Below are 52,436 nucleotides of genomic sequence, written 5' to 3' on the forward strand. Positions count from 1 at the left end.
GCCTCACCCGGGAAGAGCACAATGATTATACCAACATGGGCCAGTGAAGCGACGTCCTCCACAACTAGACTGAAGAACAAAAACAGCAATTTGTCTCTGTGTCTGTTCCCCTTCCCCGATTCTCCAATGCTGTTCCCCTCCCCTAATTCCCCAATAAAATCTTTAAAAAAAAGAGAGAGATTAGAGAAAATCAACTAACGCGCAAGTTAGTTCTTTGAAAAGATCAACAAAATTGACAAACCTCTACCTAGACTGACCAACTCAAGCCCCAGTCAGCCAAATGGTGTGAACCCAGCAGCTCCTGGAAAGCAATATGGTTGTGGTTGCTGAGTCAAGGAGTCCCCACATGTGAGATAGATAAAGTCAGTAATAACCCTGCTGCCCAATAGAGGGCTTTGGATGGTGATGTTTTCAGCTAACTGTGGAAACAAATCATGGCTGATCAAACTCTCTAGATCACTTACGTAGATGCCCACACTAAGCCCTTTCTCTGATGAGACTGACAGGAATCAAGCTGTTGATTGAGCCTGCACTGCCCAGACTGTCTCCATTTCTGCCTGGATCCATCATCACACCAGATATGGCAACATGTCCACTATCATAGAGTGGACACAAAGAAAAGGGCTCTATGCTTTTGAGTCCTTCCCAGTCCTTTACAGGGGTGGGCGCATGGAAGGTCCCAGGAGTGCTGGTGGTAAAGCCAATTTACAGCAGTCATGGTAGGCAGACAAGTTGACTGGGAAGCAGTGGTCTTGGGCTCTTCCAGACCCTTCCTCACCAAAGAATTTAGTGCATCCTCACATGAGCCACCCCGACACCTGTCCCGAGCTGTGGCACTGTTGACATGGCAGTAGTTAGGCCCATTCCTGAGTGATAGTACACACAGTGGTGGTATATTCACACACAGATCAGTTACAAGCCCCCATGACTGCCTCATCTGGAGGTCAGGTTCACGTGGTAATGAGTGGCCTATGCCACATAGTTGTGGCTCTGAAAATCATAACTTACATTACTGTATTTTCACACTAACTGGCTTTGAAAATGGGTTGGCTTTTCTTCTTGTTTTTCCCTGCAATGTGAATTGACCTGATATTTCTGCGAAACAGGAAAGGCCAGTTGATATAGTGACAAAAATAATAACACTCAACTTTTGGTGTATGTTTTCTTTGGGCCAGGCACTGTGCTAAGAGTTTTTCATGAATTCTCTCATTTAATTCTAAGGACAACACAATGAGTTAGGTCTTATCATCATCCCCAATTTGCAGATGAGGAAGCTGAGGCTTGGACAAGTTAAGAGATTTATCAATGGTCACCCTGCCGGGATGTGGCAGGGCTGGGACTCCACCCAGGCACTCAGTGAACGTCTACAACCTAATTCTCACCAGTGGACTTTTCCGGGTTTAGAAGGTGGAGAAGAGTGGTGGGACTGCAGATCCTCTCTGATTCATCAAGAGTGAAGACAGAGTCCTTTCATTTTCCAATCCCATCTCTCAGTGCCCTTCATCACAGTATGTGGCATATCAGAGAGACTTAATGACAGCCACTCTCAGTGAAGTGTCATTGGAGAGAGATGCTTCAAGGCCAAATTGTCCCCTCCAGGGCTCTGTATCTTCCAACCCTCATCTTTAGAACATATGAGCAGCCCCCGCCCCCACTCCCACCTCTCACACACCCAGAGCCTTGAAGTTTCCCAAAGACACTCAGAACTCAGAGAGGCGACTCAGAGCCTGGTGCACAGTCAGCCCTCTTTCCATGGTACTTCTCCTCCTCCCCACAGGCAGCCCAGCTCCCACCAGGCAGCCCATCATGGCTCCCAGACCCAGATAGTAATGAAGAGACCTAACGTATACTGAGTATTTACTATGTGGCCAGCATCCACTAAGGACTTCCTCAATGTCAGCTCATTTGATTCCCTGTTTTATTTTTTAATTTTTTTAAAAAGATTTTTATTGGGGAATTGGGGGAAGGGGAACACACAAGTTGCTGTCATTTTTTGTTGTTGTTGTTCTTCTTCAGTCTAGTTGTGGAGGATGTTGCTTCACTGGCCCAAGTTGGCACCACCATTGCACTCTTCCCAGGCGAGGCAGATCAGTCGCCGGCCTCTGGACAGCCGCTCATGCTGGCTGCTGTCCGCTCATGCTGGCTGCTGGCTACACGGTAGCCCATGGCAACCCACCTGCCGTCGCTGGCAACTCATGGGCAGCCCAGCTCCAGGATGAGCTGCCATTCAGCATCCCAGCCGTAGAGGGCAGTGTCACTGGCCCTCATATGTGGGATCCGAACCGGGGGCCCCTGGCATCCCAAGCCAGCTCTCAACCAACGCGCCACTCGGCCAGCCCTGATTCCCTGTTTTACAATGAGGAAATGGAGGCATGAAGTTGAAGACTTTTCCCAAGTCACATAGCTGGTACAGGATGCAGCCAGGAAAAACGAACAGAACACAAGAACTGTGCTGCGCTGCCTCCCGAAACTTAACCTCCATTATGCAGGCTGCACCGCCCTGTCCAGCCAATTCCCCTAACAAGGCATCAGAAGCCTGGGTTTGAGTAACTTCGTCCAACTCCCTTGCCTTCTCCAGACCTCAAGAACCCCTCTGCACAAGGAGCCCTTCCCTAACATTTAAGCAGCCTGAACGTCCCCTGGGCTTGTGTCCTGTGGCTCCTCTTCGTCTCATTCTAGCAAAGCCCCTCATTGTACTTGGGGCCCCACCCACCTATCTTTAGGACATCTGTGGGACCCTTCTCATTCCTCCGTCCCAGGAGCACTGTATAGGTTTTGGATCGAGCAGATCTGACTTCAGTCTCTGCCCCTTATCACCAGATGACCTGTGTCTAATTGTTTCATCTTGCAGAGACTTGGTTTTCTCTTTGTAGGGTCGCTGAGAGGACAAAATCACTTAATGGTGTAAAGTGCACAGTAAATGGTAGGTGCTCTTGTGGCCTCATTCCATTCAGTCAACAAACTTCAGCAGCCTCTGTGTGCAGCCTTGTGCTAAGATCTGGAGACAAGTTTGTGCCTTCCTGGAAGGGCAGTGAGATGGACAATAAGCAAGTAAACAAAGCCATAAAGGAGAATGTTTCAGGCTGTGATGAGCTCTGGCAGGAAACAAACAGGTGATGTGAGCCAGAGGGCCAGGGTGGCTGTTTTAGAGAAAGACGTACAGAAATGCCTCCCAGAGGCAGGAACCCTGGACACAAGGGATGACCCAGGCAGGAGACAGAGCTCAGCACCTCTGAGGCTGAGGACCTCGCAGGGCCAGGTGAACAAAGGGAAGACACTGGAGGTTTTTAAAGCAGGGCAGTAGCATGGTTGGAATTAGGTTTTTTGGTTTGTTTGTTTTTTTTAGATTTTATTGGGAAATTGGGGAAGGGGAACAGTGTTGGGGAATTGGGGAAGGGGAACAGCAAGTTGTTGTTCTTCAGTCTTAGTTGTGGAGGGCGCAACTAGCTCAGCTCCAAGTCCACGCGCCATCCGGCTGCCCGTTGGCAGCTCGCGGCCGCTCAGCTCAAGGTGCTGTGTTCAATCTTAGTTGCGGGTGGGCATAGCCCACCATCCCATGCAGGAGTCCACCCAGCAACCTTGTTGTTAGGAGCACGTTCTCTCAGCTGAGCCATCCTGCCACCTGTTGGCAGCTCAGTGGCAGCTCAGCTTGGGCGCAGCTCATTGGCCCATGTGGGAATCAAACTGGCAACCCTGTTGCTCAGAGCTCGAGCTCTTAACCAACTGAGCCACTTGGCAGGCCCTGGAATTAGATTTTAAAAGGCAACCCTGGCACCAGGTAGAGGAGGGACCGGAGCAGACAGAAAGGCTGGTGAGGAGACCTGTTAGGCGGCAGAAATGATTTGGAAAGACCGCAGAGGTCATTTGGTCTCCTTGGACTTATAGGAGAACTTATGTCTTGGAGGCATGAAAATGTGCCGGTAGATTCTAGGAAGATGGGGTGGCTGGGTGTGGCGACATAGGAGATGAGGATAGAAAAGGTGGACAGGCCAACGACACCACGTGTGTGGGCTGTCACAGTCTGCCCTGCAGATCCATTGTGCATCCTTGTACAAGGCCCACGTGTGCTGTATCCCCACAGACACCCCTGCCTGCAGACTTCCTTTTTGGTTTAGCCCCTGGGAGGCCCGGGTGGGTGGGAGGCGACTAAGGTAATATTTATTTCCCCAGCTCCCTCCCTGTGGGCTGCAGGTGGACAGGTGCTGCAGGTCTCTGCTAAAGGCCACAGCTCCAGCTCCTGTGGCTCTACTTCAGGGGGAGGTAAATGGGAGAGTGGCTCCCTCTCCTAGTCCCTTCAGTGGGGCTCTGCTTCCCTCTGCTGTCCTGCATAGTCTCCTTAGGACTTTGTAAATAGTCTCTCCCTTCAGTTCCTCTCAACCACCCACCTGAGGGTGCCCTCTGTCTCCTGCTGGGTCCACATGAGCTTAAGGAGTTTGGCAATGACAATAGATAACAGTTATTGAGCACTCATTATGTGCCTACTACTGGGCTGGGGGCTTGCTTTCATTGCTCCCAGTCACTGAGTCCCCTGAGTGGCCCCTGAGAAGGGCTGTCATTACTCCCATCCTACACTCAGCAGCGTTAGACAGGGTTGGCCACACCCTCCTCCTGAAATACTCACTCTTCTTGGCTCTTCCTGCATCACACTCCTGGTTTTCCTCTCTCTGCTCCCTCCAGCTGCTCCTCTGAGTCACTTCTGACTCTGCCTCCTCTCTGTGTCCTGGGAGTGGTGGCCTCCCTGGTTCGTTCTGGCCCTCTTCTCTCCTGAGTTCAGCCCATCCTTTCCCACGGCCAGAAACGTCCCTGTATGCTGAGGACCCTGAGTCCACATCTCTAGGCCAGACATTCTGTCTGAGCTCCAGATCCCTGGGGTGAGACGCCGCCACTTGGATGACAAAAGCATCTCATCTCAGCAAGTCCCAACCCAAACCATTCATGCCACCTGCCTCTCCAGCACCCTCCACTTCACCCAGTCTCCAGATTTCACCTCCCAATTACATCTCCACTGTGTCCAAGTTCAATCTACATCAGGTCTCCTGGGATGACAGCAAATGACAGCAACAGAATCCCCTTGGGCCCTGATACAGTCCCATCGCAATGAAAACCCAGATTCCTCACGTGGCTTCCCACTTCCCAGTGCTTTGTCTCCTCCTCACCCCGTTGCGCCTCTTGCCTTCTCTTTCCTCAGACTGCCTGCAGGCTTCCCTCCGGCTTGGCTGGCTGTTCACCCATTAACTCCTGTTCCTCTTCCAGATTTTGGCTTCGAAGTCCCTCTGGCAGAGGGGCTTCCTGGACCTCCAGGTCCCACCACCACTCTTGCTCCCAGCTCCTGTTTTTCTGTCACAGCTCTAACCTCTGTTGTAGTCACCATCATGTGTGAATTGATTTGTCACATGTCCGTCTCCCCCAGTACAGAAGCTCTGGGAGGACAGGAATTGGTTCTATTTCTTAGCAAGAGTTTGGCATGTGGTAGGTTCTCAGCTTATTGAATGACTAGATCCCCACTTCACAGATGAGAAAACTGAGGCTTAGGGAGATTAAGACTCCAACCCTGGTCTGTTGACTGTACTGGGTTCCAAGGTGAGCCACAGCCACTCTCAGCAGAGGAGGGTCAGGCTCAGATGAGTGTGAGGAAAAAATTACTATCAAATGCTCAGCCACACACCTGGCAGGTGGTTGGCACTCAGTTTTATTCCCTGTCTGGATGTGTGACCCGAGTCCTGAGGGCGGGTGGGGTGCCCCTCCCACTCCCTCCTGGAGCCCCAGCAGCAGGGATCCTCTAGTACAGCGGTTCTCAACCTGTGGGTTGCGACCCCTTTGGGGGTCGAATGACCCTTTCACAGGGGTTGCCTAAGACCATCGGAAAACAAAAAGATATTTACATTACGATTCATAACAGTAGCAAAATTACAGTTATAGAGTAGCAACGAACATAATTTTATGGCTGGGGGTCACCACAACATGAGGAACTGTATTAAGGGGTCGCGGCATTAGGAAGGTTGAGAACCGCTGCTCTAGTAACAAGGGATTGCCCCATTCCACCCCTGCAACACCAGCCTGAGCAATTCAGGCAGGGCTCCACTAAAGGGTCTCCCTCATTCTCCCCAAAACTACCCAAATAAATCCACCTTCAAAGTAAAAACCTTGAGTTCCTTGGACAGGTGTGCCTGAAGACCAGTCTCTGAACACCCCCTCCCTCAGTCAGACTGCCACCCCTTGTGCCCAACAGGAGAGGGTTTGGTGCCACCCTAACTTGGCAATGTCCTGTTTTGGATGTACTCTAGTCACACCTACCCCCTGCTGAGTTCTGTGAGTCAGAGACTGAATCCGGGGGTGTCCTGGCAAGCCCCCACCTTATGGCTTGCCCCAGGACACTGCAGCCCTCCAGAGCCTCCCTTCCAGACCTGTGGACAGGCCTGGCTCCTCTTCAGCCTTGACCAAACTCAAGGCCCCTTCCCAGCCCCTGCCAACCCCTGCCCTGGAGCTCTGCTGTGCCCCTCCCCAGGCCCCTGGGCCCTCAAGCAGCACCCCCCTCCTCCCGGCTGTTAGCCTGGGAAGGGGGCCAGGCCCTGAGCTCAGACCTTGGCGATTCCAGAGTGTCTGAGGCCCACAGCCAGCCCCGCCAGCCAGGGCCAGACAAGGGGAAGGGGGAGGGGGTTTTAGGGTGGGCACCAGGAAGCCATTTGGGGGGTAGGGGGGTGGCAGGGAAGCTGGGTTTCCAGCTACTCTTCAAGACTCCGCACTGAGCTCCTGGCCAAAGGGGAGTGGAGCAGTACCAATGAGAAGTGACTTTGGGGTGGTAGGACCCCCACATGCGCAAGGGAGGCTGGGAAAAGGCTGAGGCCTGGGTTCCAGCCCCACCTGGCCTCCCCTTCCTCTTGACCCGGGCAAGGCGGCTCCTCTGCCCTCAGCCTCGGTTTCCCGCTTTAATGGAGCAGGCAGAGGTCCAGGCCGACCTCCCCGCCCCGCCCAGAAGAATCTGGCGGCCGGGCCGGCTGGCCCAGGTGAGGGCCCTCTGGAAAGTGCCCAGCGCGGCGGCGGGTTCTGGCGGGGCGGGCATCTGGGGTGGGGACCGCCCCCAGCCTCCACCCGCCTGCACCCCCTCGCTCCTCCAGGCGGCAGCGGCGACGCTTTAAACAGAGAAAAAAAACTGTCTCCCTGGCCAGGGGCCAGCGTCCCAGCCCCCTCGCCGCCGCGGCGCTGAAGCCAGGGAAAACAACTGCTCACTTCTCCCTGCGTCCTGCCCGCGCTCCCTGCGTCCCCGCCGCCCGGGAGCCCAGCCTGGCCCGGGGAGGCGTGGAGCGGGCCGGCCGCCCGGCCTTCCTCCCCTCGCTCCTCCTCTCCTCCTCGACTTGCTGCGGCCTCCTCGCGCCTGCCTCCGTCTGGGGCCTTCGCAGGCCCCGGGCCCTGTTCGTAGCCGGGCCCTTTCCCGGGCGGTGGAAGTTTCTGGGCTCCCCGCTGTCCAGCCTCCATCTCTTGGGCTCTCTTGGGACCCCGCCCGTGCCTGCTGTCCCTTCCCTGCGAGCTTCCTCTGTTCCTCTCCTTCGCGGTCCTTCTACCCTCTCCCGGGGCTCCTGGCTTGCTGCCTGCCTTGGGCACCGGGACCATAGCCCCCGCCCGGGCGCGCCCTCCGGGTCCTGCGGCCCCGGATGCCCGGGCCCCGAGGGGCTACTGGCGGCCTGACCCCTGAGATGCGCGGGGCGGGGGCGGGGGCAGCGGGGCTGCTGGCGCTGCTGCTGCTGCTGCTGCTGCTGGGCCCGGGCGGAGGGGCCGAAGGGGGGCCGGCGGGCGAGCGGGGCGCCGGCGGGGGCGGGGCGCTGGCTCGCGAGCGCTTCAAGGTGGTCTTTGCGCCGGTGATCTGCAAGCGGACCTGCCTCAAGGGCCAGTGTCGGGACAGTTGTCAGCAGGGCTCCAACATGACGCTCATCGGCGAGAACGGCCACAGCACGGACACGCTCACGGGCTCCGGCTTCCGCGTGGGTGAGGGCCAGGGGTCGCGGGCTGGGGGAGCCGGGAAGGCTGGCAACAGGACAAATGCTGGATACATGGCAGAGTTGGCCATATAACACTGGGGGCCAGGGGTACTGAGAGCAGTGGTCTGGGGACCTGGGGCCCGAGGGTGGGGGGCATCAGGGGGCTTGGGAGGCTGGAATCCGGGGACCAGAGTTGGGAGGGCTTTGACTTTACAGCTCTGGGTTAGGGCTGAGGCCTAAGGTATGGGGGTAATGCTGGGGTCCTGGATGACACAGGCCTCTAGGAAGGTGCTGGGTTCTGAGAGGGAGTCAAGGTCAGCACACAGAGGCTTTGAGGAATGTGAACTGGGGGCAAGAGGTCTCAGAGAAGGGGTAAGGCTTCCCCCAAGAAACAAACTTGCTGGAAGAAACAGGAAAAGTCTTCAAAATGTCTGAAGTCGGGTCTGCCAGGGGTAGGCACCTGCATTCCCTGGGGGGGGGAGCACTATGGTCAGGACTGGGGGTGACGAGCTTAGTTACGGGCAAAATCTCGGAGGGGAGGGGTGTTGAGGCCCGACAAGCGGGGTGCAGGCCTGGAGGTAGACGCTGGTTTGGGTCCTTAGTCCCTCCTTTTCCGGGAGTCCCATCTATGCCATTATGGGGGACTTAAGCTCTCAACGGTTCTGCCTCAGAGGCCCTCAGAGTCTCCCACCAACAGCCAACAAGCCGTCATGACTCCCCAGTTCCACCTGAAACCCACCCCTTTCCCAGCATTTCTCTTCAAAGGGCCAGGCCTGGGGCTCAGCTCTCCTCCCCCAGGGCCCTCTGGGCCAGGCAGAGGGAGGTGTCCCAGCAGTAATTACCCTCCTGGACAGGGTAATTAGGCCAGGCCCAGGATGGCACCAGCATTCTTATACATTCCTATACTCACAGACCCTCACAGACCCAAGGAACCCCACGGATGTGGTTCACAGTTCTCATGAGGAGTGTGTGTGCACACGCACGCATGGCGCACACACAAGGGCATGCATGGGCTTTGGAGTGGCACAATGTGATTAAGTACATATTTCTTTGTGCTGTTGTCTTGGGTGTATGTCTCCAGTCACTATGGGAGTGTTTTGTGAGACTGTGTTGGTGTCAGAATGAGTCTGTGAGTATGTATGTGTGCCAAGATGACTGTGCATGTGAGTGTATACAGGCCAGGCCTCCCAGGCCCCCTGGCCATCCTGCCCAGGCTGCTGTCTCCGTCCATGCTGCCCACATCCCCCAGGCTCTGCGCCCAGGCCACAGTGGGCGGGTGTCACTGGGAGGTCACCCTCACCGCTATGGGTGACTCACTGGGAGGCAGGAAGAAGATCCTGCCTCCCCCAGCCCAGGACACACCCCTTCTGCCCTGAAAGTCCTGGCCCCAAGAGACCAGGCAGGATGGGCTGGACTGGGATGCTCTCAGCCAGACCCTGATGGCCATGGATGTGGGCTGTCCCTCTGAAGCCCTCCAGGTATCCAGGAGAGCAGCACCCCCATCTTACCATTCTGCAAGTGAGGGTAGCCACAGGTAGGAGAGGGGTTGGGTCTGCTTTGTGAGCTCAGGGCCCCAAGGCTGAATGTCAGATGTAACTGTGTGTGACAGAAAGACAGAGAGCCCGTCCTCTCAGTCACTCCTTCATTCATTCCCCCTGCACCTCCTCTGGAACTCAGCGCTGAGGCAGACCTGGCCCTGCCCTTCAAAGCACCCTTTATGGTGTGGGAGACGGACATAAATATAACCAATTCAAGCAGAGCTGGGGCAAAGGGTGATAACTCAGGAGAGGGGACAGGGGTGGGTGGGGTATAAGGAGGAGAAGCTGACACTATACAGATAAGATTTGAATATGTAGAGATGGGGAACAGGGCTCTGAAGTGGAGGGAATGGCATGAATAAAGCCCTGGAGACAGATGTGGCTCCTTCGTACCAGGGAGATGAGTTCTGGGTAATGGGGTGCACGTGGAAAATGCAGAGGGGGATGGGTTGAAAGAAGGTTCGCTCTGGGCCATGGAGAGTGTAACTGTCCTTGCAAGGAAGTCAGCCATGAGCAGGAGTGTGACTATGCCAGGGCTTTGCCTGAGGCGGATTTCTAAGGGTGGTGGTGGTGCTGCTGGTATGTGAATAGGCAGGAGAGGCAGGAAGGGGAGGGGCAGAGGGCATGAGGACTGAGGGAGATGGATGCATGAGACAGTACAGAGAGGCCAGAGCTGGGGGCCGGGGGCGAGAGGGGGGAGCAGGAGAGATGGGGCCTAGAGGCTCAGTTATGAATGACTGGAGCAGGCAGGGATCCCTGGTGGTCGAAGGTCAGAGGAGGTGGGGAGTCAAGATACTGATTTCCCATAGTGTCCCCTGGGTGGAGCTGCCCCAGAAAGGTCCCGGGGAGCTGTAGCTACAGATGCGGACATCGTTGGCAGTGGTGAGGTGTGGGCCCTAGCATGGCAAGGCAGAAGGAGGGCGAGAGGAAGAGGCCAGAGTGCTGAGGCCTGGATCAGGGAGAATTTAGAAACGGAGGAAGCCCCAGGTAGAGATCACATTCCCAGGAAAGGCCCGAGGAAAGCTGGAGGAGGAAAAGGCTATTCTATCATCATCATTTGCTACTACTTATTAAATACCCTTTCTATACCAGGCACTGCGCTAAGCATTTGTACAGGCATTACCTCATTTAATAGACAACATCCCCACAGATGAGGACACTGAGGCACAGGGAGGGGAAATAAGTTGCTTAGAGCCAAACAGATGACAAATGGCCTCCTAGCTAGGATTTAACTCCAAGACTTGAAGCTCCAGAAGTCAGCATGGGTAGGATGTTGGGGAACACAGAGGTCCGTTTCTGTGTGTGCATGATGTGTTACAAAAACCAGCTTCTGAAGAACAGTGTCAGTGGATGGCCAGGAAGTAGGAAGGAGTGGGGAACACAGGATGTGGGTGAAGGACTGGGCCTGGGTGCTGGGGGTGTGGGTTGGCCTATGCCCTGATCCACCTCCCCTCCCCAGTGGTGTGCCCTCTACCCTGCATGAACGGCGGCCAGTGCTCCTCCAGAAACCAGTGTCTGTGTCCCCCGGACTTCACGGGTCGCTTCTGCCAGGTGCCGGCCGGAGGAGCTGGTGGGGGCACCGGCAGCTCAGGTCCTGGGCTGGGCCGGGCCGGGGCCCTGTCCACAGGTGCACTGCCACCCCTGGCTCCGGAGAGCGAGTCTGTGGCCAGCAAACATGCCATCTATGCGGTCCAGGTGATCGCGGATCCACCGGGGCCTGGGGAGGGGCCCCCTGCCCAGCATGCAGCCTTCCTGGTGCCCCTTGGGCCAGGACAGATCTCAGCAGAAGGTACCAGGCCACGGGGAGACCCGGGGAGGCTGATGTGGGTGGGCGGTAGGGTGGAGGGACCTGGGCAAAGGCCAGCCCTGCAGGAGTTCCACGCTGCCACCTGGTGTGGAGCAGTCCTGAGGCCACCGTGCCCCGCCCCCCAGTGCAGGCCCCGCCCCCCGTGGTGAACGTGCGTGTCCACCACCCGCCTGATGCCTCCGTCCAAGTACACCGCATTGAGGGGCCGAATGCCGAGGGTCCAGCCCCCTCCCAGCACCTGTTACAGCACCCCAAGCCCCAGCACCCTCGGCCACCCACCCAGAAGCCTCTGGGCCGTTGCTTCCAGGACACACTGCCCAAGCAGCCTGTGAGTGAATCCACAGTCCCGGCTGTACCAGTGGTGTGGTCTCTCAGGGTTGCGTTGTCCCAACTCACAGAGATGGCTCAAAACTGGGGTCTATGGGATGAAGAGGGAGGAAAAGGGTCTCAGGAGGGAGGTCCGGTGGGGGCTGGGTGCCCAGTGACCCTGTCCATACTCCTCCCCCTAGTGTGGCAGCAATCCGCTCCCTGGCCTCACCAAACAAGAGGACTGCTGTGGGAGCATCGGTACCGCCTGGGGCCAGAGCAAGTGCCACAAGTGCCCCCAGCTGCAGTGTGAGTGCCTGTGCTCAGGGACACCCCCACTGCAGGGGGGACCCATTCATACCCCTCCCAGCCCAGTGCTGCCTGAGCTTCCCACTGCCCACCAAATTCCTCTCTACATCCCACTCTGCCCCTCCCCTGTGCCCTCCCTTTCCTCCCTGCAGGCACTCCCAGTGCCCTCCCCCGTCATGCTGTCCTCTCTCTGCAGACACAGGGGTGCAGAAGCCAGGACCTGTACGTGGGGAGGTGGGTGCTGACTGCCCTCAGGGCTACAAGAGACTCAACAGCACCCATTGCCAGGGTATGGCCAGCCAGGAGATTCTGTGGGCTGGAGGGGCAGGCCGGTTGTCCCTGGGGGGAGGGCCCATGGCGAGTGGGGGAGGAGGCAGGGCTGGGGCAGGACCCTGAGGTTCTTGGAGCAGCTTGCTGTCACCCTATGGCCCCAGACTAGAGGAACCAAACTCCCACTTACCACAGACATCAATGAGTGCGCAATGCCCGGCATGTGTCGCCATGGTGACTGCCTCAACAACCCTGGCTCCTATCGCTGTGTCTGCCCACCCGGCCATAGTTTGGGCCCCTCCCGCACGCAGTGCATTGGTGAGACTGAGGGTTTGGGTCCCGGGAGGTCACAAGGCATGGGCAGGAGGGGTAGGGCTACAAGCAGCAGGATCAGAGGTCACAGAGGTCAGAGTGGGATCAAGGGTTGACTATAGGAGGAGCAAGGCCTAGAGCAGATAGAATCAAGGATCAGCAGGGTCAAGAATCACGTGGGATCTGGAGTTAGAGGTCACATGGGGTCAGGGACTATATGGAGTCAGGGTCATATGAGATCATAGACTTGGATGGGAGATCATAGACTTGATGGGTAGGAGGTATAAAGTCTAGAGCAGCTAGAATCGGGTCATAGAGGTGTCAAGGGTCACATGAGATCAGCGTAACACAGGTTCAGGGGTCACATGAATTCAGGATCATATGGGGTCAAGAGCCACATGAGGATCAAGGGTTATTTGGGCCAAAGAGGCAAGGTCTGGAGCAGCTGGGAAGAGGGACGTGGGCAGTGTTCAGGCGCCCATGTCCATCACTGGCCCCTGCAGCGGACAAGCCGGAAGAGAAGAGCCTGTGTTTCCGCCTGGTGAGCCCTGAGCACCAGTGCCAGCACCCGCTGACCACGCGCCTCACCCGCCAGCTCTGCTGCTGCAGTGTCGGCAAGGCCTGGGGTGCACGGTGCCAGCGCTGCCCGGCTGATGGCACTGGTGAGCCTGGGCCTGTGGGCCTAGGGGCTGGCTGGCTGTGTGCCTATCTAGGAAACACTCACTTCTCTGCCCCTTGCTCTGGCCACAGCTGCCTTCAAGGAGATCTGCCCAGCTGGAAAGGGGTACCACATCCTCACTTCCCACCAGACGCTTACCATTCAGGGCGAAAGTGACTTTTCCCTTTTCCTGCACCCTGACGGGCCACCCAAGCCCCAGCAGCTCCCTGAGATCCCCAGCCGGGCGCCACCACCTGAGATCACAGATGAAGAGAGAGGTCTGATCTGACCCTTTCCATTCTTTGACAGATGCTGAACCCCTAGACCTGACCCCTTGACCCCTGATCCATGGACATAACCTCAGAATCTAACCTCTAACTCTTAATACCTGTTCTAACCATTGACCCCAAGAGCTGATTCTCTCACCCCTAACCAAGATTGTAACCCCAGGATTTAACCCCTAATCAACAGTATCTGACCATCCATTGCCCTCCAGATCTGTTCCTCTGGCCCCAGAGCCCTTTGATTTCCAGACGAGGGCATTGATTCAGCCCAAATGCTGGCCCTAGAGCTGACTCTGACCCCTGACCCAGGGATTTGACCCTAACTATTAGCTCCTAAGCCTTGTTCTATAACCCAGAGACCTTGATCAACCATCACTCCCCATATCTGTTCCCCTGACCTGTGATGCAAACACTCGCTGACCCCAGGATCTAACCCTTGACACTTGACCCAGACACATTATTGTTGAACTCTTAGAGACCTTAACCACAAATACCCAACTGCTGATCCCACACTTGACTCTCTTCTCCCAGCCCAACACTTAATATCCCCATCTTTTTCCCTTTTAGGGGTGAGCACCAACTCAGTGAGTATGAGAACCCATGTGGGAGGGACAGGAAGGTCAAGGAGACACGGAGGGCTTATGCTGCTGTCACCTGCAGCCAGTGATGGAGGAGCAGTCAGCACAGCAAAGCCATCCAACCGCCACCACATCTGCTGCCCGGCCTTACCCCGGTGAGATGGGCACTTCAGGGACCAGTCCTCAGGCGCTGTCACTGCTGGGGGCAGGTCACAGCCTAGGCTGGAGGGGGGTGGGGGTGGGGTGGCTCGGTGAAGCTGGGTGTGAAGTTCCCAGCTGATGGCCTTCCGAGAGAGGGGCGGCTCTTCCACCCTTCCCACCTCCTAACGGGTGTGCGTGCGCTGCTGCTGCTGCTGCTGCCCCCAGAGCTGATCTCCCGGCCCTCGCCGTCCACCGTGCGCTGGTTCCTGCCGGACTTGCCCCCTTTAGAGATCGCCCCTACTCAGGTCACAGGTAAGACCCGCCCACCTAAGCCACGCCCTGAGCAAGGCACGCCCCCTAGCTTTGTTTTCCTCCTCTCCTACCTCCCTCCAGTCATTTCCCGTGATAACGCTTATCCAGGGCTTAACAGTGTGCAGCAGGGACCCTACTCCGCTCTCAAATGATCTGGGCATTATGGTGCTCAATCCAGTCCGAAGGCATTTATTCCTTCATTCATTCAACTAATATTTATTGAATACCTACTATGTGCCAGGCACTGTTTAGGAGCTGGGGATACAGAAGTAAACAAAACAGACATAAATTCCCTCTTCTTGCAGAGTAGGCAGACAAACAAACAGATCAACGAGTGAAAATCTAACCTGTGTCATAACTGCTATGAAAAAATAAATCAGAGAAGAAGAAAGGAAGTCTGGGGGTTGTGATCATTTGTAGGGGGGCAATGAGAGAAGGCTTTCTGAGCAGGGCTTTAAAGATTGTTAGAAATTAAAGAGGAGTAGGTTGGTGAAAAAAAACAAAAAACATTCCAATTGAAGTTTGGGTAAAGACATGGAAACATGAAACACTAGTGGAGGAGGGAGAAACCACACACAGATCAGTGTTTCCGAACCAGGGAAGGGCTGGTGCATGGAGCCTTGTGAAGAGGCTTGGGTTTGACACCAAAGGCTGTGGGAAGTGTCTGTAGGGTTTTGGGCATCATAATAATTGCTAGCTATGGCTGAGCAATCGCCCTCTAGCCAGGCACTGACTAAAGAGTTTTACATACTAAATATCATTTAGCTTTCTCATAATCTGTGAAGTGGGCACTGCTGGCCTCATTTTCTGATGAGAAAGCTGAGGCTCAGAGAGGTTCAGTAACTTGCCCCAGGTCACACAGCTGAGCCAGATTCAAGCCCATGACTGTGTATACTCTAAAGCCACATGGGAGCCACCAGCATGATTGAAACCCAGAAGCTAGATTTGCTCCTAGGGTAAGAGCTCAGGTGGAAGGTAGCTGGCCTAGAGGCCTGCACAGATTAGGACAACCTCGTGACAGCCCTGAGCGCTGTGGGAATGTGGAGGAAGCGGCACCTGGGGAGGCTTCTCAAAGGAGGGGGTGTTAAGAATGCCTAGGGAGAAGCACTCTCAGCAAAGAGAACAGCCTGCAAAAGCCCACTGGCCAGGTGTGTTTGGGGTGGGGCAAAGTTCAGTATCAAGGCCTGAGTTGCATGGGTTAGGGGGCAGAAGCAGGGGAGGGACCAAAAGGAGGGAGAGGAAGGAGGCAGGAAGTCCTGGGACTGGTGACAAAGAGGGTGAGGGGGATTCCTGGATCTGACCACCTATGCACAACCATGGGGCACACCACAATTTCCTGGAAACCAGTTCCTGCCTGCTTTGGGAGGGGAAGCAAATCAACCATTCTGGAATGGGGGGCTCGGATCCCTGAAGCAAGGGTGGTTGGGGGTGACCCGGCTAGAGGAATTTGGTGTGACTGAGGCTTCAGGGTTTAAAATATTGAGGTGACTGGGGACAGGGTATAGTGAGTGGGAGAGTGTACCAAGGTGTCCTGGAGTTGATGTCAGGGACCTGGGGTCATGGTTTGGGGTAATCTGGGATGGAGGTGTAGGAAATCCTAGGATTGGGGTGTAAGGTGTACAGGGACCTAAGGTCACAGTGTGAACAGGCTCAGGTATCCAGGTCATTAGGAATGGGGTATTGAGGTCTGCATTGGGAACATGGCAGAAAGTGAGTGCTCTCTGCTGCGCCCCTGACCTGCCACTGCCCCACTCCCTCACCCTGGCCCGCAGAGACAGACGAGTGCCGACTGAACCAGAACATCTGTGGCCACGGAGAGTGCATCCAAGGCCCCTCCGGCTACTCCTGCCATTGCAACCCGGGCTACCGGTCGCACCCGCAGCACCACTACTGCGTGGGTGAGAAGGGGCGTGTGGGTGGCACGGGGGCGGCCATGGCTCACAAGACCCCTTTGACGTCTCCCCGCTCGCGCCTCCTTCTCAGACGTGAACGAGTGCGAGGCAGAACCGTGCGGCGCTGGCAGGGGCATCTGCATGAACACCGGCGGCTCCTACAACTGCCACTGCAACCGCGGCTACCGCCTGCACGTGGGCGCCGGGGGGCGCTCGTGCGTGGGTGAGCAAGGCCGGAGCCGGGACCGCGCCGGGGCTGAGTGCATGGGGGGGGGGGCTCTCCTCCTGACCACAGCGGAATCCCCTCCGCTGTCCCTTGCACTCCGCTCGCGCCCCCTTCCTCCCGCTCAGACCTGAACGAATGCGTCAAGCCCCACCTGTGCGGCGACGGCGGCTTCTGCATCAACTTTCCTGGCCACTACAAGTGCAACTGCTACCCTGGCTACCGGCTCAAAGCCTCCCGACCGCCCCTGTGCGAAGGTGCGGGAGACGCCATCCAGACCGACGGGGATCCTCAGCTGTCCCTTGACCTGGGGTGGGGGCGGAGAGCCTGAACTCTCTTTGCCCAGCTCAGAGCCTCTTAGAGGTTGGGGTCCGGGAGCCCAGAGGGGCTGGTTTGCCTTGTTGCTCTGTGACGGAGAGAGGCCCTGCCGAGGACCCTGAGTGCCTGGCTGGCCATGTTGTCCCTAAACGGGTCTTCCTCCCTCCCGCGCAGACATCGACGAATGCAGAGACCCTAGCTCCTGCCCGGATGGCAAATGCGAGAACAAACCCGGGAGCTTCAAGTGCATTGCCTGTCAACCCGGCTACCGCAGCCAGGGGGGCGGGGCCTGCCGCGGTGAGGCGGGGGGTCCCTAATAGGATAGAGGGCGGGGCTTCGGGGGCAAATAAAAGGGGCCGGTTGCGGAGTTGCCCCCAAGATGGGGTAGAGTCGGCACCGGCCTAGGCGAAGGCAGGGATAGTGGCCGTGAGAGTCCCCTCGAGGGTGGTGCCTCCAGGGAATAGAGATTCCCCCCCATCTCGGGAAGAGGGGACCCCCCATATCTGCACAGTCCGAGCCAAGCCTTCTTCTCCGCAGACGTGAACGAGTGTGCCGAGGGCAGTCCTTGCTTGCCCGGCTGGTGTGAGAACCTCCCAGGCTCTTTCCGCTGCACGTGCACCCAGGGCTACGCTCCAGCACCGGATGGCCGCAGTTGCCTGGGTGAGCTCCAGCCCTCCCCCGCAATGCCACCTGTTACCCACTCACGCACCGGAAGGTGGGGACTGGGTCACCCGGTCTCTCAGACGGTTGTGCAGGAGGTAGCTAATTCACCCCTCGGTTCACTGATCTATTCACTCATTTTCTGAACGAACCCGAGGAAGGGCCACCAGACTTTCAACGTAGGACGTCTTAGGAAGCAAAGCTTGAAGATGCGTTTGCAAAGCACATTAAATTCGAAGAAAAAAAAAAGATATAAAAGCAGGATGGGTGGGGGGGTGAGTAGTCCCAGTTACATTAATGTTTCTTATGCGCCAGAGGCCCCCTGGGGGCTGGGATATCAAAAACTGGGGAACAGGAGACTAGAGCGCAGGGCTTTTTGGAATGGAATTTGGGTACTCCTGGGAAACACCAGTGGGGCTAGGAAGAGGAGAGGCCTGAATTGTCTTAAAAGATCAATGGGAATTAGCCAAGCAAAGAAAGGTGAGAGGAATAGCACGCCAGGCAGAGGGCTCAGCATATGGTGGACTCAGGTGAAAAACAGCGCAGAGTGTGCTGGGAATTGTAAGGTACTAGCAGTGGATGGGGGCTGAGGCTGGCTAGTGAGGGGCAGGTCCCCATCCCTTGGAGGGTTCCCTAAGCACACCACCAGGAGGTTAAGCTTCATCTGAGGGTGTTATGAGGCACCTGAAGCATTTTAAAGGGAGTGACAAGATTCACCAATTGCTCTAGAAAGTTCCCTGATGCCAAATGTGGAGAATGACTGGAGGTCTGTTGGAGAGACTCAAGGCAGAGACATTGGTGGATGCGAGGAGAGTAGTGGCCTCAGGATGGTCATGAGATAATGTGATATTAGAGGAAATTACCTTGTTATCTGGATGTCCAGGTGAGGGAGACAGGCAAACGAGGGACCCTCCAGGTTTCTGGTTTGGGTCACTCAGTCGGTGGTGCTGTTCACTGGGATAGGGTCCCCAAGAGTGGGGCATGTATGAGAAGGAAGACACTAAGTTTCATGTTGGATGAATTGAATGGGTGGCCCCTGTGGGCCTCTTGGGTGGACATGCCAGCAGATGGTGAGCCATAAGTTGGAAGCCTTGGGGCAGACATGCCCACCCGGAACTGTGGACTGTGGGGGCTATCGAACTTTTGGGTGCACCTGCTCAGCCAAGGAGGGGGGACCAGTGAGGGAAGACTTGGAAGAGCCTTGGAGACACTGCCACATAAGTGGCAGGCAGGGGAATAGGAGCGGGAGGGGTGGTAAGAGGGCTCAGGGAACACTAGCCAAGAAGCTGGGTAGGGGAGGCTTCCAGGGCAGAGGTGGATGAGCTAAATGCAATAGAGAGGTTCTTGTAAAATAAGGTCCCTGGTGGCCTTGACTGGGTGGCTTCTGTGGCATGATGGGACCAGGAGATGCAGGCAGCACATGAGGAAGAGAGAGCTGGGGTCACTGGATGGGGTTAAGGCTGTAGGCTGAGGAGATGCCAAGAAGGTGGATGAGGGGATAACAGGGGCAGCTGGGAGAGGAGCAATGGACAGGAGAAGGGACAACGCTTGCTCTAACAGGACCAAGAAGGGAATGGATGTAGATAGTGATTTTTAGGAGGTTAAAAGTGATTACCGGGCTGGCCGAGTGGCTCAGTTGGTTAAGAGCTCACTCAAGAGTTTGAGCTCTGAGCAACAGCGGTTCGAGTCCAGCCTGAGCTGAGCAGCCGCTGAGCTGCCAACAGGTAGCAGGATGGCTCAGCTAAAAAAAAAAGTGATTACCGTAATTCTCTCAATAAACAGTAAAGGGCCTGAGTTGAGTAGGGGACTTGAGGAGAACAGTCAAGGTTTGGAACTGCCCTAGGGACTGGTCCGAAGTCAAGGCTTGAGAGGAGGGGAGAGGATGGCACTAGCCACACTGAGGATCTATATGGCCAGGCTGGAGGCCAGAGCGAGTGGCTGTGGCCCAGTGTGTTCAGCTTGGTGGCTGGCTCCAGCCGGACCCAGCACCCAGGATCCAGAGGCCTAGAGGCAGGCCATGGCTCTGACTTTGCCAGACATGAAGAGGGAAGAGAGGTGTTCACGGGCCTCTGCAAGAGAAGGTGGAATGGGGGACTTGAGAACAGCTGAGGCAGTGGGAAGGAAGCAGCATCTGAGGCATGTCCAAGGTAGGGCCGATCCCAGCCCTTTGTCCCAAAAGCAAGTGGCTGGCATTGAGGTGAAGGTCATGGGAACTGAGGGATCAAGGAATGTAAGGTCAGAGGCTGGGCCTGGCCGTCCACATGGATGTTGAAAACTCCTAGGATGGGGAGGAAGACAGAGGGAGAGGGATTAGGAAGGTGTGTTCTGACAGCAATAGAATAGAGAAGGTGGAGGCTGGTATGGGGCCAAGGGCACCTCCGAGGAAGAGCATGGCTTGGAAGGGGTCTAGAGTGTGGGCAACAACCAGCTTCCAACAGAAAGGACTCCGGAGAAGCATATTCTCAAGGGGAGCCAAGTTCCTTTACTGCACAAGCAAAAGAAATTACTCTGTGAGGACAAAGACATAGGGAAGCTTATTTACATGGGAAGAAAGGGAGCCATGGCAGGTGAGAGTGAGAGCAGAAAGTGAGAGCAGCTGGGGCAAGGAAGCCCAGGGCAGCAGGGGAAGCGGGGACGCAGGAGGGTGCCTCTTGTTGGGCGAAGACGAATGAAGGAGCGGGAGGCCTGAGCTCTTTGGAATCAGACACGGCCAGGGTCCCTGGCAGCACCTGGCCTAGTCACCAGGGCATGGTGTGACACACGGGAGGGGGTGAGGGTCCCATGCGTCTCTTAAGCTCCACTGGCCTTCATGCTTGTGCTCCAGGCATGGGCAGGAGTGGGAAAAGGGTAGCAAAGGCTCTAGACCCCCCACACACACACCTTGATCCTGACCCTCAGATACTCCATGTGTCCTGCAGATGTGGACGAGTGTGAGTCTGGGGATGTGTGTGACAATGGCATCTGCACCAACACACCAGGCTCCTTTCAGTGTCAGTGCCTCTCTGGCTATCATCTGTCAAGGGACCGGAGCCGCTGTGAGGGTAAGGGGGGCCTAGAGCTGGGGGGCTGACCTGTTCCTCCCTACCCTAGGACCTCCACTGCCCAGACCCCAAGTCCAGAAGCTAACTGTAAACAAGCCGGGCACTCCCATGTCTAGCCCCCATCGAGATCTAAGATGGGACATGGGGTGTAGGCCCCACCTGGGGCTCTGTGGGAAGCCCTGGCAGCCTCAGACTGTGTGAGGGGGTCAGCCCCTGAGATTCTCCACCTCTTTGATCCCGTACAGACATTGATGAGTGTGACTTCCCAGCAGCCTGCATTGGGGGTGATTGCATCAACACCAATGGCTCCTACCGATGTCTCTGTCCCCAGGGGCACCGGCTGGTAGGGGGCAGGAAGTGCCAAGGTATGAGGGTACTGGGTGTGAACCCCTGAGGAGGAATGGCAGGGAGCAGTAATCTCCTAGACACACTGTTGATCTGTCTTTCCATCTATCCGTCCACTCAGCCATCCTTCCACTCTTTCACCTAGAATAACAGTAACAGTAACAATAATTACATGGTGCCTACTATGTGCCAACTCACCCTTACATGCATTCATCTAACAAGAGTTTACTGAGATCCTACTATTTGCCAGATGCTATACTATGTACTAGATATTGAGCAATGACCCGGGGCTCCCAGCTAGGGGGCTGACATATAAACTGATCCTTACAGTTCAGGGTTCTGGGTGCCAAAAGAGGTTTGGACTAGTGATTAATTGCAATGGAGAGGTGACAGTGCATCCCAACTTGAAGCATAAATAGGTTCCCTAAAGCATAAATAGGTTCTCTAAGAAGAGAGAAGTAAGGGATGGTATTTCAGGCCCAAAGAACGGTATTTGCAAAGCACAGAGATTTGGAAGGAGCTGGTTGTTTTTAGGGGAGAGTAGACACCTGTGCCCTAAACATAGAGTTGAGGTTGTTGGTGGTTTAGAGTAAAGGGTGATAAGACTTACAGATATTGAGAGACCAAACTGAAAAGCTCTCAAATGCACAGCTGAGAATTAGGACTTCATTCTGTTGTCAGTAGGAGCCATTAAAGGTTCTATGAAGAATACTGTAGCGAATGTGGACTATCTGCTCACAATAACTGCAAATTCACTTCCAGGATTCATAGTCTCCCTATGTTCACACACCTACCCACATGCAGGCAAACACGAATGGAATTCCTATTGTATGTACTTTGAAATCAAAGTGGAAATTCGGGTTCTGAACTTGTGAGAGGCCCTTGAGGCTCACCCCCAGGAAAAGAGGGGCTTGTTTCCCTCTGAGCAGCTTTTCCTGCTCCCTTCACTCCCTGCAGACATAGATGAGTGTAGCCAGGACCCAGGCCTATGCCTTCCCCACGGGGCCTGTGAGAACCTGCAGGGCTCCTATGTCTGTGTCTGCGATGAGGGCTTCACGCTCACCCAGGACCAGCATGGATGTGAGGGTAAGTGTCTTGGGGCTCTTTTCTCTGACCAAACAACCCCTGAGCTGCAGCTGGGATTCAGAGACGTATCCTGGTCCCACCTCTTGAATTTTGGGAACAGGAAGAGATCTCTTTTGCCTGGGAAAGTCTGGTGGGGCCAAACCTGGCAGAAGGGCCTTGAATGCCACATTGAAGATGGCCCGCACTAGGCAGCTTTGGGGGTCCAGGCAATGTGGGAGATCAGAGGGATGCCGTTGGTGGGCAGTGTGGACAGGCAGAGATAGTCTGCAGGACTCTGAGCTGCCCTCCTCTCTCTTCAGAGGTGGAGCAGCCCCACCACAAGAAGGAGTGCTACCTTAACTTCGATGACACGGTGTTCTGCGACAGTGTACTGGCCACCAATGTCACCCAGCAGGAGTGCTGCTGCTCACTAGGGGTTGGCTGGGGAGACCACTGCGAGATCTATCCCTGCCCAGTCTACAGCTCAGGTCAGAAGCCGGCAGGCCCTTTTCCTTCCTAGAGCCTCAGTTTCTTCATTAGGAAACGGAATGGGGGAAATGGCCCCTCCCTGGGTAGGTGGGAAATGAGTCAGAGAGCTCCGACTTGAGCCCGCCGGCCAGCACGCTCGCGCTCATCCTCCCTCCTTCCCCTCTTCCCCTCCCGCTCTCTCCTTGCAGCTGAGTTCCACAGCCTCTGCCCAGACGGGAAGGGCTACACACAGGACAACAACATTGTCAACTACGGTATCCCAGCGCACCGTGGTAAGTCCCCACACGGCTCCGCCCACCAAGGTTTGGACCGCCCCCGTCCCTGCCCCGCCCGCGCAGCCATCATTTGCCCCGCCTCTCAACTGAGCCCCACCCCCATCACTCAACCACCTACGAAAAAGCCTCAAACACTAAGTTTGCTCCGCTCCCGCCGAAAGCTCCACTTACATGTTCTGGACTTGCCGGGCCTCAGTGGCCCTGCAGGTAGAGGACGCTGGGCGTCCAATATTTATCACTCCGCAGACATCGACGAGTGCATATTGTTCGGGGCGGAAATCTGCAAGGAGGGCAAGTGCGTAAATACACAGCCGGGCTATGAGTGCTATTGCAAGCAAGGCTTCTACTACGACGCGAACCTGCTGGAGTGCGTGGGTGAGTGCAGTCAGCCCCCGCGGCCGTGGGAAAGCGGCCGGGAGATACGCACAATTCCCGGCTGGTTGCTCCCACTCGCGCTTTTCCTCCAGACGTGGATGAGTGCTTGGACGAGTCCAACTGCCGGAACGGAGTGTGTGAGAACACGCGCGGCGGCTACCGCTGCGCCTGCACGCCCCCAGCGGAGTACAGCCCAGCGCAGCGCCAGTGTCTGAGTCCGGAGGAGATGGGTGAGGCCCGGGCCTGCTGGCTGGGGAAACAGGAGGGCAGGGGCCCAAGCTGAGCTGTAACCGCCACCCCCACCCATCTCCTCGCTGCCCGTAGACGTGGACGAGTGCCAGGACCCTGCAGCTTGCCGCCCTGGCCGCTGCGTCAACCTCCCTGGCTCCTACCGCTGCGAGTGCCGCCCGCCCTGGGTGCCTGGGCCCTCCGGCCGCGATTGCCAGCTCCCGGAAAGCCCGGCCGGTGAGGGCAAGGGTCGTCCCGAGCTAACTCCAAGGCCCTGTCTGCCGTATGGAGCTCTGGGCGTGCAGCCTCTGCAGATGGGTTGGAGCGCAAACGGGCAGTCCTTGATTTGGGCTCCTCCCTGACGCCGGGTCCCCCTCCGCAGAGCGTGCCCCGGAGCGGTGGGACGTGTGCTGGGGCCAGCGCGGAGAGGACGGCATGTGCGCGGGCCCTCTTGCTGGACCCACCCTCACCTTTGACGACTGCTGCTGTCGCCAGGGCCGCGGTTGGGGCGCCCAATGCCGCCCGTGTCCGCCGCGCGGTTCTGGTGAGCCAGCAAGGGAAGGGTTGGCTCAGAGGGAGTATGGGAGCGGGAGCCCGGTGCGTCGACCACGCTGATCACTGACTGGCCCCTCCCAGGGTCCCAGTGCCCGACATCGCAGAGTGAGAGCAATTCCTTCTGGGACTCGAGCCCCCTGCTGCTGGGGAAGCCCCCGAGAGGTGAGTGTAGTGGGAGGCGACAGAGGCCGGGTTGTGGCCATCGCTGGGGGCAGTGATGACGTCTGTGTTCTCCCGGGCGGCTCAGAAGAGGATAGCTCGGAGGAGGATTCAGACGAGTGCCGCTGCGTGAGTGGCCGCTGCGTTCCGCGGCCAGGTGGCGCAGTGTGCGAGTGTCCCGGCGGCTTCCAGCTTGACGCCTCCCGCGCACGCTGCGTGGGTAAGCCGGGCCACGGGGGGGAAGCCAAGGGGACCGATCCGCTCTGGGGACCGGGGCCTGCGGGACCAGAAGCAAGGGGGCTGCACGGCTCTGGCGCCCTCGCTAAGTCCACACCTGTCACCCCCATCTCCACCTCCAGACATAGACGAGTGCCGAGAGCTGAACCAGCGCGGGCTGCTGTGCAAGAGTGAGCGCTGCGTGAACACGAGCGGTTCCTTCCGCTGCGTCTGCAAAGCCGGCTTCGCGCGCAGCCGCCCGCACGGGGCCTGTGTGCCCCAGCGCCTCCGCTGACACCATCCTGGGCCGGACCTTGGTGATCACCCAGCGCTGGGGCAAACTCAGCCTCTCGCTTCTGCCAGGACTCGGGGCTCCGACCCAGGGACTCTTCTGGCCCATAAACCCCTTCCAGAGCCCCATGTCCCGAAGAAGCCCATCGGCTACACCTGGTTTACAAGCGGAAATTGGGTCTCCTGGGCGCTGCAGGCCTTTCTCCCAGAGGGCGTTTCCTAGAAACTGATAAATCAGATCGTGCCTCTTTACTCTTGGCTTTCAAAGCAAATTGATGTTCACCTCCATAGTGGGTGCGAACTCCACAGGGCAGCGCCAGACCTCAGCCTCCTTGGAGGGGCTAGACTGAGCCCAGCACAGGGGGTGTGAAATAGAATTTATTGTGGCTCTGATTATGTACATATGAGATGTGCCTGGCCGGGCTGGCCGGACTCGCATCGTTTGTACAATAAATACATCCGCGGGGCCTACTCTCCGTGGCCGGGAAGCACCCACACCAAAGGTTCAGTCCAGCTTCCGAGTCCCCAGCTTCATGGGTCCCTTAGCTGCCTTCTTCTCAGCACGTTTGGCCTCCATCTCCCTCCGACGCTCCTCACGCTTCTTCCGGGCCAGCTCAGCCTTCACCTGCCCTGGAACAGGAAGGGGAGGCAGGCTGAGGGCATCAGGATGACCTGGGTCTCGCCTTCCCAGCCATGCCTGCTGGAGGGATGGGATGGGGATTGCTCTAGTCCATCAGCCCTCCCAGGGAAAACACTTACGGCTCTCAGTCTCCAGGCCCTCCCAGTTGTCATCGCCCCATGAGTCGGGTCTTGGCTGAAAAGAGAAGCATGGGCTGCTGGAGTGGAGGCCAGCGCCCAGCCGATGCCCACCCTAGATCTGCACCCTCCCACTGGACTGGTGCCCAGTACCTGGGTGCCAGTCTCCCGACGTGCTGACAGGCTAGCAAAGGGGTCGCCTTTGTCACTAGGCTCCTGTCCACCCCAGTTATACTCGCTGGCAGGCCGTGTGCCCTCAGGGGGTGGGTCCTGGGAGCTAGGCTCCTGCCAGCCCTGCTCCCATGAGCCTTCAGCTTCCCAGCTGCTCCAGTCTGACTCGGGGGACTTGTGGTCGGGGTTCATGGTCTGCAGAAAAGAAGGGGGAGGTAGCGCCAGACAGGGAGGGAGAGGCCAGGCCCCACTTTCCATGTATACACACACCCGTGTCCCCCACCCAGCTCACCTGGCCAACTCGGCTGGCTTGGCTCCCAGTACTCCAGTCGTCCTGCTGGGCTAATACAGACTCAGCCTCCTGCTGCAGTAGGAAGGAGAGCACAACCATAGACCCCCGCACCCCCCACCCAAAAGGACAAGGAAGCCCCCCAGCCCCTTCCCAGCCACGGGCTCCACCCTCTCCTTCTTTTGTTTTCCATCTCATTTGCTCCTGAGGCCCTGTTTCCCATCTATAAAGTGGACCTGCTGAACCTGGCCTGCCATCACTCCTCTATGAGGCTGGGAATGTGGTGTAGAGTTCTAAACCGCTCCGTGTAGCCTCGGGAGCCAAAGACTGCTGTCAGCCAGATGGGGAAACTAAGCCCAGAACTCTGCCCCCATTTCCTTCAGGACAGCTCCACTCCATCCTCAGCTGGTCCTGAGCCCAGCTCCCACGAAGGACTGGTCTGGTTCTAGGCCTGTGAGTGGCCTCTCCTTGCTGACCACTGAGGCTGGCTAGGCATTGGAGCAGGTGGAAGAGAGATGGAGTGGTCGAGGAGGAGGATCAGTGTGCTGCCCCAACTGGCAACTGCTCCCAGGGGCCCCTGGAGTTGAGCGGGGGCTCAGCTGCCAGCTCTGGTCCACAATGGTCACTCCATGATGCCTACTCACCAGGGATGCTGTGCAGATGAGGACAAGCCTGACTCCAGCCAAGCCCACACAAGCTCCTTGAATGGCAGCCTGTGACCTTTGAGCTGGGGTCCCCTGGGGAGGCCCCCTCAGCCCACTCACCTCTAAGCTGCCCCAGTCTTCATCATCCCATCTGTCAGCAGCACTGCTGTCCTCTGCTGTGTCCTTCTGCTCCTCTTGTGTCTCCCAGTGGCTTGAGGTCACGGGTGTGGCAGGGACAGGGGTCGGGGGGGCCGGGGCAGGAAGTCCTGAGAAGCAGAGGCTCACTGAGTACCCATACACTGGTTCCCAGGAAAGTCTCGGAACCGGGAAGAGGTTGCTGGGAGAGAGGGGGGCTCAAGAGGGGACTAGACTCTATCCCATCCCCTATGTCCCCATCATGACCCCAGGGAGTGCCATATAATAACAGACCCTGGGTGCCAGCACCCCCAAGCCCTCAGTCATTGATTCAGCCAGTCTGGGACACTCACCCTCGGGCATTGGTCTCTGGGGGACGTTGGTCTCAGCCGGGGTAGCTGTGGGGTGTGCACGGATCAGCTTGGAGGTGAGTGAAGAGACCCCCGTTACAGCCCAGCCTGCCCAGCTGGCTGCGGCTCCTCCCATTCCAGGGCTGGAGGCTGCATGGACGTCCTTTTCTAGGCAGTGACAGGAGAGAGAGACAGGTATAGACGCCTCAGGCATCCATGAGGAAGGTGATAGGAGGGCAATAACTGAAACAGAGCGACCTGTAGTGAGCCCCGCTTCTCCCAGCCTGTGTCTCCCATATATAAGATGGGGAGTGGGGGAAGTGTCAGTCTACTCTCTAAGGCTCTTCCAGCTTTCAGATACTCCAGTGAGGCGGAAGGGGGCCATGACAGGTGATAGTCAAGGATGTGGCAGGAGGAAGAGGGAACGTGAATATGGGCCACTCACCCACTTCAGTCAGCTGGGTGGGGTCCTCTGACACAGACTCCAGTTTGGACAGGAAACTTCGGATGGCCTTGAAGGCCTGTGGGGTAGCAAGGGGCAGGGCTGGGGCCTCCAAGGTTCCTGTGAGCCCGCCAGGCCAGCTTGGGCCCAGCCATCCCCCAGTGCCCCAGCTCCAGAGCCAGGCTCCAGCTGTGCCTCACCTGGTCCCGCACGGATTTCTCGGGATCCACAGTGAGGCCACAGAGCACAGGCAGGATCTTGTGGGCGCAGTCACTCACTGAATAGAGGTTATGGGTGGCAGCAAAGCCCAGGACACCCGCGACCCGGGATGGTGCAAATGGGTCCTTAGTGGCCCGGCTGAAGGCGGAGGTGAGGACCCTGTGTCTGGTCTGGGGTGGGGCAGGGGAGAGGGCTCCTGAGTTGGAGGGTCAGTCCTGGGGCCCAGAACTGACAGGCCTCACTTCCCAAAGCAGAGGCCGTCCACAGGGCCCCCCAAGTCTGAAAATGTGTTATTCACTAACAAAGGGGGAGAAATTACTTGAAACTCTGGATCTTGACTTCGTCCCAGATCACTGGGCTCACGCTGCCTCACAGCGACAGGGACAGAGCAGCAGCTGCCCTGGGGTTAGGGCCTGTGCCTCCCTTCCCATCTGTCCCACTGACCCGTTTCATTCATTCCTGTTAACTTTCTGGGCACTGCAGGCGTCAGAATTTACAAACGTTGGCTGAGAGGATGCACACAGACCGTGGGGTCAAGCAGTCCTGGGTTCAGTTCCCAGCTACTGGCTGTGTCACGTGGTGCAACTCAATCCACCCCTTAGACACTGGGGTTGGGAGTGCCCAGGGCCTAGGTCTCTGGGAGGACAACAGCCCACAACAAGGAGGCCTGGCCCTGGAGGAGGCCGTGGTCCTGTAACACTGTCGGAACGGCTGGCACCGGTGCGGGGCACTCACACTGGCACTGAGGTAGGAGCCGATTTTGCCCAGGCAGACAGTGGTGTTGCAGCGGATGGGGCCCTGCTCGTCCTTGGCCTGCAGCCGTGCGAAGTGCTTCATCAGCTCCATGTTGAGGTTGGCCTCGTTCAGCTTCGGGGCCAGGAGCAACATGGACTGCAGGGTGGGGACAGTGGAAACTGTGGGCCAAGGGCCACACGCAGGAGTGGCCACCTGGGAGGGTGCTGAGGAGACCTGCCAAAGTCCTCCCACACCTACCTCTGAACCTGGTCTGGTCCCTATCCAGAATGCTGAGGAAGGGGACCCCCATTTCACTGCCCCCTTAATAGCAAAACCTCGGAAGTTTGTCTGCACTGTCTCCCATCTCTCTCGTCTGCTCCCTCTTGTGTGCGCTCTACTCAGAATTTCACACACTCTCTACCAGGTGGCTTGGGTTGAGGTCCCCAGTGACCTCCACATTGATAAACCCATTGATAAACCTGAGCCCTCAGCAGCTTTGACATTCCCAAGCTCTCCCCCTTCCTTAAAACTTCAGTTTCTGGTCTTCCAGGACACCACCCTCTCCTGGTTCTCCTCTGACCTCGCCGGCTGCTCTTTCACAGTCTCCTTTTGCTGAGCTCTTACTGTTCAGATCCCCAGAGTTACTCCCAGGCCCCTTCTCTCTTACACCTCACCCTAGGTGCTCTCACCCCTTCCATGGCTTAGAATGCCCGTTAGCTGACAATGCCCAGATGTGCACGCACAACCAGACCCAACATCTCCACCTGGCTGTCTAACAGACATGGCCAAGACAGGACCCAACTCCTCCCGCACACATTCCTCCATCTTCTCAGTAAACGACAACTTGGCCTTCCAGTTGCTCGGGCTAGAAGCTTCAGAAACCCCCTTGATTCCATATCTATCCATCAGCAAATACCGTCGGCTTCACCTTCGGAACGTGGCCGCTTCTCTCCACCTGCTGCTACCACTCACATTTGAGCCACTGTCATCTCTCACCTAGGCCACTGCAACAGTCCCTAACAGTATCCCAGCTTCCACCCTTGCTCTGAGAGTCAATTCTCCACACAGCAACACAGTGATTCTTTAAAACAAGTCAGACCCAGTCAGTGCTCAGCTCAATCCCCCAGTGGCTCATGTCGCACTCCCAGCAAATGCCTCAGGTTCCTGCCGCACCCTACAAGGCCTCGGCCCCCAACCCCACCATTACCTCCCACACCCAGGCCCTTTCAACCACACTAAACCTCTTGCTGCTACTTCTACACTCCAGGCACATGCCAGCCTCTTGTACATGCTGTTTGTTCCTTCTGCAGGGAGCATATTTCCTCTAGATCTCTGTATAGCTCAATCCCTCACCTCTATTCCTTAAATGACACCTCGTCAGCAAGGTCTTCACTGATCACTGTAAAACTGGAAAAACTTCTCTTCACACTCTCTCATTTTCTAACATAATACATATTTTCTAATTTTGTTTATTGTCTGCCAAGCCCACTCCCTCTCCCTGTCCCCTCAAAAGCAGCTCTGTGAGAGCAGGGAACTTGGTCGGCCTATGCATACTGCACCCCAGAGAGGGGCTCAGCCAGTGTCTGCTAAACAGAGGACTATAGGCGATGCCCACCCTGCTCCCCCCACCAGCTGCTGACCCCACAGCTTGGACCCCCATGCAGGATGGTGCCTGCCCTTCCCACAGTCTGCTCACTGACAGGTCAACCAAGACCTCTGTAAACTGGTTACGGTAAGCCCCCTCCAATCCCTGAGAAACCAGGGGTGGCCACTCTGGGCTTGGCCATACCCACCTTGACGGTCTGCTCCCGGATGGCAGGGTTGGTGTCCAGGAAGCCATGCACGACGTGGGGAAAGATCTGGGTGTTGACTGTTGGCTCATCAAGGTACTGGATGAACTGCTCCATCTGTGGCCCAGGTGTGGGGTGTGAAAACTCAGTCAGCCCCCCCACCCCCACCACACAGCAGATTGAGGGAGCATTTGAGCCTGTAGCCTGGGCAGGCTGAGCGTTCCCAAAGCTGCTAATGAGCCCTGTGATTATGTCAGCTTCCCGAGAGCACGTCCTCACTGGTCCCTTGCCTGTGTGTATGTTTGGGCAGGGGTTTGGGTGCCAGGGCAGGGGCTCCAGCCACCTGCCCAGGGCCAGTGGTGGGGCAAGGGCCTCCCCAGCAGCCAAAGTGGGGGCTGGGTGGAATGGAGGGGTCAGGGCCTGGCCGGGGCCCCTACCTGCTGCAGGAGGCGGATGCGCATGGCCCGGTCAGTGGATGAGAACATCTTGACCACGACGGGGATGATCTTCTGCTGATACTCCTCGGCACTGAGGAACTTGCCCACCTGAGGGGAGGAGCAGGAAGAGGGGCTCAGCTACAGCCAGGGTGGGACAAGCCACTGGGCTTCTTTAACTTCCCCAGGCTCCCTGCTGATCTCCCAGGGTGGGAATGGGGTGATGGTGGGGGCATAGGTACTTCCTCAGCAGCCCCTGTGCCCATACTCCATCTCAGTTAGCCCTGCCCTTGACCTGTTTGGGTCAAGCCTCTCTCAGGAGGCTGACGAAAGTGCCGCACCCCTCCTATAATCAGGCACCTACATGTCACATGCACACAGATTTCTGCCTACAATTTCTGGGGATTCCCCGTGATACAGGATTTGTTTGCTATCTTCTCCACTTCCCCCACACCAAGTCAACGGTGGGCAGAGGGAGAATGGCAGATACCCAGGTAAGGGTGGACTGGGGTCTGAGGAAGCCCCTAGCAGCCAGAAAGACTGAGTGCCAAGTGGTCAAATGCCAAGGATCGAGAGTGAGGTGGTGAGCAGGTGACCCCGGTCCCTGGGAACTGGGTGGGAACACAGGGTAGTCCAGGAGGGCTGTCTTGGGGAAATGGAGGAAGGGCTGAGGGATCTGAAATAAGGGGTCTTTGGAAAAAGAAATTTGGAGGCACAGGATTTCCCCTCTCCAAGAACAAGAGGTCCCCACAACCTCCCTGACAGCTGGTCAGGTGACCCTGGCTAGCTAAACCACCGGGATGTCAGCAGAAAGCCACGTCCTCATGTAGGCTTGGGTCAGCCCTCACCAGGATGGTGAGGCCCACCATCACTCCAGGATGGCCCCACAGGGCTGGATCCCACAGCTCCTGGGGCTCCCAGCCTTGCATATCTCCCCTCACTGAGGCCCTGGCCCCACTCACCTTGAAGAGCGGCGTGAGGACCACGGCCCCTGCATTGCCAAACTCGAAGGCAGTCAGCAGCTGGGGCAGCACCTTGTGCCGGCAGAAATCCTCGGGGAAGGAATCGAGGCTCTTGCTCAGCTCCTGGAAGAACTTTTGCTTCTCAGCCGGCTCTTTGATCTGGAAGAGCAAGGAGGACAGGATACAAGGAAGAGGAAATCAGCCTGGTCACAGCCCTCCCCAGCCACAGGGAAAGACAAGGGGTCAACCCAGCCTGAAGAAGAACTTAAGCTTGTGAGCCCAATGGCCCAACTCTCCCGTTTATCAGCCGTGTGACCTTGGGCAAGTTCCTGCTTCTATAAAATGGGATAATAACTATACTACTTCCCAGGGTTGTTCTCGGGATTCAACCAGAAAATGTACATGACAGCCGCCAAGCACAGTGCCCAGCACAGCGTAGATGCCCAGTCAGGTGGTGAAGTCAGGTGGTGAGTGTCATTCTCATCACTGCCACCTGACCTGTTGCTAGGGAAGCAGCCACAAGGGGGATCAGGCCCTCTATCAGCATTACCTCTATTCCTCAAGACAACCCAAAATGTGAGTACCACTAACCTCATCACACAGATGAGGAAACTGGGGCTCAGAGAGGTGAAGGGGCTTACTTTTTTCCCCTGGCCCTGGCCCAGTCAGGCACACCTGCAACCCCACACTGAGTGGAGTTCACGGCAGACTGTGGGATAGCAGGGACTGGGATATAATTTACCCCCAGACCTGGTCCTCCCACTCACTAGGTCCAAACCAGCCAGGCTGTCAACCTCAAGTCTCCTTGAGTCCTCCTAACCCCTCAGAGGCCATAACACCCACAACTCACATTTCCTAAGGACTACATGCCAGGCAGGGTGACACGCTAAAATCTTTACACAGATTAAATAATCCTCACAACTCTATGAGGTAGGTACCAATGTAATCTATATTTAATGCAACAAGAATGCTGAGGCACAGAGAGGGCAAGGAGCTTGTCCAAAGTCACATAGCTAAGAAGTGGTCAGGGAAGGGTTTGACTCAGCAGTCTGGCACCTCTGCTACACCCTGTGAAGAGGTGCTGTCATTCCATTTACAGATGAGGAGGCTGAGGTTCAAGGTCACCTGCCAAGAAAGGCCAGGCAGGGATTCTAACCCAGTCCTGTATGATTCCAAGGTTCCTGTGCTCTCTGCTGCACACTCATCCCCAACAGCCACTGCCTAGCCCAGAAGAGGCGGCCTCTGGCTGGGGATGAGGGGGACCTGGTTGGTTCTGAGCAGCTCAATCCAGCATGGGAGGCAGGCTTGGTGCTCTGACAGCAGGGCTCAGGGGGAGCCAAGGCCCAGAGAAAAGCCAAAGCACATCCAAGGTCACACATCGAGAGTCGCAGCTGGGTTCTCTCCATCCAATGACAAGAAGAGGGCACTGCCCTCCCACATGCTCCTACGACTGGCCAGAAACAGACCATTTCCCCTGGGCACGTTTTAAGAAGGGCAGCCTGGCAGAGCCAGCCATGTGATGAGAACTCCACGTAACAAACTTTCTATTGCCCCCACACTGCCCAGGAGGCAACAAGGCTCAGTGATTCCAGCAGTTCGAGACGCAGCTCAGGCTCCCATCTGCCCAAGGCCCTCCCAGCTCTCATCTGAGTCATACAAGATTCCACAGACCATCACGGTCTGTGGAAGTGCCTGTGACTCCTCCCCACTCCAGATACTCAGTCACCTCTCTATGTGCCCCACACATGGCCAGATCAGAGCACAGCCTCCCTCTTTCATCCCCTACTACAACCCTATGGGCCGACAGATACTATTGTCAACCCCATCAGACAGATATGAACACTGAGGTTCAAAGAGCTTAAGCCAAAGGCTCCCTCCTCACCATCTTTCCATTTACTGTTCCCTTTGTCTAAAACACTTTTCCCAGTTCCCATCCCCATCCCACCTTTATGCACTTCAGGTCTCAGCTCACATGTTACCTTTCAGAGTGCCCTTCCCTGAGCACCTGCCCCTGCTAATTTCCTTCCTGGCACTTATCTTCATCCCAGGGAGCACACATTTCCTTATTTATGTGTTTTCTGTCCCTCTTCCCCAACAAGAGTCCCCAAGGATGGGGCCCTGGTCTGTTTACTCCCTGAAAGATCCTTGAGGGCAGGGATCTGGGTCTGATTTCTTCCTCCCCACAGTGCAGCCCAGCACCGGGCCCAGCACACATCAGGGACAGGGCCAGAATGTACGTGTGGAATTGATGGCATGCCAGGAGCAGTCACTAAGCACCTACGTGCCAGACACCACACTATGCATTTTCAACTCACTGCATTCTCGCCACGCTACTTTGTAGTAGGTATTACTATTAGGACTGAGCCAAAGGAAGTCACACAGCAATAAGAGCAGGAGCAGGGGTTTGAACCCAGAGAGCCCAGCTCCACAATCCATGCGTGACTCCAAAGATCTAATCATGAGGGAGCCTGCAAAGTTGCAGGGAGGAGGAACAGGGGTGAGGAATGCAGGCCCAAAACCCAGGGTGCCACGGGGGTGCAGGGGGGGGGGGGCTCACCTGAATCTCTTCCAGGAAAAGGTTGGTCTCCACGAAGCGGTTGTTCATGAAGCCGCCAGGCGCCCGGCAGTTCTGCAGGAAGCGGGCTGGGTTGGGACGCATCTTGGGGTTGGCTCCAACCAGCTCGCAGTAATGGGGCACCAGCGATTTGGGGATCTGTGGGAGAACGGTCAGTGTCAGGGCAGGCCTGGTTGGCTTGCAGGGAGGGGCTGGGGTTGGGCCATACACTCACCTTCCCAGGGTTGCGCAGGGCAGCGGCCCGAGGTAGGGGCCCATTGAAGACTTCCCAGATGAGGCAACCCAAGCGCCACATGTCGGCTGACCTGAACAGTGACCAGAGCAGCTCAAAGCCCTGCCTCCTGCCAGCAGCACAGGACTATAACCTGCCTTGGGCACCAGTTACATACTTCGTGGCAGTCCCTGGGCTGTGTCCCTCAGCTCATCCTCCAATCAGCCCAATGAGCAGGTTTCATTAGTTCCATTTGACAGATAAAGAAACAGGCTCAGAGAAGCAAGGACATCTGTCCCAAGTCACACAACTTTCAAATTCAGAATCACCTAACCCGAAAGCCTGTTTATCCCGCCCCACCTCCCTAAGGATCCTGGGAGCAGAGGAGTCCCACCCTGAGGACTCTGATTCCCTCCCCAGCCAGGCAGCAGGGGACAGGGGAGTGCTCGCTACTCTAGGGGTCTTGAGGCTGCAAGCGCTTCCAGACAGAGCAGGTTGGGGCATGCCACCCCCAGTCACCCACCATTTTTCTCTGACTGCTCTGCCACTGCTATCAGCCAACTCCGGGGGGTCATACTGCTCAAGCTCGGGGATCCCCTTGCTGGGGGGTCCCCCACCATTGCCCTGGGCCGAGTACATGTAGTCCAGGCCTCCAAGCTTCCACTCGCCGGCGCGGTCCACAAACACAGCGGCCATGCAGACATTGTTGTGGATGAGGTTGCAGTCGTTGACCAGGAAGCTGAGGGCTTTCTGGGGGCAGAAGGAGCCATCACACCCCAGTACATGAAGCCCCCCACCCCTGGCCTCATCACCACTGCCCCCCACCTCACCATGATCTGGTGTAGCCCCCAGGAGAGCTCCTGCTCCTTCAGGCCACCAGCCTGCGCTCGCGCCTTGAGGTACACTCCCAGCGGAGTCACAGCCTCTGTCACTATGTGGAGGCATTTGTCTGTCTGAAGGGGGGACATGGGGATATCAGGGCAGGATGGGGGAAAGGAGGGGAGGTGAGACATGATGGGGAGAGAGGTGGACAGGGGAATCAAATCTGGGGGTGCTGAGACAGAAGGGGTGGACGCTGGGAGAAAGTGAGGGGCAGAGATGAGGCAGACTGGGCAGCAGGTACCTCCAGCCCATCGATGTAGGCCAGAATATTGGGGTGCCGGAGAGTCTTGAGGCGCTTGAAGGCAGCTTTGGCCACCTGGGTCTGTTCTTCTGCGCCGGGCTTCACATCATACACGAAGATGGACACCGGGCTGCCTGTGGCCTGGGGGAGGGCGGAGGTACCTCAGGGCTGACTCTTCCAGCTCCGAAATGACCCCCAGAGCGGTTTAGTGCCTGAAGGAAAGGTCTGCCAGCCGGGTCTCTCCCCATGTCAGCCCTTAGGGACTGAGCCGGGCCCACGTGACCCCGGTTCCGTCCGCCTGTCGGTCACTCGGTCCTTCCGCCCGCCACGTCGGCACTGCTCGTCGCCCTCCCTGGCCAGTTGACCCGGAGGCTCCGCGGCCACATCAGGCGGGGCGCGACGGGACGGGGCCGGCGGCGCTGACTAAGCGAGGCCGAGGTCGGCCGCGGCCTGCGGAACGGGGCTGCGCTCACCTTCTTGCGGCCGCTATGCAGGGCCCAGGGCCCCGGCGGGCCTCCCTCAGCGGGTTCCGGGCTGAGCTCGAACGGGAAGTCCCGGACCGGGTCCCGGGCAAAGAACCACATCGTTGTCGTCGCCCTGCCGCCGCCGCCGCCGCGGGCTCGGGCCCCTCAGCTCCCGGTCCTTGGCTGCCCGAGCCGGAGCGGGGAGGGGCGGGGCGAGGGCGGAGTCTGGGCGGGACCTGTGCCAGTGGGTGGGGCAGAGGGGCAATGCAGGGAACTGGGCAGGTGGGCTGAGCGCGCTCCCCCCACCACCTCCCCGCAGCGCTGCAAGTTACCAGCTTCGCGGCGCTAGCAAGTCACCCAAACTCTCCAAGCCTCAATGTCCTTATATCTAAATGCAGGTGGTAATAGAGTCCACCTCCAAGCATTATTATAAGGATGAGAGCTTGAGAAGGGAGAGAAGATGGGGAAACCGAGGCAAAGAAGAGAGATGGAGAGACAGATGGAAGAGGAAGTCGACAGACATACGAAAAGGGGTGCAGTGAGACGTGAGGTAGAAACAAGGAGGGCGATTGTCCTCAAGCCAGACACTCTTTCTACCAGCCAGTGGATGCCTTAAAGTTGGTGGAGTGACCAGGCAAGAGGGACAGGGGGAGAGCGAGCCACTGAGAAGGAGCGTGGGTTGGGGCCAGAGAGTGAAGCAAAGGTCCAGAGGAGGTCCAGGAACCCTGGGGCAGGGGGAGGAGACCTGGGAAGGAAAGAGGCACTAACCCCAAGAAAGGAAAAGGTTGGAGGAGGAACAACCCAGCAAGTTCAGAAGAGAACAGAGGGCCAGATGGGGGCCCCTGCTCTCTTGGGCCCAGCAGCCATGGCTCTGGTCTACAGGGACAGCATTTCCAGGACTCACAGCGCCTGTACACATTGGGGCTGTCTGAGGCAAAGTGGTGTCAGCAGCTCAAATGCCAGTCACACTGCTGGGGACTCAGTCCCTTAGCTGGACAGATCCCAGTGTCCAGGAGGGGTTGGGCAGGCAATGGCCCCTCTACAAGTAGGGTCTCAGAGGATGCAGGGTTGGGGACAGTCCCACAGCCACACCCTATGGAGTATGAGTGAAATCCTGGAGCTGCCTATGAAACATCTGATTGGGTTGCCTTTCGGAGCAGATTCAAGGTCAAGGATGCAAAAGTCAGCAGAGCTGGGTTCAAATCCCGGCTCAGCCCCTCTCACTGGCTGTGGGAAATCAGTTTACCCTCTGGGAGCCTTGGTTTTCCATCTATAAATTGAGGTTAACAGTGCTCTGCACCTCACTTGACACAGAACAACCACTCAGCAGAGACTCGTTCTCTCCCTTTCCTTGTCCAAGTACCTGTGTGGGACAGTCACAGAGAGGGAGGATCAGACAGTGTTGGCTGCTTGGAGCAGAATAGACATAACGACCAGAGATCTTCCTGTGTGACTTTGATAGGAAGACAGTGACAACATTGTGAAAATGGAATTGGCAATACTGGGGATGGGGAGCATCCTGTCCCTGGCAAGCAGAGGTCTTAAATACCAGAATATAGAGTCTAGAACTTTGTCCTACTGAAGACGTGAGCCACAGCCTGAGCTGTGTGTGTGTGTGTGAGTGTAGAATGATGGAGAGGGAGAGGCTGGGGTGCAGTGATGCTTTGGGGTGGAGGCCATGGTTGGAGGGGAGGGTCTAAGAACATAGTGTTCACATGGTGGCATTTAGTTAGTGGCACATTCTTTTAGCACCTACCAAATGATAGTCCTGTGCAGCGCATGGGGTCTCACCTAAAGAGGAAATAGGTTCAGGTAGGGCAGGACCACTGGGCTGGCGGAAGATCTGGGAATCCCCAGTGCACAGAAGAACAGCGGGAGGTAGGCACCAAGCCTAGGACAGGCTGCACAGGGCACACCAGAAAACACAGTTACAAATGAAGAGTCAGAAAAGGGAGCTGCCCCACAGGTTCTCTGCTAACTGACCCTGCTTCTACAGTGGAACCCAGCACAGAGGCTACCATCTTAGGAATGGACCAGCACCCCTTTCCTGAGCCCTCACCTTGTGCCTGCCCTGCCTTCACATTGTGAGCCAGCATTTCATCCACTGTAGAATGGGGATGATACTAGTTCCTCATCACTGCCCAATGAGGGGGGACCAGTGTGGTTCCCATCTCACAGATGAGGAAACTGAGGCCCTGAAAGCTTATGCGGTAGGAAGTGGCAGGGCCTGAGCCCCTGTGCTGCTGGCGGCCTCCCTCACCAGCCAGGACAAGTACAAGCATCCCTGCAAGTCCTGCCATGACCTGTGGACAACCTAGGGCAGGTAGGCATGGGGCCTTTAGAGATACCAGGAGGCCAGTTACTCCAGAGGAGATACAGTAGGATGTTAAGCAGGCGGAGCCTGGAGGCAGATGCGTAGGTCTGTATCCCATTTCTATGGGATCTTGGGCAAGTCACTTCAAACCCCTTTCCTTGTATGTAAAATGAAAACTGTAAAAGGAACTATAAGAGTTTACCATTGTGGTTAACAGAAGTATTTGTCCTCATATAAACAGCACACTGGGAAGGGAAATGGGAGGCCTCGAAAAGGAAGTTGCAAACAAGACATGTGCTGTGGATGCAAAATAAAGCGAGTGACTGGAGAAGCTCAATGATGGAAGTGATTTGTTAACTAGAGATCTTCAGATGACACGGGAGATGAAAACAGTCCACGAAGGCAGGAAAATTAATCCCCCGAACATGATGCATCTGACAAGGTAGAAGGTGAGGAAATGAAGCTGGAATCAAGGTCAGCATTAGGACAGTATTCTCAGTCTTGCAATACGTTATGGTGACCAAACGTTTTTCTCCAGGAAAATGACAGTTCTTTACTCCAGCTGTAATTTATTATCAGGAGGGTAATGTTCCTCTCTTTTCATGAAAGAGAAACACTTTCAGTTACTAAATTCACAAGTTGTAAAATCCTTTGGTTTTGTGTATTCAAGTGACATTCTGCCCTAACAGCATCAAGAGTGGGGGTGAAGAGGAATTGGGGTCTGCAGGCATCGTGGTGGGAATTCCCTATAGTGAACGGCAAGTCGGCAGTACCTGTGAACCACTTTGCCCAATAATTTCACTTCTAGAAACATGTCCTTCACAAACTCTCCAAGCGTGCAAAGATTTATACAAAGTTGTGTAGTTGTCAGAGCCTGGATTATGGCACCAGACTGTCAGTGTCCCAGCTCCGCTGCTTATGAGCTGTGCAGCCTTGGCCACATTACTTGCTTTCTTTGTATCTCAGTTTTCTCACCTGTAAAATGGGTGGAATAATAGTATCTGCTCCATAGGTGTCATGGGCTCAATAATGTCCACTCAAAGTTGTCCATCTCTTACCCCCTGGAACCTGTGGATATACTATTAATACCTTCCACAGTAAAAGATTCTGCTGTTGTGATTGAGTTAAGGGTCTTGAGAGAGGGAGATGAACCTGGAGTATCCAGGTGGGCCCGATAGTCACAAGGGTCCTTATAAGAGGCAGGAGGATCACGGTGAGTAGTAGAAGACATGATGATGGGAGCAAGACAGTGGAGTGATGTGAGGAAGGGGTCATGACCCAAGGAATGCAGGTGGCCTCTAGATGCTGAAAAAGACAAGGAAACAGATTCTCCCCTGCAGCCCTCAGAAGAGACACAGCCCTGCTGACACTTTCATTTTAGACTTCTAATATCCAGAACTGTAAGATATTGTGTTGTTTTAAGCCACTAAATTTGCCATAATTTGTTATAGTAGCCATAGGAAATGAACAGTGGGCATGTTGTGAGGGTGCGTGAGTTAATGTAATGGCTTCAGTGTATAGCATATAGTGAGTGCTCAATGAATGACAGCTCTTATGTGGGTCGTAGGACTGTTTGTAGTAACGGAAAAGTGGAATAATCCAAATGTCCATCAGGAGCGGAGTGATTCAAAACTCCCTGTGTACTTTGGGACCACGGCAACAGTTAATAAGATCTATGGGTACTGACAGGGAAAAATGACCATGGTCATAATCATGATATCACAGCTGTTTTCTGAGTCCTCCCTGCATGTCAGGATGGAGCTGAGCGTTCTCCCTGCATTATCATTTCTGATCCTCATAACAATATGCAGGTGTGTTTCTGTCTGAGCAACCACAAAGTAATATGAACAGGGAAAGTCTAATATAAAGAATTTTATTAACTATAACGGGGGATTGGAGTAACAAGGAATTGGCTAATAAGAAGTAAAAAGAACTCTAAAGAATACAGGAATATAAGGAGCAGCCCCCACCCCTAGGGTTGGGATGGAGCACCCCCCACCAAGAACCCCCTGTCGAGCCCCAGGTCTGAGATAATCACATGGTTGGAGACGAAATGGCTGTGGCTCACTGGACAGTAGAGAAGCTGCTGGAGTGCTGAGCAGGCCCCATGGAACTTGCTGGAAAGCCGTCTAGCAAGAGGCACTCCACTACTCCCAGGGTGGGAGTGGGGTGCTGCTGGCTACTTGCCTGCAGGAGCCTGGTGCTGGCAAAACTCCCTCTGTGGCAGGAGCTGAGCTACAGAAGCCAGCCGCTATGGCAGAAACCGGCTGAGACGAGCAAGTCAAAACCAGGAAACAAAACCTCTTCCTCAAGAAATGGCTATCAGCGCCCTCTACTGGCTAAACTTAACAATGTGCCATCTGGCAAAATAAAAATATTTAAAGGACCCAGATCCGTTTTCACAGAGAAGGCAAACATGATGAATTTGGAGTTGAGAGGTACTAAATTAATAACTGCCACAAAATCATTAGTTCCATTTTTACAGATGAGGAAACAGGCTCTGGAGAGAGGAAGCTGCACAACCAGTACTAGGATTTGCTGTGCTCTACAAAGCATTTAGAAAGCAGGTTGCAAAATTATCCATGTTACGTCATTGTAGTAATCACTCCACTATCCATAAATGTGCACAGACATACTGTCCAAATTTAGAGGAATACAGGGCCGGCAGAGAGGCACGTGGGTTAGGAGTTGGCTTAGGAAGCCAGCTCCTAGCAGTAAGGCCCCGGTTTGGATTCCACATATGAGCGCCAGTGACGCTGCGCCCTCTACAGCTAAGATGGTGAACAACAGCTCCACCTGGAGCTGCGCTGCCTTTGCAGCAGTCCAATGGTGGGAGAGCAACTGTGTCACCCGGGAAGAGCACAATGATAATACCAACTCGGGCCAGTGAAGCAACATCCTCCACAACTAGACTGAAGAACAAAAGGACAACAACTTGTCTGTTCCCCTTCCTCGATTCCCCAACGCTGTTTCCCTCCCCCAACTCCCCAATAAAATCCTAAAAAAAATAAAATTTGGAGGAATACACACCAAACGCCAGTGGTTTCCTCCAGGACACAGGAATTAGAGGGTGTTCTCCTTGCTATATTAATTATTAGGTCGGACAATATAAAATTGCTGTTTATAGGTCAAAAATAATGAAATATTGGCAATTTCATACAGTTCAAAATAACATTTATTTCTGTGATGTGATGTTTGAAGTTATCACAATGAGCATGAATTACTTTTATAAACAGGAAATGATATATATGTACATGTCTATACATACTTATAAACACATCCATATGTGTATACATATAATTTTATTATATGTATATATACACACACAAGATAAATGTATGTATTATGTATGTATGTTTTGGAAAGTCCTCCCTCCAACTGTCTTTTGCCTGTAGTGGTATCTTTTCCTCCAATAAAATAGAAACTTAAGCTAACAGGGATCCAAAGACTTCAGCGGAAAATATTTGTTATTCAACCCATTGCAAGTTCTCCAGAGCTACTTGCTAATGACAACTTACCATAGGAAAAACCTGTCATTTGTGTTCTTTTGTATTTGTTTTATGAGATTTAAGTCATGAAACAGAAAAGCTGCTATTCAACAATGGTGGATCTCATGTGTCAGTTGACCAAATTTAATTTTAGAAAGTATTTGAATTGTCCTTCATCCTAAATCTAAATATTCAGAATTGAAGAAAACATTTCAGTATCTGCAAAAACATCTGAGAGTAACTTTAAGGTAAAAGTTACTTTGCCTTCATACTACAGTCTTTCAAAAAAAAATGGTTGTCTTTTTAGTAAATACGATACCTATAAAAGAGGCTGCTCATGGTTCTGGCCTGTTGTGATAAGCAGAATAATGAACACATACACACCCCAAATGTCCATATCCTAATTCTCAAAAACTGTGAATATGTTACATGACAAGAGGGGGAATTAAGGCCGCAGGTGGAATTAAATTTATTAATCAGCTGACCTTAAAATGGATTATCCTAGATTATTTAGGTGGGCCCACTGTAATCTCAAGAGTCCTTGAAAGTGAAAGAGACTTAACACAGCAGAATATACATGGAACAGTGTTCAGGATAAACCATGTGTTAGGCCAAAAAATAAGCTGCAGTAAATTTAAAAGTATAGAAGTAATACAAAGTGTGTTTTCTGAACACAGTTGAATAAAATTAGAAATCAATCACAGAAAGAACTTTGGAAAATACAAATATGTGGAAATTAAACACAGCATACTACTAAGTAACCAATTTCAAAGTCAAGGGAAAAATCAAAAGGGAAATTAGAAAATATTTTGAGATGAATGAAAGTGAAGACACAACACACCAAAATATGGGACATAGACAAAGCAGTTCTTTGAGGGAAATTTTTTGCTGTAAATGCCTATATTTTTTTTTTTAAAGAAAGATCTCAAATCAATAACCTAAAGTTCTACCTTATGAAACTGGAAAAAGATGAGAAAACTAAACCTAAAGCAAATGGAAGGAAGGAAATAATAAAGAATGGAAATTAATGAAATACAGAATAGAAAAACAATAAAGAAAAATCAATGAAACCAAAAGCTGATTCTTTGAAAATATTAGTAAACTTGACAAATCTTTAGCTAGGTTGACCAAGAAAAAATAGAGAAGGCTCAAATTACTAGAATTAGAAGTAAAAGATGGGACATTATTAATGATCTTATAGAAATAAAAAGGAATATAAAGGAATACTATCAATAATTATATGCCAATAAACTAGATAACTTAGATGAAATGAAAAAATCCTAGAAAGATACAAACTACCAACACTGACTCAGGAAGGAATAAACAACCTGAATAGACCTATAACAAGTAAATAGGTTGAATTAGTAATTAAAAAATTAAATAAATAAATAAAAATTTTAAAAACCTACACATAAGGAAAAATCCAGGCCCAGATGATTTCACAGGTGATTTCTACCAAACTTTTCAAGAAGAATTGATACCAATTCTTCACAAACATTTTTAAAAAAAAACATAGAAGAGGAGGGAACACTTCCCAACTCATTCTATCAGGCCAATTTTACCCCATACCAAAATCAGACAAAGATCACAAAAAAACTACAGACCAAAATCTTTTATAAATATGGATGTAAAAATCCTCAACCCAGTAAACCAAATCCAGCAACATATAAAAAGAATTATATGGGGCCGGCTGAGAGGCGCGTTGGTTAAGAGTTGGCTTGGGACGCCAGCTCTGAGCGGCAGGGCCCCAGTTTGGATCCCACATGAGGGCCAGTGACACTGCGCCCTCTACAGTTAAGATGGTGAACAACAGCTCGACCTGGAGCTGGGCTGCCGTGAGTCGCCGGCGACAGCATAGGCTGCAGTGGGGCTGGCTGGCAGCTGGTGTGTGCTTTCGTAAGCTGCCCTGAGCCGCCATGAGAGGCCATCCAATGTCCGGCGAGCGACTGCCTCACCCCAGAAGAGTGCAATGATAATACCAACGTGGGACAGTGAAGTGACGTTCTCCACAACTAGACTGAAGAACAAAAGTACAGTAACTTGTCTGTTCCCCCCCCCCCAATTCCCCAATAACAATCTTAAAAAAAAAAAGATTTATATATTGTAACTAAGTGGGATTTACCCTAATGCAAGGTTAATTTAGTATTTGATAATTAATTAATGTACCATATTAATAGGATATAAAACAAAAACACATCATCTTAGTAGAAGCAGAAAAATCACTTGACAAAATTCAACACACTTTCACGATAACAACACTCAACAAACTAGGAATAGAGTGGGACTTCCTTAACCTAATAAAGACATCTATGAAACAGCCACAACTAACATCATACTCAATGGTAAAAGACTGGATGCCTTTCCCCCAAGGTCAGGAACAGCACAAGGGTATCCACTCACCACCTCCATTCAACATTGTACTGGAGTTCTAGCCAGAGCAATTAGTCAAGAAGAAATAAAAAGCATCTGGATTGGAAAGAAAGAAGTAAAACTATTTCTATTTGCAGATGATATGATTTCATCCATAGAAAATCCTAAGGAATTTGTGAGAAAGCTATTAGAATTAATCAAGGAGTTGAACAAGTCTGCAGGATACAAAATCAATATAAAAAGTCAATTGTGGGGCCGGTCGAGTGGCTCAATTGGTTAAGAGTTGGCTTAAGAGCACGAGCTCTGAGCAACAGGGCCGCTGGTTCAATTCCCACATGGGCCAGTGACACTGTGCCTGAGCTGAGCTGTTGCTGAGCTGCCAACAGGTGGCAGGATGGTTCAGCTAGTGTAACAACAAGATTACCTGTTCAATGGGGGGCTATGCCCACCCTCAGCTAAGACTGAACTTGGCACCTTGAGCTGAGCTGCTGCCCGGATGGCTCAGTGGATAGAGCGTGTGCTCTTAACAACAAGGCTGCTGGTTCGACTCCCACATGGGATGGGGGCTACGCCCATCCGCAACTAAGACTGAACACAGCACCTTGAGCTTAGAGGCCACGAGCTGTGGGAAGCCAGATGGCGACTGGCACCCTTCACAACGAAGATTGAAGAACAACTTGGCTGGTCCCCTCCCCAATTCCCCAACACTGTTCCCCTCCTCCAACTCCCCAATAAAAATATTTTTTACAAACTCAACTGTATTTCTGATACAATAGCAATGAATAATCTGAAAATGACATTAAGAAAACAATTCCATTTACAATAGCATCAAAAGAATAAAATATTTAGGAATAAGTTTGACAAAAGTGTAAAATTTATACTCCAAAAACTATAAAAACATTGCTGAAAGCCATTAAAGAACATCTAAGTCAAAGGGAAAACATCCTACATTCATGGATCAAAAACAATATTATTAAGATAGCAATACTCCCCAAATTGATCAGCACAATCCCTATCAGAATTCTAGTTTGATTCTTTATAAAAGTTGACAAGCAGATTTTAAAATTCACATGGAATTGCAAGGGATTCAGCATAGCCAAAACAATCTTGAAAAAGAACAAAGTTGGAGGACTCACTTTTTCCAATTTCAGAACTTACTCCAAAGCAATAGTAATCAAGACAGTGTGGTGCTAGCACAAGGATAAACATATAGAGAAACAGAATAGAATTAAGGGTTCTGTAATATCTTGACTATGGTGGAGGTTACACAGGCACATACATTTGTCAGAACTCATCAACCTGTACACTTGAGATATAAATTTTATTGTATGTAAACAATAGAGATGATTAAAATAACAACAACATGCCTCCTGATTCAAAGAGTAAAGCCAAAATACAAGAGTCTTCACAAAGCACATACTGTTTGAAGTTTCACACTTATCCACCGCAGATTGTGGTGTATGACAATGTGCCAATTTCTCTGCTTTTGGCTTATCTGATGATGCTTGTTTGTAGATAAAAATCTCCCCCAACAGATGACTTCTGTGGGGAGATTTGCGAAGACAGGGGCAGGGAGCAGGGGTGGGAAGAGGGCAGGGCAGAGTAGTGGAAGGAGGAAGGAGGCTGCAGGAGTGAGGCAGAGAGGCAGAGAGTGTTATGTGGGGGACACTGAGGGGGCAGCTCTGAGGAGTTGCTACCCCAGAAGCTGGGGGAACACAGGGTGCCAAGAGCCTCATACTTGGGAGGGTCCCCACCTGGAGACTCCCCAGGAGGTTCAGATGAAGCAGGAGCAGCTTGTGAGCTCAGACGCCTCCTCCTCCAGGAAGCCTACCTTCGTCTCATCCCCTGACGCCCTTGTTCTGACTCCTAGGTACCCAGCATTCATAAGTGGAAGTCAGAGCTGTTGATATGTGCCCCCTGAGTACAAGACCCATGTCTGCTCTGTCACTTGGGCCACACACAGTTGGCTGGGAAATGTGTGTTGAGGATGAGTGGGTGTGTTCCAGGCTGCCTGGGTTCCAACCTCAGCTGTTGATTATTGGTGGTGTGTTGTAGTATTGTTATGAGTGAGTGAATGAGCAGGCTGGTGAGGTGGAGGGATGAAGGAACAGCATCAGCTCCCCCTGGCCTGGCTCCACCTGGGCAGAAATGGGTCCACCTCAGGCCCCCTGTCTGCCTGTCTGTTGCCTGCACCTAGGAATGCCTGGTTCCCAGGATGCCAGGTCCTCAGGCACCCATTTCAGCCTCAGGGTGGGCTAGCCTGGGAACCTGCTGATTTCTACCACCATGTCCCCCGACTTCTGCTGGCAAAAGTGGCCCTGGTCAGGTTAGGGGTGGAACGCCCCGCATTCCCTCTGCTCTGTGTCCTCATATCTTCCTTCCCAGGCTTCCTGCACACACCTCTGCTATTGTCCCCAGTGCCAGGCAGGCCACAGGGAAGGAGCTGGGCCTAGGAGAGGCTAGAACCACCTCATCATTCTCCCTTTTGACTCCACCTTCTAGGGGCGCCTGGCCTGCCAGGAGGGCTGGGTGTGGGCTTCCCTTCCAGGTGGAAAAAGGAAGGGAAGGGGTCTGGGGAGGAGAAGGAAGAACAGAGAGCAAAGGGGGAGGGGGGCAGGAGCACTCTGGTGTGAACTGAGGGGCTGCCAGTCTGCTGTCCTGGCCACATTATTTGCTGGACATTGGCAGTGCCACCATGGCAGGCTTGTGACGCTGAGCCCCAGTTGTTCTTCCAAGGGCTCCCTTCTCTGGGAACAGACACTGGGGTGGGGGTGGAGGGGGGTGGCTTTAGGGAAGGGCTTTGGTGCTGAGGCCTAAGGCTGGTGGTCTGGCCAAGGCAAGACACCCTAGGCCACCTCACGGAGTCTGGGGCTTTAAACGCCATCTGCATTGCCCGTCACTGTGGGGCTCTCCCCCGGGCCCAGCCTCTGTGGTTCTGCCAGGTGTGCAACGGGCTCCCCAAACTGAGCTCTTGAGCCCCATAAACTTGCTCAGTCTTGATCAGTGGCAAATGGCAACTCTACCCTTCCAGGCCTGGAGCCGGGGTCACCCCAATGCTTCTTCTCACATCTTACACAGGCCACCAGCAGGTGCTTGGGCTCCAACCACTTGGCACCTCCAACTCCGCTCCCCATTCTCCCCACCCCCACCCGGCCAGGCCACCAGCCTCTCTTGCCTGGGACCCTGCAGCAGCCACCTCACTGGTCTCCTCACTTCCACCTTTGCCCCCTGCAATCTACTGTCCTCACAGCCACCAGAGAGATCATTAGAGAAGGCAAGTCAGGTCACCTGACTCTGCTGTCTAAGATCCTCCAACACCCCCATTTCACTCAGGGTGAAGTCGGACCCCTGGCCTTGGCCTGTAAGGCCAGTGCCACCTGTTCCCAGCCTCCTCTCTGCCCACGCTCTCGCTGGACAGGACTACCATTCGAAGCAAAAGCACTTTGGGCCCAACCAAATGTAGTCCATGATTTCATTGACTCTAGATTGTTCCAAACTGTTGTGTTGAGTTTCGTCTGAATGTTGAAATGTCATATGTATTAGTGAATTTATTTGGGCATTTCTCAGTTTAAAGAAGTCATTATAACTCGTACTATTTTTGCAACTTTTCTGTAAGTCTAAAAAGGTTATAAAATAAAGTTTATTAAAATAAAAAGGAAAAGGGGTGGGGGAAGGGGAGTAATTATACTGAAAAAGGAGTCACTGTCCAAAAGTGGCATAACTTTGTAAGAGCTGCTCTTCCCGTGAGGCAAGTGTGTGGCAACACCCGGCGTCTGTGACTGGGGCTGTCACATGCATGCACACGTGTGCACACGCGTTTGCTTGGGAGAAGATGGTCCTCCAAGTTTAGCTGAGCGAACCAGAGCATGGCTTCAGATGGAAGAGTCAGATGAGGCAGGGCTTGGATGGGAAACAGGAGGCTTCGGAGGGTGGGTGATGCCAGAGCAGCTGCAGCCCCAGCAGAGGGCAGTCAGGTGAGGTTCCATCACTGAGGGAGCTTCTCAGCTGGACCTTGAAGTGGGATTTTCACTTGAGATGGGCAGGGGTAGAGAATATTCCAGAAAGGAGGAACAGGGCAGTGAAGGGCTGTGTGTGTATGTGTGTGGGGGGAGCTGGGGGGAGGAGGGAGAATGGGTGGTTCCTTTAGGGGGAAGGAGGAGACTCCAGTTGAGTGAGGGTATGGGTGTCAGAGGTTAGATGGAGGCAGGTGACGAGGGCACAGCAGGAATCTGGGAGCCCTGACAGTCAGTGACAGTGGGTGATTGGGGAGGGGCTCAGCAAGCTCAGCGGGTCTGGAAGTTGATGTGGAGGGCGGCCTAGTGCCAGGGCCACAGTGAACAGGGCAGGAGACTAAAGGGAGAGGCAGGTGAGAATGAGGCTGTTGGGCCTACAGGACTTACCGGCTGGAGATGCAACCAGGAGAAGTGGAGCAGCTGGGGAGCCGCCTGCGGAGGGAGGAGGCCCACCTCCCACGCTCCACCCCAAACCCCGCATCCTTTCCTTCCCGGCTCACAGCCATGTAACTCTGTCTGCTCGTCCCTCCAAGTGTTGGCTCCTCAAGGGTGCAGACATTTACAGCTGGTTCATCTCACTATCTTCAGGCACTATGACTGTGCCGAGCTCATGTTCAGTTAGTAGTTGTTGAATGAATGAATGAATGAATGAATGAATGAATGAATGAATGAATGAATGAATGAAACTACATGCAAGAGGCAGGACTAAGAGAGAACAGAGCCCAAAACTGACAGAACTACACGGATAAGCCTGGAAAGCCTGCCCAGGTCCCCTCCTGCACACGGTGCCCAGGTAACTAACCCGCGCTATGTCACCACCTGGGTGGTCCCTGGTAGCTGGCAGATCCAGCCAAGGCCCATTCCTGGGCTCCAGCCTGTCCATCCCAATTACCTGCCAGACATCTCCACGAGGACATCCTCAGTCCAACACTCATCTTTGTCTTCATCTGTCCCCAAACCTCCCAACCCCCTCCTTCATTTCCTGCTCTGGTTTGCCCTACACCCCTGAAATCAGAAACCAGGGGGCCTTCCTCAAAACCCTTCTCTCCATCAGTACCAGCCTGGGAGTCTCACTCCCTCCACGCCCTGGTCGCCTGACCTCCAGGCCTGCTTGCTTTCCCTTTTTCTTCACCCGCATTGTGGCCAGAATCACCTGTTTTATCTAATCTGCTCCCCAGGGCAAAGCCCTAACTTCTTTGGAGTTCCAGGGCCTTCACCATCAGCTTCCAACCATTCACCCCAGCTTCTCTCTCTCCCCCTCTCCTAGCTTCCCCCCAGCCACCCTGGACTTTCACACTTCCAAACTGCTCATACTGTTCTCTCCCACCCTTCTATTGTCCCTCTGGAAAACCCTAGTCATTCTTTGAGGCTCCACCCATGTGCCCCTGCCTGTCTCCAGCCCTCCCTGGATTCTACAGGTAGAGAGCATTGCTTCTGTGCTCCTCCAGTGCACTTCACAAGAAATGCTATTAGAGCCTTTGATTGAGCTGGTGCTCAATGCTTGCCATATATCTCTCTCTCTCCTGTTCCTTGTGCAACAGGAACACCCTGGGTGAGGTATTATTATGCCCATTTAACAGAAGAATAAAACGAACCCTAAAGGGATTAAGTAACTTGCCCCAGTGTACACAGCCAGTGTGTGCAGGAGCTGGGGCTAGAGCTTGAGTTTCACGTTGTCATATGGAGGTGTATGATCATTGCTTCTTTAAACCCCTACTTGAAGACTTGGAGCTGTTGGGGGTGACCGGTTAACTCAGTTGGTTAGATCGTGGTGCTGATAACACCAAGGTTGCCGGTTCAATCCCCGCATGGGCCACTGTGAGCTGCGCCCTCCTTAAAAGAGTCAACTACACCATTGTAGCATGAAAGCAATGTGTAACCAATGACCATGGCTGTTCCCCAATAAAATTAAAAAAAAAAAAAAGACTTGGAGCTGCTGAAGAGAGTCCATAATGTTTGTGTGCATCCCAGCGTCTTCTCGGTGTTTGGCACACAGTAAGTGTTCAACAGATGCTTGCTCTTACATGTGCATATCCTTTCTTTCACAATTTTATTGACGTACCATAAACTGCTAGTATTTGAAGTATATAATTGATGAGTTTTGCCATAAGTGTACATCCATGAAACCAACACCATAATCAAGGCGAGGGACACGTCCATCACCTCCTTTCCTTGTGCCCCTTTGTAACTCCTACTCTGCTGTTATTTCAGATTAGTTTTCATTTTTGAGAATTTTACATAAATGGAACCAGGTTGTATGTCCTTTTTTTTTTTAAAGATTTTATTGGGGAATTGGGGGAGGGGGGAACAGCGTTGAGGAATCGGGGAAGGAGAACAGACAAGTTGCTGTCCTTTTGTTCTTCAGTCTGAATGGACACTTTACCAAAAAAGATTTATAAATGGCAAGTAAGAAAATGAAGAGATGTCCAACAGCACTAGTTACTAGAAAAATGCCAATTAAAACCACAATGAGATACCACTACATATTCACTAGAATTAGCGCTAAAATTGAAAGATATGACCATACCAAATGATACTAAGAATGAGGAGAAATTTTGAACTTTTCATACACTGTTGGTGGGAATGAAAAATGGTACAACCACTCTGGAAAACAGATTGGAAACTTTTTTAAAACTACGCATAAACCTACCAGACAACATCTGAAGAGAAAGGAAAGCATATGTCCACACAGACTTGTGCACACATGTTTATAGCAGCTTTACTCATAATTGACAAAAACTGGAAATAACTCAAATTATAATATCCATACAATGGAATACTACTGAATAATAAAATCTGCTTGTTGCATATACAAGTATATTATGAAGTAGTCCAAGGACAGTGCATGCAATACTGCATTTGCTCACTAGATGATGGTAAAAGCACACTCATTTCCAGTTCCATCAACCTGCATCACTTGTGGTTCCTCTTCCTTACCACAGCAGGCATGACAGGTCATTATTCCCCATTTAATGAGTGAGAAAACTGGGGCCTGCAGACGGCAAATGACACTCCAAGTTTGCCAACTTGTCAGAGCCAGGACCCAGGATCTGACCCATGTCTCCTAGATGTTCTGGGCTTCCGAGTCAACTACCCAGACTCTTCCACATGTCAATTTCCCCCACATCCTGTGTGTCTCCTCCTCCCAAGTCCTCTCTTCTAGTTCATCAGAAATCTGCTGCCCACATCCATACCAACTAGCCCTGAGCCAGGGGAGGGGTTTGGGGGGTTTGAGAGGATGCTCAGGGAAGCTGGGAAATGGTGGGGCTACTATTTGAATTCAGGTTTGGTTTAGCCCCTATCTTCTGGGATTAGCAGGATGAAACCCAGGGACACAGGTGTGAGAGCCCTTTGTGCAGCTGGAGGGTTATATACAGGACATGCCTGGAGTTTATGTTGTCAAGACCTAGCCACTTGAACATAATTTTATATTGGCCTCCTCCATTCTTTTTGTGTTCTGAGGGTGGAAGTGGCTTCTGGCCTACCTTTCTGCCTCTTCTGGTCACTGTGTCTGGCCTTTACATTTCCAATCCCCGCCAATTTTGAGCCTGCTCAACCCCAGCAACCAATTAGCTAGCCCCTGGCAAATCCCCAGGCCCTCTCCTTACTCCTTTGCTCCCAATGAAGTCTGTGCTTCTAAGCCTTGCAGCTCTGGAAAAACACACCTTCTCCATAAGAAGCTCCAGCAAGATGCTGAGATTCCGCATCAAGGGGGAACCACGGTGTCTAGTTCAGCTTCTCCCCACACCCTACCCCTATAGGTGTCTAGTTCAGCTTCTCCCCACACCCTACCCCTATTAAATCACTTTGAGGGAAGAGAAAACCCCTCTGCCCAGGGTCTGCACAGGCTGGTGGTTTGTCTGCTGCTGGCCTGTCTGGATCATTGCTTCATCTGAGGACATTCCTGCACTGAAGAAAGCGACAAGGGTTGAGGTGCTGATGACTAGTTTGAATTCCAGCCAGGCTGCCTTGGCAAGGCGACCACCCATCAGAGCCTGGTTTTCCATTTGCAACACGAGTAACCCTTCCTGAGTTCAGTGATGAAAAAGCTCTTTACTGACACACCATCCAGTGAACTGAACCTGTTGCCATGTCACAGCTCCCCTGGCTAGACCTGTGCTGGGTTCTCTCAGGCCTGGCTGGATTGAGCCTCTCCCACCTGGATCCGAAATAGGGTCTGAGGAGAGGCACCTCACGGATGATTGTAGTTTGGCTGCCAACAATCGATCAAGGACAATATAACCATGAGTCACTCAGGCTTAAAAAAGGGAATACCAGAGCACTTTTTATTGGCTAAAATGTCTGTCAATTTACAAGGGTCTTTCATAGAT

The 52,436-nt window shown here is 53.9% G+C and overlaps 2 protein-coding genes and 1 long non-coding RNA gene across 8 annotated transcripts; 1 reads left to right on the forward strand and 2 right to left on the reverse strand.

The window, feature by feature from the left end:
• The first annotated feature begins 6,925 nt into the window (after window positions 1-6,925).
• Window positions 6,926-25,133, forward strand: LTBP3 (latent transforming growth factor beta binding protein 3). Of its 6 annotated transcripts, XM_019645425.1 has the most exons (29): window positions 6,926-7,004; window positions 7,116-7,980; window positions 10,971-11,300; window positions 11,444-11,646; window positions 11,828-11,933; window positions 12,130-12,222; window positions 12,399-12,521; window positions 13,019-13,177; window positions 13,266-13,451; window positions 14,025-14,041; window positions 14,118-14,190; window positions 14,402-14,488; window positions 16,261-16,386; window positions 16,472-16,603; window positions 16,732-16,860; window positions 17,096-17,218; window positions 17,459-17,581; window positions 20,500-20,622; window positions 20,868-20,987; window positions 21,925-22,053; window positions 22,353-22,520; window positions 22,710-22,793; window positions 23,043-23,171; window positions 23,264-23,401; window positions 23,496-23,636; window positions 23,782-23,943; window positions 24,036-24,116; window positions 24,202-24,333; window positions 24,473-25,133. In XM_019645425.1, exons 2-29 carry the CDS (start codon window positions 7,650-7,652, stop codon window positions 24,622-24,624), a joined length of 3,900 nt encoding a protein of 1,299 aa, XP_019500970.1. In that variant the 5' UTR covers window positions 6,926-7,004; window positions 7,116-7,649; the 3' UTR covers window positions 24,625-25,133. The 6 variants fall into 6 exon arrangements, with proteins under 6 accessions (XP_019500970.1, XP_019500969.1, XP_019500971.1 ...); XM_019645424.1 differs by lacking the exon at window positions 6,926-7,004 and having other exon boundaries at window positions 7,081-7,980; XM_019645426.1 differs by lacking the exon at window positions 6,926-7,004 and having other exon boundaries at window positions 7,081-7,980; window positions 24,205-24,333; window positions 24,473-25,128.
• On the reverse strand, window positions 20,994-23,243 carry LOC109384240 (uncharacterized). Its single transcript, XR_002124368.1, has 3 exons — window positions 23,156-23,243; window positions 22,968-23,076; window positions 20,994-21,108 (listed from the first exon to the last, which is right to left on the reverse strand). It is a non-coding gene; the product is annotated as an uncharacterized LOC109384240 (long non-coding RNA).
• Window positions 24,986-36,142, reverse strand: SCYL1 (SCY1 like pseudokinase 1). Its single transcript, XM_019645431.1, has 18 exons — window positions 35,930-36,142; window positions 35,457-35,597; window positions 35,164-35,286; window positions 34,857-35,083; window positions 34,337-34,427; window positions 34,105-34,260; window positions 31,548-31,706; window positions 30,589-30,696; window positions 30,155-30,268; window positions 28,362-28,517; window positions 27,608-27,796; window positions 27,411-27,486; window positions 26,969-27,133; window positions 26,601-26,746; window positions 25,840-25,911; window positions 25,530-25,742; window positions 25,380-25,434; window positions 24,986-25,250 (listed from the first exon to the last, which is right to left on the reverse strand). Exons 1-18 carry the CDS (start codon window positions 36,038-36,040, stop codon window positions 25,126-25,128), a joined length of 2,427 nt encoding a protein of 808 aa, XP_019500976.1. The 5' UTR covers window positions 36,041-36,142; the 3' UTR covers window positions 24,986-25,125.
• Window positions 36,143-52,436: the final 16,294 nt, after the last annotated feature.

This window comes from Hipposideros armiger, unplaced genomic scaffold, assembly GCF_001890085.2.
Source record: "Hipposideros armiger isolate ML-2016 unplaced genomic scaffold, ASM189008v1 scaffold_93, whole genome shotgun sequence".
NCBI classification, from domain to species: Eukaryota; Metazoa; Chordata; class Mammalia; order Chiroptera; family Hipposideridae; genus Hipposideros; species Hipposideros armiger.

Bases quoted from the DNA above. Each gene is read 5' to 3' on its own strand.
- LTBP3 (XM_019645425.1), top strand. From the start codon at position 7,650: ATGCCCGGGCCCCGAGGGGCTACTGGCGGCCTGACCCCTGAGATGCGC. The intron at 13,178-13,265 runs GTGAGCCTGGGC...CTCTGGCCACAG, and splicing joins CTGCCCGGCTGATGGCACTG to CTGCCTTCAAGGAGATCTGC. The intron at 24,334-24,472 runs GTAAGCCGGGCC...CTCCACCTCCAG, and splicing joins CTCCCGCGCACGCTGCGTGG to ACATAGACGAGTGCCGAGAG.
- SCYL1 (XM_019645431.1), bottom strand. From the start codon at position 36,040: ATGTGGTTCTTTGCCCGGGACCCGGTCCGGGACTTCCCGTTCGAGCTC. The intron at 25,435-25,529 runs GTACTGGGCACC...TTCTCTTTTCAG, and splicing joins GTCGGGAGACTGGCACCCAG to CCAAGACCCGACTCATGGGG. The intron at 25,251-25,379 runs GTAAGTGTTTTC...TTCCTGTTCCAG, and splicing joins GGGCCTGGAGACTGAGAGCC to GGCAGGTGAAGGCTGAGCTG.